The following is a 57,441-nucleotide window of genomic DNA, read 5'->3' as shown; positions in this document are numbered from 1 at the left end:
ATTAATCTCAAACATTTCAACAGGAAAAACATTGTTGGAGTTCAGTAAAGGCTTGTCATTTCAATCAGAGATATCTGCAGTACCTGTCCCCTGTAAGTGAATGAAAATCTGCCAAAAGTACGATTGTGGATATAAAAAGTATCTCTGTGGGAATATTTTGTCATAGTTGTACTTTCCTTCTTTATGTGGTAAAGTTTGAGAAACCTTGTCAGTTTGTTGATTTATCTTCTCAGTTTGTTTGTGGTTGGCATCATGTACCGAGATCAGCGAACTCATAAGCTGAATCCTTAGCTAAACAAGGGGTTTCCCTTCAATCCCTCGTTGTAATGAGTCCCCATCTTGTTTAGCTTGTTGTACTTTGTTCTCTGGCTTTGGCTTGATAAAATTTGCTTCCCCCCCCCCTCTCCCAAACAAAAAAATGTTTGAGAAACCTTGTGGTTTTATGACCTATCATATTTTGTTTCATCTCATGATATGCACTATGTTTCTGAAGTATTTAACTCGGAGTTTGGTTGTTTCTCTCTTTTCTTGATAAGGTGTTCCACCCTTATCTTCCTTGTGTGGTTTCTTTATGGTTTGAGAGAGAGGGAGGGGGTAAATTTCAGTTTGTTAATGCTTCGTCATCTGCTTGTACAGATCCTCAAAAACCTGTTTGTGCAGTAACCGGATTGCCTGCTAAGTATGTACTCTTTAGCTCCGATGTTCTCTTGAAGTATATCATGCTTTTGTAAATTCAGAACCATTTATCTGAAGTATATGTTTGCAAGGCGTGTTTTTCCGTACTTGGAGGCATTTTTATGTGAACTCATAAATATGCCCCAGCTAAGTTATTCATTTAATCACCAATTTATTTTTTTAGTTTTGTTATTGGCCTTCTTACCTTTTGTTGTCTTTGTAATACACGGCTTGTTGATCATACATTCAATAAAATCAGGATCGAGCAAAAGCAAGTTTAGCAAGCTAGTTATGTAGTTGTCGTAGTCAAAACATTTTGATGTATAACAGCTCTATCTTGTTCTGGTGTTGAAGGTATCGTGACCCTAAGACAGGATTAACTTATGCAACAAAGGAAGCATTCAAGATAATTCGAGAACGGTAAACCTTGGTTAATTCCCTCTTACTTTGGAATCTTTTCATTAATACAACGCAAATATATGGGCACGTCTACTTTTTCCTGTGATCCATTTGTTTTTTCAGTTTGTGTTGTATACCTACTTTCTTTTGTCCTTTTGACTTCAAAATTATTGAGCAAATGACTAAGATCACATCTTATTGTTCTGCATTCCAGTTTTTGTAAAGATAATATTAATGTGAAAAAGGAAATCATTAGCAACGGAGATCTTCATGAAGCAATAGCTGGGCAAGGGTTTTCAGCTAAACGCAAAAGATCAGGCCCTACATATGCATCTGAAACTATGGGTTTTAGATATGGAGCACGCTTTCTGCAGATTCCAGCTCTTGAAAGTCAATTTTCTGATTAATACTTCAGCAGTCATCCACCATACCTTCTCTGTATGTATTCAACTCTCTTTCTTTCGCCTGTTTTGGTAGCATTTGGACGTTTGTTTATATGGTTTCAACGTATTTTGCTCAAAGGAGTGAGGTCTTAGTGGCTTTTCCTGTTAAAGTGCTGGCAGTCTTCATGATATAGGCGAGGAGGAATGATGGAGTTGTTTGAAGTAACAAGGTCTCACTGTCGCTGCCTTCCCTTGTACTGGCCCTATTCATTGTTTATATGAGGGATGATGATAATGAATGAAAAACAGTGCCAATATGGGGAGATAACAGATGTCAAAGGCTCTTCTGGTTCTGCAGATCATCTGTTCTGGAAGAGTCTGTGGATCAAATCATCTAATGATTCATTTAGTGTGGTAAACTCTGGGCGTAAGAGGGAAGACCTCTTGGACTTTGAGGGTGATAAGTAGTTGCCATTCATGAGATTATACCGTCTACATGGGTAGGGGAATCATTTGCAAGAAGCCATCATACAGAGTCTACAGTCAATGCTCACTATAGCTGGTGATTGAAATCAATCAATTTCTGAGGCACCACCATCACCATTTCTGGAAGCTCTTATGCATCAGGAATGTGAGACTTGAGTATCTTGTTTCTTGATTTCATAACCGATCCAATGCCAAGAGAAGTGAGGAAGTGGATTTAATGGAAGGTAGTGACTATCAAGGGTACCCAACAATTGAGGATTGTTCTCTTAAACTGGTCATGGCTGGAAGAAAGAACAAACAGAAATTCTCATTTCTTATAATTACGGTGCCTTGTTTCCAAGAGGAAATAGATACCGGTATTTGGGCAAAGTGGGTATCCTGTATGAAGTCATTCCTATAAGGTTTGCAACAGACAATTTTATATTTGCTTATGATGTATTACAGAATAATTTAGTTCTCTTATGAAGCATTATATGTATTGATGAGTCGACATCTCCTTCCTGCTTCTACAAAACATCTTTGACCATTTATTAAAAATAAACATAACAAATTTGATCGATATTGACTGTCAGTTGGCTGTAACATGTTTTGATGAACTTAAAGCTTTTTTGTAGTTCGGTTTCTTACTATACTCCCATTTTTGTTGTAGTTGCATTCTGAGGTTTATTTCTGTTTTCTACTATATTTTTTTCAGGGACAATAACTGTTTGGGAATATTGAGAATTGTGGTGTTCGAAACAAAGTGACATACTCATAAGATGTGAACATATCAATTAAAGTGGCAACATGAATGGTCTTTTGAAACACTCTTCGGAAATGTAGCAGCTGGAAACGACGTAGGGAAAACACTTTTCTGAAGTATTTTCTCTCTCCAGCATTTCCCTCTGGTCTTGTATGTAAGATGGTCATGGGACACTTGCATCAACATGAGTAGTTGTTGGCACCAAGCTATAGGTGTTGATCCCCAGCACTTCAACCTCCTCTCCCTTGCTTTGCTTGCACACATAATAAAACACTGTGAAGACCACAGTGGAGTAAAGAGTCATCAAACAGGATAAGTCAACCAGAATGAGCCCGATAGCTGTATGAGTTGTTTCACTATACTTGGCATTTCTCATCTGCAAACCAAGAATCCAAGAAATTGCCATGGTTGCTATGGTAAACACAAGGGAGAGACCAAAGGCTTGTAGCTTCCTGCCGTTGATTAGTTCCCAAACTTTCCCAAATGCACTGAAGCCCTGGTAGCCATCTTCGACTACTGAGATGACAAGCCCCAAGTTCCAATTCACAACCAGGTAGAGATGGTAGAGAAGACCACATAAAACAATTAATATAGCCAAGGCAACCAAAAGCACTGAACCTTGAGCAATCGTGGCAAGGAAAACAGTCAAAAATACAAGAACGAAGAGGTAACCGGTTTTGAAGAGAATGATGCACAACCATGTGATCAGAGGCCTCTTCCATGCGCTTCTCATCCTCAAAATGGAATCCTTAAAACTCAGTTGCTTCCCTGAGTAAGTCACTGCTGATGCGTAAATGGTGGCGACGATTGTGAGTAGTGATACAATATGGTCAGCCAGAATGAAGATTACTTCTCTGCTGACAATAACTCGGACATCTTTTGCTATCCCAGCGACTAATTCCTCAAACTGCGGAGTTCCTATGACACTATTTTGTAGGTAGTATGACTTCAAGACAAGGTCCATGAGCAATGGCTTGAGGACAAAAACATTACCTATGTAGATGATAGAAGAAGCAACGATGAGAAAGAGAGCAAGGGAGATTGACAGTTTCCCCATTCTGAAAGGGATTCTGAAAGACTCTCCTAGGATGCCCATGACACCTATGGCCATGAAAGCTGAGCTCTTTTCCTTGGACATGGTGGTGCCTGGATTCAATTTTGTGATCAAAACTTTAGTGTAGACTGCATTTGTAGTGATGGTTTCTTGGGTAGGGTGGGTTATGTACTCTGACATTGTCAAGCATTGACTTGGACTTTTTATTAGCTTATGTCAAGATCGTGACTCGCTACCAAATAGTTTTAGATAGAAGATGTCATCTATGACTATGACCAAGTCTGAGTTGAAAGTAGACAAAATTAAAAGGAAATGGTAGAGCAGACTAACAACAGCTGGCGACTTGGACAGTTTTAACATCTCTTTACTGGTCTTTACAGCCCATCTCAAATGAACCATCTTTGCTAAATGCACAGTTAACAGTAAAATGGGCAGATTTGACAGCTTGAATCACTATTGGGGTTTATAACTTAGATTTTACTGAGGTCTTATTTGAAGACTATTGGTCAGTTGGGTTCTTCATTTTCCACCCCGATCGTTACCTGTAACCTTCCAAGAAATATGTTAAATCGTGCTCATTGTTTAAGTTGAACTATTAAATTTTAAGGATATTATCCAATTTTTTTAACATAATAACATAAATAACCAATTTTTTAACTTATTTACACAAATACTCAACTTTGACCATCAATAACACTTGTGTATAGTCAAAGATGACACATAAGCTTTTACTGAAAACGTGATGCCAAATCATCATGCCACATCAGCACATGAAGAGTTTTACACCACATCAGCTTACACGTCATTGTCATCCTTCATGTAGGATGATACGTCATTGAATGCCACATATGCCCTCCACTTTAGTTTACATTTTTTCTCCTATTTTATTTTCATGGTTGATTTAGAATTTTTTATAATTAATTTTTTTAAAGATATTAATTTCTTGTTTTAAAAATTCTTACACATTTTTCATTACCTTTACTTTCATATAATAAAAATATAAATTTTGATTATTAATTATTTTAAAAATATTTTGATATAACTAATACTTTATTTTACTTAATACCTTAATGTTATTATTTTACTTGAATATACTATTTAATTTAATACAATATTTAGTAAAAAATAATTTAATTTTAAATTCTGGTTTGTTGGTTTGAATATTCTACCTTTTTTATAATAACAAAACATAAAATTCGTATTAATTAATAAAAATAATTTATTCTTCCTATTTAACTCCTTTTATTATCAATATAAAATATTGATAATTAAAAAAATATATTTTAGAGTTTAAAATCTCATTTATTGGTACACGTTTTATAACCTTATATATAAAAAATAATTTTTAAATAAATTATTTAAATCATAAAATAATTTTCAAAAATATTTATTTTTTTAGAAAATAATTTTTTATATTTTAAATTTTATTTTCATAACTAAAAAGGTATCTAAAATATTTTTAAATTTTTATTATTTTTAAATATTTAATTTAAAATTTCTAAAAAATCGATGATGTGTTAGGATGATGTTGCATACAATGGTATGACATGGCTAGCTAGTGATGTGGCGTAATGCTGATGTGACATGATGACATGGCACCACATAATAGATCAAATTGTACATGTCACTTTGACTGTACACTCATGGAGTTGACCGATCAAAGTTTGGTATTTGTGCGAATAAATTAAAAAAATTGGTTATTTATGTTATTATGTAAAAAATTAGATAATATCCTAAAATTCCCCCCTGCTCGTAACTTTTTAAACTTTATATGGACTTCTTTGTGAACTTCTAAAATCTTTTAAAAGGGAATTTCACTTAAATACCCATTTAAAATAAAATATTTTTAAAAATACCGACGTCATCAAAATATTTCTAAAACTACCCAACTTTGACCGGTCAAATGCCTATGTGTGCAATCAAAAGCGACACATAAGTTTTGACTGCTTATGTGTCACCATGTCATCTATGCAGTAAACATAGATCAATACGTCGTTTGCCACGTCATTATTTTACCATGTCATCTGCCGCGTAAGCTGACACATCATTAAATAAAAATTAAATATTTTTTTTAAAAAAATCAGATACATTTTTTATTACCTAATATCTATGGACATTTATCTTTGGGAAAAGTAATAAATGTTATGTCTCGAAGCCTAAAAATTATTTTAGAGTTTAAAAATACAATTTATTTGTATAATTTTTATCATATTATTTACTAAATAATAAATTATTAAAAATATATATTAGTTAATTAAAAATCTCACAACACCTTTTATTATCAATTAAAAATATTTATTAACTAAAAAAATATAAAAATTTTACTTGAGTTTAAAAAATAAATGTACCGGTACACTTTTTATTACCTTATATTTAAAATAATAAGTTATAAAAAATCTTACTCTTACTATTTTAACACCTTTTTATTATTGATTTAAAATTTATTTTAATAAAAAAATTTGAAAATTTTAGTTTTGAGTTTTAAAATCAAATTTATCATTTTTTCAAATTTATTATTACCTTATATTTAAAATAATTAAAAATAAAATAAATATATAATTAATTAAAAATTTTTACTCTTACTAATTTAACATATTTTATTATCGATTTAAAATATTTTTTTATTTTTTAATTGAGAGGGGGGCGTCGAGGGCGAAGTCTGAAGCCGAGCGGTGGGGAGCGGCGGCAGCAGGCACTGCGAGAGGGGAGAGGAGAGGGGGGAGAGGAGAGGGGAGAGGGGGGGAGAGGAGAGGAGAGGAGAAGAGAGGAGGTCGAGGCTGAGCGACGGCAGCGAGAGGAGAGAGGCCGAGGCCGAGCGGCGGTCAGAGGGCGAGAGGAGAGGGGGAAAGAGGAGAGGAGAGGAGGTCGAGGCCAAGAGATGACAGCGAGAGGAGAGACGGCAAGGCCAGAGGAGGCCGAGGCAAAGCGGCGGCGAGAGGGCGAGAGGAGAGGGGGTGAGAGGAGAGGAGATGGGGCGAGAGGAGAGGAGAGGAGGCCGAGCAGCGGCGAGAAGGCGAGAGGAGAGGGGGCGAGAGGAGAGGAGAGGAGAGGAGGCTGAGCGGCGGCAAGAGGGCGAGAGGAGAGGAGAGGAGAACGATGAGAGGGGACACATAAGGCATTTAAAATAATTTATTTTGAAAAACAATGCGGTGGAATACTGAGGATTATTTAATTTTTATTTAATGATGTGTCAGCTTACGTGGCAGATAACATGGTAAAATAATGATGTAGCAGACGACGTGTCAATCTATGTTTACTGCATAGATGATGTGGCGACATTTAAGCAGTTAAAGCTTATGTGTCGCTTTTAACTGTACACATAGGCATTTGACCGGTCAAAATTGGGTAGTTTTAGAAATATTTTGATGACGTTGGTATTTTTAAAAATATTTTATTTTAAATAGGTATTTAAGTAAAATTCCCCTTTTAAAAACTTCCGTAGGTAGGACGCAGTCCATTGACGTGAGAAGAGGAAATGGTCCTCTAGCCGTAGGCTAAGTCATACATGAGATCAGACCGCGCCCCTCAGTGATCGTTCGGTTTTACAAACACGAGTTTGTAAAGCAAATTGAATGTGATCAAAATGTCAAAATGCGTCGTGAGAAAACTTCAGTAATCCCATTTGCAGCAGGCGAGCGTAGAAAACAACAAACAGATGTCAATTCACCACAGTCGATAACACCAAAGTAAAGCAGTGGGAAAATGTCAATAATCATAAAATACGTTCGACACTTCCCAAGTCTGATCTACCAGGAGAAAAAGGTCCCGCCTCGAAGACATGGAGTTGGTATCCAATGCCATCTTCTTCAGCCATGGCTGCAGGCCATGAAGAACTGTCACGGGAGTCCCCCAGAAGCCATTCTAGGAACTGGAGGCACTCCGTCTTCTCCCTCTTAATCATCCTTGTATCTTCATTGCTTCTGCTCGTGGTATTCGGTTGGGTTCTTTGGCAGCCGAGCTCACACCCATGGTACCCATATTATGGGGGGTTCCTCTTACCCAGTAAATCGGAAGTTCGTCTTCTGGCTTGTCTAAAGTTCAATCTAGCAATCTTTTCTTGTGTTATCTTGCTCGTTCTCATGCTGAAAACTATCCACAAGGCGGCATTTTACAGAAACGATTTGACTGTGAAGGAGTTGCTTGATACGATTCGAAGTCGGAAGTGGCCAACGATCATCTGGTTTTTCATCACTCTTGCCGGCCTTGGAGGGGGTGTCATCTTTCTACTCCTTGCTTTGTTTCATTTTCTTAATGAGAGCTTCGTGGACTTGACTGGGTTGATTCTCTTGGGTTTGTTGCTGTCTATGTTGCTGCTGCTTCTGTGTTTCTACTTAGCTTGGGGTATTGGTATTTTACTGGTAGAGGAGAATTCTCGTGAAATGGATGTATAGAAATTTCAGCTTCAAATAAAAAAATAAAAATTTGATTTTCCTTGCGAAGATTGTCATTCGTTCATCTGTCAATTATCTTATATTACTTATCACAGTTAGTTGGCTACCTCTACTGCTCTCCCCAGTGATTCAAAAACGCTGAATAAGAGTTTTCTGATCAAACCTTTGATAAACAAATCCGTTATCCACGGTTGAAGAAACATTATTTGAAGTCAAAAGAGAGAGCTAGAGACATTGAAATTTTTCTTATACCTTTTGGGGGGGGGGGGGGGGGGGTGCAATTGTGGAGGGAAAGTGGATTACAATGTAAAGTAATTTCCCTGGGGAAAGTGAGAGGGAATGTGAAATACTTGTTTGTATTTGTTACAACGGAGAAACCAAATCCGAACACATAAACCAGAGTATTCGCCACGAAGCATATAACAAAGAGAGAAATCGAAAATAAATGCAGAATATCAGTAAATTAACACAATAGCACAAGAGGCAATGATCTTACGTGGTTCTGTCACAATAGGAAAATAAAATCAAAACGACAAAAAAATTATTTTATTTTTTACCATTTTTCATTGAAAAATTTTTTATTGGAAAAAATACCTTTGGACAGTTTTCTTGATGTTTTTATTTAGACTAGAAATAAATTATTTTTTTTATAAATAATAAAAAATTAGAGAAGTAATCAAGAACTACTTTAATCGAGAAAATTTTTCCATCTCTAATGAGAAAATTTTCTTATTATCATTTTTCCCACACTTTCCTATCGATACAAACACACCCCTAATATTTGGAGTTGAACTCAATATGAATCAAAAGGTCAAAATCTTTCATACATGATGAGCATATAAAGATTGAGATATAATAAAGTTGGATTTAGGCAAATTTGAGAAATTTTTTTAAACGTTTGGCTAGTTAGTTTTTGGACACATTTTTAACATTTTGGAACCCACCATGCAAAGGGACTAAAGAGCATTTTGGTTTAGTTTGCTGACCTGACAGTGTGAAGTGCATATGAGAAAGCTAAAAAAAATCACAACAGGTCTTTTGTTTTATATAGCATGAAGTTTCCTCTGACTTTTCGCGGGAATATAACCCATAATTGCCTGTCAAATTGAGTTCTCTGAACGACTTTCCTTGCACTTTTTCAGAATTTGGAAAATCCTCAGGGGAACGCGAACTTGTGATCGCAGAACAATGAGGCGGCGGCCTGGAATTGGTGGTCTTCAAACAGCTGCTGCTGCTAGGGTAACAATTTCTTCAAACAAGTTATCTTCCCCGTTCTTCAACCTTCAATCCGGTTGACGATTTTGCAGGATCAATATCGATTGCTCGGAGAAAATGTGGCAAAGATTAGAACAGATCTCATGAAGGAGCAGCTTACTACCTTTCGATCACAGTTAGAAGAATTTGCTCGTAAACACAAGGTTGGATTTATTTTTAGTTACTATGTGGTATTTGCTTTTGGACCATGTGAAATCACAACTCATTCATAAGGGCTCAAATATATTGGAAGTATTTGGAATAACGGCTAGGAGACGATTCGGTGGGTTGATCATATGTAAAATTGCTGCGTTGTTGTTGTATCAGGCATTCTTTATAATAGTTAGTTCTTTTTTTAGAGCTGATATACCAAATGTGATTAGAGGATGAGATTTCAAGATCTTAGGCTATATCGAGTTCTTTGGTGTCATGCATTGACAGATATCAGAACCATTGAATGATAAGCAGGGAAATGGTACTGTTAAAGGGATCTTGACATGTGTGTTGAGTTGTACCTCTAGTGTGCATTATTCTATTTTCTCCTCAAATGATACACTTTATGATATGTCTGAGTCTCTGGTGCTTGTTATCATGTTTGTTACTTCTTTTGCACGTTTTCTGGTAATTGTTATCATATTTATGGAGGCCAAAAACAAAAGTTATGGGTCTAGATGACTGGTCTTCAGTTGCTCCCTTTTCAGGAGTTAGAAGTAATGCAGAAGAGGAACATATTACTGTTGAAAACACTGATTATTGGTTGAAATTCCAAAAGTTGTGGAGAAACATAGAAACGGTAATTGTGGTTACTTATATCACCTTGTAGAATGCCAACAAATGTGAGTAGTCTTTTAGTTTGTAACCAATGTGTGCAAGTGCTTATGGTCTAGAATTTATTTTACTTTTTCTCTCAATTAAGGAGTATTTGCCTTTATAAAACATTCTTGTGTTGTATTACTTTTCTTAATCGGTGTAGTTAGAGAGGATCTCTACAGGGGGTCAACTTTGCACATAAGATGATTTAGGATCTTAATCTATTTGTGTCATTATGGTAAAATTTAACGTGCGCGCATGCATGATGCCCCCATACTCGGAAGAGCTTGAACCCATGACCGTACGTCAGAAGCCTTTCATGTGGGCGCTGAGCCAAAGTTCCAATTCAAGAGTAATGAAAAGAAAGAAGGAGACTTCTTTTGAGTGTTCAGAAAAGAAATTTTTGTTAAGTGAAAAATCTAAAGAAGTATTTTGGGAGTAGCGAAAATCCTAAGACAGGAAATAAAGAATGAACTAGTTTATCTATTTTTCTTTTTTAATATAGAAAATTAATGTAATCTGTGGAAAGCTGAATCTCTGACAAAAGTTTAAAAAAATTGTCCCCTTCCCGCTTGATCATGCAGAAAATAGCAGTTGTGATACTCAACTGAAGAAACCTTTAAAGACTGCTGCAAACTGAAGTTTATGTCTTTTATAACTTGTCACTAGGCAAAATGAATTGAAATTTAAAGTGTTGGAGCTGTTGAATTTATGAAAAAATCCAAGATATTTCAAGTGACGTTTGGGGAAATTCTTACTGTTTTCCTTCTAGAATGCAATAAATGAACGTAATTTTGATGAAAGTTCTTATCGTAATCAAGGTCTAGCTTGTTGTGGTAGGGGGTCTTTTTACTTCCTTAATCCAGACCTGTTGGAAGTTGGCTCAAATGAATGCTTTCCATAGGGTTCTTCTCACTGGTTTGAAGATTAAATGCAAACTTGGGGCCATCTATTGGTGGAAGGTGACTTCGTGGTATTGGCTGGTGCAAGAAAGGAATTGAGCCATCAGATATTTCAGTACATTTGTTTAGAGTTGCAAAATATTATTCTTGATATCCTGGTTCTGGGTCCAAGGCTCTTAGATTGGCCAATTGTTTTGCTGATAAGTTTTCCAAGGAGGGATGTGACCTTCAACATCTCATTGTGCAGGAACATCCCCTTTGTATTGTTATTCTTGTAGTTAGGTATGCAAAACTTTCGCTCTCTCCTAAGAGTTGTGTTAACATGTTACCTGTGGTTCGATGGGCTTAAATTCATTTGATCAGTCATACTTCTCTGCTTCATTCATTTTTGTTATCTTTAGTAGGATATCTGGGTTAGCTTCTCTAATGAAAAAGTCATCTGATGGACCTGATATTTGGAGATACATGAGCAGATTATAAGTTTAGTGAGTTGTTAGTCGAAGGTTCCATACAGGAATTTGAGTTTTACAATGTATACCATCATATAATGCTACTCTAACGTACTATTAACGGGAATTTGAGGTTTACAATTTTCTATCAGATACTATGATGCAATATTACTCTGATATACTATCATATAATCTCCTGCTTATTAATTAAATTTTACAATTTGCTCTGCTGCTTTTGCATTTCGCCTACTATCATTTGCTCATCTTCTGTAGCTTCACCTGTTTTCTGTCCCTACATTGTGGTACCAATGACATGCATCATCATGCTAAACTTTACTTTGGTTTTTTTTAAGACAATTAGAAATGAGATTCAATGATGAGGCCTCCCAGGAGCATTTACTAAAATTGTGGTGGTAGAAGCATTTAGTAAAAGCTGAAAATTGGTCAGGAATTTACTTTCTCACGATCCTTAATTTTGAATTAAAACTATCTTGAAATAATTGATTTTTTTATCCATTGCATGCCTAAAATATTGAATGCCTAAAATATTATAAAAGTGATAATGTAAAAAAAAATGTAAAATTAAGAAACCACGTGAAAAGGCTGAGTTGAATCAGTGAGATTTACCAATCAGTCAAACATTGAAAAACCTACTGGTGATCCAGCTTTTACTAAATTTAGGGTTTCTATTTGTAAGAACCAGCTAGAATTTCGATTTTGGTTTAACTGGTTTGGACTGCCAGTCTGATCTGGTTCTTTCAACAGTCTAAAATCTCTAACATTTGTTAGATTATTGCAGAATGACATACGCAAGAATCCTGCCTTCAGATCTCAATTTCATGAGATGTGTGCTAAGGTCGGAGTGGATCCTTTGGCCTCCAACAAGGGTTTCTGGGCGGAGTTGCTAGGAATTGGTGACTTCTACTATGAACTTGGTCAGTATCAATCTACTTTGATCCAAATACATATACTTTATGTGGTTGGGCAGTTCCAATGCTTTTTTGCTGCTTGTAATCTTCTCTGGCGCTTGATGATGAAACATTAGATGGATGAGAGGTAGACTGAAAAATTAACTATGTTTGGACTTAAGTTTGCGTGTCCTAACTCTTTTTTTGGCTATAAATATCCTAGAATAACTTTCCTCTTACTAAAACCAAATAGATTTATAATCAAAAGCATTCTGTCTTTTTCAGCCAATCAACCAACCCAGCGATTGTCTTATTTATGTAAAGAAAGAAAGAAGTCTTGGGAAACTCATCTGATTGATAAATTATATCTGCTCTCTTGCTTCATGAAATGAATGTAGCCATACGTTCTGCACTGAGGTGTGGATGGGGAAACAGTCACTGAAATATTGCTTATATTTGGCTAGGCAGGGGTACAAATTGTTGACATTTGCTTGGCTACTAGGTCCCACAATGGAGGTTTGATCAATTTGCAGGAACTTTGCAGTTTACTCTGTCAAAAGCGAAAAACTGCTCGTGAATCGGTCACTGAAGATGATTGCTTGCGAGCAATTAGCAAGCTGAAGGTGCGATTCCACATCTGGAGCTATCATATATATGCTGCCATTTGCTTCACCAGAGTATTGGAAGTGGAATTATATAATCTAACATATTTTGCTTGCAGTCCCTTTCATTTTTTCAAGATTTCTTGTTTGCTGCAGGCTCTGGGTAGTGGCTTTGAGGTGATTTCTGTGGGAAAGAAAAAGCTTGTCCGCTCCGTTCCTACTGAGTTGAACAAAGACCATAATGAAATTTTGGAGCTGGCTCAGGTCTGTATCCAATTGAAGTCAATCACATGTGGAAGAGTAACACCACGGAACTAACGAAATATTGTTGATAGACAAGGCTACCTCTATGTTCTCAACTCCAGGAAATTCCTGGTTTTCAGTTTAAAAAGAATAACTTAAAATTTCAGGTGCTGTTTTTGTAACTAGTAGTAGCTAGCACAAGAAAAATTCCAGTAAAAAACTATTCTCAGAAAAAAGGAAAGATAACAAAATTGCTCTAGAAACTAAAAAAAAACTTACATTAATTCTTCAAAATTGATTTGAAGTTACACTATTCTCCTATGAAAAAAGTAAAAAGAAAGAAGGTTGAAGAGAGATAATGAGAAGGAGAGAAAGTGGAGAAGAGAAAAATTGAGAAAGAGACTGAGATGGGGGACCTGCATGTCCCTCATCCTCTATTTTTAACTTAGGGTTGAGAGATTGAGTACAATTTACATCATTGCCCTTACTTGAAGTGAAAACCCTAATTCTCTATATCTCCTATTCTACTTGTCATATTTACATGAAATTTGGTCCATAGACATAGTTTGACACATAGAACAAGATTGCATTAAGAAATATAAATAATGATAATGTAAAATGACCAAAATACCCCTCTTCTTGTTTTTCAACACTCTCCCTCAAGCTGGAGAGTATATGCCAAACAATCCCAGCTTGCTGCAAAATTCACGCTTTCCAGTTCTATAGTAAGGATATCGTCGAGTTGATCACTAGACCGAACATATGGAGTAGTTACCGCTTTCCCATACTGCAGCTCGGATGAAATGACAATCTACCTCTATATGCTTTGTTCTTTTATGAAAGACTAGATTGTTTGCGATGAAGATTGCCGCTTGGTTATCACAATACATAATCATAGGATCCTTTTGATTGAGACTAAATTCCTTGACAACAAATTTTATCCACATTAGCTCACTGACAGTATGGGCCATTGCTCTATATTCAGCTTTTGCACTGGACTGAACAACAACATTCTGCTTTTTACTTTTTCAGCTGACTAGATTTCCTCCCAGAAATACACAGTATCCAGTGGTTGATTTTCTATCAAACTTGGAGCCTACATAGTCAGTATCAGAGAAAACCTCAATCCTCAAGTAATTATTAGGTTTGAAAAGGAGACATTTTCTTGGTGCTCCCTTCAGATATCTCAAGATTCTTTGTGCAACTTCTAAGTGAGTCTTACGTGGATGCTCCATGAACTAACTCACTGCAAATGAAATATCTGGTCTAGTAATTGTAGCATTAATGAGTTTGCCTACTAGCCTTCAATACATTGTTTTATCTTTCAGTTCTGGACTTTGATCATTATAAAGATCAAGTCCTACCTTCATAGGTGTATCCGCAGGTTTAGCCCCTAGAAGACCATATTCTTGAAGCGTATCAATAACATATTTCTTATGAGTTAGTGTTGTTCCTTCCTTGTTTCTCGCTACCTCAATGATTAGAAAATATTTCAGCTAACCCAGATCTTTAGTCTAAAAGTTATTCACCAAATGGGATTTAACTGTTTTAGTGCCTGATCTGTTACTCCAAAATAGGATAATATCATCTACATATACCAGTAAGATAATAATTCCAGATGGTCGTTTCAGAACAAATAATGAGTGATCACAATAGCTTCTACGAAATCCCATGGTTATAACTAGACTAATTTTTTCAAACCAAGCTCGTGGACTTTGTTTTAAGCCATAAAGTGCCTTCTTGAGTTGACATACCTTATGTGTCTCCCCCTGAGCAACATACCCTGGATATTGCTTCATATAGACTTCTTCCTCAAGGTCACCATATAAGAAGACATTTTTAATATCTAGTTGGAAAATAAGCCAGCTTTGATGAACTACAACAGAAATAAGTATAGACCCATCAGATTTAAAACAACTATGAACTTGCCAAAATAAGTTATATCACCATAATAGAACTTTCCATTACTAAACCACCAACAATGGACTTACTAAAATTTATGACTTTTCTTAATTGACTACAAATAAATAAATTTACTAAGCAAACACTTTAAAAAAAAAACTCTCTTAATTTTGACTTGTACACAAACTATGAAACTGCTAAAAGTGGAGACATTTTGACTTTCCCTAGATAGAATGTACCAAAAAAAGTAATTTCCTATAAAGTAACTTTCCAAAAATTGAGCCATGTACTGCATCAAAGAACCTTTTTATGTTCTTCCATGAACTTCACTATAGGGAAACCTATCTCAGTAACATTTTCATATTGGATTTTGGCACCTTCCAATAGTCATAGAAGAGTACAGTTATTTTTAGTGGATTTCTTAATCAAGCTCTTTAATAAAAATGGTGTGCCAATACAAATATTGATTTAGTTGGTATTTTCACCAAAATGAGGGACAAAAGAAGGTGTCTGAGTAGATTCATTAATGTAGCAATGTGGGTACTACTGCTTATTTCACCTGGACTAGTGGTCGTAGTGAATGGTTCTTGTTCAATAATGGAAAGGTTATATCCAAACAGGAGTCAGTTTATCCGTTGTTATATCATATAAAGGATTTAGTATTTCTTGCTTCATTATGTCAGGCTCGAGGCTATGTAACCGCAGCAGAAGTTGAGAGAACCCTGTCATGGTCATCTGGCCGAGCGCTTGATGCCCTTGAAACTTTATTGGAAGTAAGTATATACCTTCAAAAGCTCGAGTCTTTACTTGTTTAAATTGTGTTATTCACTTTGCTGTTGTTTCTGATTGCCGCCATTGTCTCCCAATTACACAGGAAGGTCTTTCAATGGTCGATGACGGTCACAAGGATGGCATACGTCGTTACTGGTTTCCTTGCGTGGATTCCGTTCCTGCAATTGGAAGCTGACCGATTGAGAGGTCTGATGCAATTGTGTAATGATTTGTTCTATAAAAATATTGAAGATTCCGTTCGTAGTTTACTGGAGTAAATTCAAGCAGGCTAAGACGGTGGCAACTTATAAAAAATCAAGAGGGCCACTATTTTATATTTCACCAGCCGTGTTAGTGAACTTACAGTGTACAGGTCTGAGGCATGGCTTTTGTCGCTAACAATTAACTATTAAAGTTTCACCTAGCGAGACTCCAAAATCTCTGGAAATGGAGTTTCTAGAAATGGCAAATGAGTCACAGAAAGGATAACGAAGAGAACACAGGGACTCTTACGACCTTCTCTTACTTGCATGCACAAGGTGTCCACAGAAGGTTTCCTTAATGAGCAGAGTGATTCTCCAAAAACTATGCAGCAACTTCATTGACAAGAAAGGCTATCCTTCGATAGTTAACGATCTCGGTAAACTGTCACAGTCCTTTCAGCACTGAGAATGATGGGTCGAAAATACGGCTTTGGGTACGTGGGCATCTCTGGTTCGCTAAATGAAGTCGAGTGGATAGAAGTATCCAAACTCTGGAGAGCACTCTCTCTCACGTCTTTATTTTTGTATTTGCTCTGCAAAAGTTCTCCGCTGCTAAAACTTTCTTGCTTCTGAAAAAACGAGGAGAAGATGGGAAAGATCTGTTGCTCCGACTCCAACGATAGCAGCATGGATCTCACAGGAATCGTCGTGGCTCTTATTATAGCCATAGTGCTCGTGCTCCTTTGCCAACCACGTCCAAGAGCCAGAGTCTCCGTCTACCATTGCCACTAAGTGAAGGTCAAGTCAGCACTAGAGCTGCTGTGTCGCAGATGGGGCGCTTCAAAAAAGCCATTTTTTGTCAATCTTCTCTTTCATTAAAGGGTTTGGTTGTTGAATGGGTGTGAATCTATGGATGGTGTTTGAAATTTGACAAAACCGAGTAGCTAACCATCTACAGTGTTTCATCTTCCTCTCTTTTTCTATTTATGTCGCTCTGCGGATCAAAATTATGTTCAACGAGATTTCTTTGTTTAAGATGTTTATTCTTTTTTTAAGTAACAAAAAATAATATTTTTATTATAAATATAATAACACGACTGGAAACAGAGTGTTTTTTTTTCCCAGAAAAGAAAATTTCAGGTAGAATACAAATAAGATGGGCAGATTGAATCCAGCCTTCTTCCCTCTCGAATAATGCAATAAACTTAAAACTTAGCACACCATGCACATGAATCATTATAATACCGTAGCAAAAGTTGAGAACCGATCACTATTAGGAGCCATGTACCCTGCGTGAGCCAAATGACGATGCCAAGGAGAACTCTTGAAGCTCATTCTAGTCAAGTTTGCCTGTTTGATACGTTTTTTATTGGCTTGACGTAGGCCTATAATGAACTTAATGCTTCCGAGATCTGACGACTACTCACCCTCCTGATGATGCGTTCGGTAGGAGCAGGTCCCCAACAGGGGCGTCAACTTTTTCTTTACTACAGAAATGGAGTTTGTAACGAGCAGAAGTGAAGCCCGGTCCTCCATCACAAGTTACAGTCTGTGCGGATTTGGACTAGAGAACTAAAGATGCCAATCGTCAAGAGAGTATACATTTGAAACGACACTTCGACTTCGATCATTGAATTAAACGTTCACTTTGGTTGATTACTATCGTTAATGCTCAGAAGGTTTTGTTAAAAAGTGTTAAACAATGTGAATTAGTATCACCAAACTGAAAGTCTCTGATCTCTCAAAAGATTTGAGTTCCGAGAGGTGCCATCCCCCTGTCCTTCTAAGACCTTACTATCATATAGAGATCAAAGATCCACCAAAGAAATCTAACAAGTGCAAACATCAATCAAAATTCACTGAATACAGCTTCATTTGGGCCCTTCTCTTTTATCCAATCAATATGCATATGCACAGACTCTGCACTGATAATCCCAAAGAGGCATGGAGAAGCTTTTCTTTTAGATGGTTAAGCTTTATTTAAAGCATGGAGAAGCATTTGATAGCAAAGACCAAAACAATTGAATCACTTGAAAAGTAAGTTTCTTACTTGGAGCTTTCTGCATTTTTTCAACTTTAAAGCACCTGTAGCAATGACTTAACCATCTTTTTACCTGAACCAAAAAGGAAACCTCATTGTGGCCAAAGAAAAGTACTTGCAACTCCATCAGCTAAAGGTGAATCATGATGATCCCCAGTAAGAAGCTTGCTGTCACTATATTCTATAATCTCTATGGATTGCTGGGTACTTGCATAACTTATTACTTGCCCTAAGTAAGAAATAACCACATTTTCAACATAACAAGAACAACTCCAAATCTGTAGTCTTGCAGTTTTCCATGTAAATCATAATTATCAAATCCTCTGCACTGCATCTGACTTGCAAGTCATTGTATCGGACATCAGCAAGTCACAGAAATAGAAATAGGCTGTGAATCAACAGTATTCCCTTGACCACAATAATCTTTCAAATATTAAAGATAAAAGCCAAACATGAAAGATTCAAAAGGTCCTTAAGAAAAAATCTGAAAAGATAATGCTCTTCACATATGCAGGTATATTTCCTCAAGTTTGCAGTAGTTCTAAGCAAATGGCCAATGATTAGAACAAGTGAGCCAACAGTTGGAAAAAAATGCATGCCACCCACAATTAAATCTTGCTTTTTAGAGTTCTGAGAGCCACTATTGCTTAAGAAACTGAATCTTATTATCATATTAGATTAATTATCTAGCCCCTAACACAAGTTGCTGCTTAAGAAAAAATATTACTCAATATCTCAAATGAACAAGAAATCAAAAGAACTAGCAAAAAGAATGTTCAAAGGATTTTTTTTTTTTTTTGGAAAGGCTTTCAAAGTAAAATTATGTTTTCTGAATATTGGTTGCACAGGCAGATCAAAGATACCCAGACACCTGCAAGAGTTGAAGCCAAGACTTTACATTAAGAAAATTCCAATGTAGTCATTGAACCCCATAAGAAATCACACTGGACAACAATACCTCACTTTTAGCATAGCAGAATTCTTTTCTTTTTAGAGCTTTTTAGCTTTCTTGGTAGAAACAATTGTATCCTCGTGTATGTAATTCTCTCCCCTCCCTCGGGAGTCATCTTTTCTAATGAGTCCATTTTCTCATTTCCATTTAAAATAAATATTAAGTATTAAATAATAAATATTTAAAAAAAAAAAGAAAAAGAGGAAGAGAAAGAAGAAGGAGAAAAAACAACACTGTATTCATAAGCCTTTCACACACAATTTCAATCAAATTCAGAGTACAAAACAACCTTGACAGAGCATCCCAGAGCACTAGCACCAACTAGGCCAGAAAAAGCTGTGATATTAATTGCAAACAAGCAAAGCAGAGAAACAAAACAGAATTAACAGAACAATTCTATCAGATATTCCGATGCCCCATATTAATACCCCTCTCACATACTTGATTCTCGCCACAGTCTAACATTAGTACTCGCTATTCAGCTGGAGAAGCTCATTCAAAAAGCCACAATTCCATATACCATAACAAAATCAAAGGAAAAGATTCCTCATCTAATTTAAGTCCACCGCAAACCTTACCTAATTGCAGCCTAATGAAACAAGATCACTGGTTAACAAGTGAACTACAATCCCATCCAAGAAATGAACAAAATTAAAGCAGGATTTCGTCCTTTCACAATTTCTTGCGGGGGTATAGCAATCAATGGAGTCAAACCAGAGGCAAAATACGCAACTGAAATAAACAAACCCACCACCAGTTAACCTTTATGTACATTATACATTATAACAAAAATCAAAATTGCAAAACTTACATTTGGATCGACGAATCAAACCCCAAGACCATCCTCATCATCCCCAAACACCAAACCCTCTACCCCGGAACGACAGACCGGACATGCCGGCACCTTCATCAGCCATCGATCAACACAATGCACGTGAAAGACGTGTCCACACCGCGGTAGCACTCGACACCGCTCCGCATCCTTAAACCCATCCAAACACACGGGGCAATCGGTTGCCGCAGCGGTAGGTCCCGTACCGGCATAGCTGCAAGAGGGGAGCTTCTGGACCTCCTTGAGCGACAACCCAATAGGGGTAGCAACGCAAAGTTGTGCATCCACGGCTCTGCGGTGTCCGCGCCGGTGACGGAGTGCCCTCCCGGCGATGCAGATATGAATAAGAATGAGAGAAGCTATGCCCAAGAATAAAAAGAAGAGAGAAACGACGAGAGCCATGACGACGGCCTGGAGGAGGAAAGAGAGGAATTTGCTGTTAGGTTTTGTGGGCATCATGGCGAGGGGAGGAGGCGTGAGTCGTGGAGGATTTCCTGCGCCGTTTGGAGGGTCATAATCAAGACGCCTGAAGCCGTACTCTTCGTCCTCTGCGCTGGCCATCTTTTGTTCTTTTTTCCTAGAAAGAAAAACAAGAGGTTCTCTATGCGTCTACTTATCTGCAACGGAGGGCTTCTGCGGGGCGATATGAAGCGGACGAAAGAGAGGCCTCCTTGGAAGATCGGTAGTAGGAAGCCATTTCCCTATCGGTGGTGGACTCGTCTCTGAGAGGAAGACGACGAGGCGGGCGAGAGGCGGAACCGACCGACAGGTATCAAATATCTATCCATCTTCTAAGTTGCGCCTTCGGCTAGCCAGACACGGGCGGGCCGGTCTACTTCTGGCCTTGGGTTTTATTTATCCTCGGTTTGGATGGGTCCCATTGTTACAGTTGGTTTTTTCACTTTCAATTCTAACTCCATCCTAATATGTGATCTAGCTTACGAAATAACCAAAATACCCCCATTTTTATTTTTATTTACTAAATATTAAATTTATTTTCTTTTTCTTCTTCCCATGCATTGAATCGGCTTCCCGCTAGTTGATCCAGAAACATACGGGAGACCTGCTACCGCCACTCCTTAAGCGTCAACCTGCTCACCAGAATCTTTGTCACTTGTTTGCATCTGCTTTGTTTTCATCAATCACTTGCTTCATCTCCCGGTTTTTGCAATTTCAGGTATTTTACTTTCTCAAAATCTCAGTGCAGTTACATGGTAATACAACCAATTTTTTATTTGTCTGTCTTCGCACACTCGAATTTGCGGTTTCTCGTGTCCAATGAGATGACTTCTTAAAAGGGTGGTTGTACGTTCATTAAGTTCCGAGGATTGTGTTATTCTTTCAATTCGAAGCCGTGGCCATCTCGACTCAAGGTCATCATTTATGTTTGTAGCCACCAATATTTTTTCTAGCTTCAATCCAGTTCTGATACTTTGTGTCTGCAACAGTTCCGTTTTCCTTGGTTTCAGTGGAACAACTGAAAGTTTGATCTCAACCATGGGAAAACAAGCAGGACCAGAAATTATGAAGTGGGAAATCTTTCACATTCCAGACAAACTTTCGCTCACGAATGAGATCTCAACTGGTAACCAAGTTAGACTGAATCCAATCTCCAATTTTTGCTATTATGGCATGAGATTGTGCTTTGAAATATTTTAATGGGCAATTGAGTTATATCATGCTAATATCTGTTTTGTGCTTTCCGCTCTGTTTAGTGGAGGTATTCGCCTCCCGAATTGAACCGCCACTTGCCAACACTTTAGTAAGGTTTGAACTTACAATGGACTTATGCTTGTTTGAATTTATATTTTTTTTTGTACGCTATTGAATTTCATATGATTTGTTGTTGGAATTCTTCATCTGAATTAATAGGAAGTTAAATCAAGTAGCACCACTGGAGCATCTTCGTCATGTGAAGCGGGTACAGAAGAAGTCCGTCGAAGGTACATATGTAGTTTCATGTATTACTCTCCCAACCTCTTCAGTTGTTATGTGGAAATCATGTCACAGTTCAGATCCTGGTGCGGAAAATTGGATTTTGATGTTAAGAATGAAATCTTGACTTATATTAGTTGCTTTTTAAAGCATGACTTTTTCATCTACATCTAATATTTAATCTGCCGCCCATGAAACCCTCAATTCCATTGAACATAAAAAATATTTCAGAACTTCATCGTTAAGAAGCAAGGGACATTGGGCTTTGTGTAAGAAAAGCAAGAGCATGGTATTTTGGATTAAGGAAACAATGCATGGAAAAGCTCTGACGAGGGTCTATTGTGGATGAATATTATCAAAAAGAAAAGTTGACTGAGGATGATTTGGGAGGATCCCTATCATTAGTCTAGAAGTGTAAGATCAAATAGAAGATTGCACAAGACGGCCACCTCTTAAAACCATAGAGAAGTGGCGTTTGGGTTTGTAATTAATGTTTAGGGGAGGGAGGGCTCAGTTTGTTGCTGCCCTTCTTTGTATTTTTGTATATCTTTCTATCTGAATAAAATTCTCATAAAAAATTAACATTTAAGGGACACAAGGTTAGTGATGGACTCCTTAATTTTTTTTTATCCCATTCTGATCGGACCCAATCAATTTGAGGAATCTACTTTGGAAGAAACAAAAGTTGTGTGAAAGATGGTGAAGGGAGTTAAGTGTAACTTTCTTTAGTTGAGTGTAAAAAAGAGCCAAGGAGGCCATGTAAAACAAAAGTTCTTATGGTGGGACGGTTTTGGTTCTTAATTATGGATGTATCCATTGCATATGTTGGTGTAGAAATCTTTACCTGAGAAATGTTCAATATAGTGCTTCATTCATATTTTTACCTCTTGGGCATGGAAAAATGTTGAAGTTGGGGCTATTTTCTACACAAATGACTAGCTTTAGTTGAGGCATTTTTCTAATTTATAATGTTAGTGTTATCCAATTCTATAATCAATATGGGATTATCCTGTTACAACAACCCCTTTCAGATTACTAGCTGGAAATGTATATGTGGGCCTTAAAAATGGTGCAAATTTTTTACTCTCTCATGCTCCTTCTCACATTCAGGCATAAACAAGCAACCTGGCCAAATACGGTGGATATATTTATTGGCCATAGAGAACATAACACAAGCCACAAATAACATTCACATGGGCAACATAATATAGGCATACCTGGGCTTAGATTTGTTATGCTACCATGTTATAGCTGGATCAGTAGTTCCATATAATATGACTAGCTGAAGTCAGAAGGCAATAACCCAACTTATAATTCGGGAAACCATAGTGTTACGACTTGTCTAGTTGGGCGGTTTGGTCGACTTGGATTTGAATTTGAGTGGGTTAGGTTGGGGGCTTATGCAATGGGCGAGTGGCCCTTGAACTGCCCTGAGTTTGGGCCAAGTTCGAGCTGAGTCCTCCCAAGTCACAATCTGACTCCTGAGAGCTGGATGAAATGGTTCGGAAACCCTTTATTGCTCACCTTCTCCAACTTATGAAGATACTTGCTACATATTGGAGTCTTTGAAAATCATTTTAAAGACATTTGAGCCAGATTTATCATTTCCTCTTCTCGCTAAAAATAAGCATATGAAAGCTTCTTAAAATCCTAGATGGGCCAAAGGTGAGCAATAAATAGCTCCAAATGAACAAATCTTTAATAGCCTTCAAATATTTGGATCTGTCCTTTTATTCTAAAACCAAGAAAAAGACATCTACCATCATCCCTTCCATGTTTGCAGAAGCAAACTATGTGAGTTCATCACTAAAGGCATAAAATGTCTGAGTTCGATCCTGATTCCTAGTCGTCATACCATGGGTGAAGCTTTTCTACCGTTTGTGCTGAACTTAGGCTTGACTTTCTATACATTGAAGGGATGATGGTAGATGTCTTTTTCTCACCTTTTAGAATAGAAGGACAGATCCACATGTTTGAAGGCTGCAAAAATTTTGTTCTTTTTGGAGCTATTTATTGCTCACCTCTGGTCCATCTTGGATTTTAGGAAGCCTTCATGTGCTTATTTTTAGCGAGAAGGGCAAATTTGATAAATTTAGCTCAAACATCTTTAAAATAATTTGCAGACACTCCAATATTTAGCAAGTATCTTCATGAGTTGGAGAATTTGAGCAATGAAAGGGTTCCAGAACCATTTCATCCATCTCTATTTAAAAATCAGAGAAACGGGTCACATTGTAGGTTATTGCTACTTGCAAACCAACCAAGTGTGTGGGCATGGGGCACTCGCTTTAGTGACGCCTCTTGTATCGTCCTATTCTTTTCAATAAGTTTGTTGTTCTATTTAAGCTAGACATTCTATCATTGATAAAACAGAGTGCAATATAGTAATTCTTGTTGTTTTAATCATGAGAATGATTTATCTTATTGTTTTCAATAACTCTTGTTGCTACATGTATCCTGCATTGAAGTTTCATTGCTGCTCCATCTCTTATCACAGTTCTTAGAACCCCTAACTTTGATGTAGATACTTCTATTTGTGGAAGTTTATTATTTCAGACTCTTTTTGTCTTTTTTTTTTTAAGAATAGCTGAACACTTTTTGTTTCGATTAGTCCTTATCCAAGCTTAGGACCAATTAAAAGTGGAAGACTTTAATATCATGCCTCCAATGCAATTGCTTATGCATCTTCTTTCTCTCTATGGAGAATGCATAAAAATATGTTGCTACTAGTTATTCTTTGAAGCAGGACAGCTATTTTTTTATCTGATATCTTTATTATCCAGAAGACCCTCATGTGTGGTAACTTCACACTTATATAAAGTGTAAGCTTCAAAATGGGTTCCTCATAAAGGTATAGTCTCTCTGTGTTAGATAGCTAAGAATCATGTACATGAAAATTATTTGAATACTTTGTTAGTTTTGCATGAAAATTATTTAAATAGTTTGCTAATTTTGCTTGTGCTAGATAGTTTTTGCTTTCCTGATGGTTAAATTTTTTTTATTTTATTTTTTTGGTTCAAAATGGTTAAGTTTTTGAATAACCTCCTGAAAATTGATGACAACTTGGTTATTTGACAGGGGAAACTCAATTGTCAGTCATATTGTGCCTTTCAAATGGAGATGAGACTCCTAATACCATACCTGCTGTGCTTGAACTGATACATGCTTACAAATTGCATCTTTTTCCCACTAAGGCAAGGTTCCTCCAGTTCAGCACTCCTCACTGTAATTGTTCAGGAACTTTTTTCTTAATGGTTTCAAATGCATAGTGATAATATTTGATCTTTGGCTTATTAGCTACATGCTGGGATTTCTAATATGAAGTCAAGTCTCACCAGGGCGTGGGGTTCAACATTAAAAAAAGAGGCATGGTCCAGTGTCTTCTAAAGAAAAGAAAATCATGAATTCATGGTAGATATTAGTGTACTACCAGTCTGGGTACTGTATTATGAATTCCTATATTAAACTTTTGAGTGGCACTAGTGAGATTGAAATGTCAAGAATTTTTAGGTCTTTTCCTTGATAAATTTTCTTGTTATCATTCCAAAATAAAGTTTAGATATTCTTCAATGTCTAAGGCATTGGCCACTGAAGAAGGCTCTGTAAGAACTCCTCACGCTAGTAAAAGCGGAAAGATGCTATTTTAATATGACAGGATGTTATTCGGAGAAGGTTTCTCTGTTAACACATTCACAAGGGCAAAACTATCAACTTTTGTGCATGGAATGCAAAATTTGACATTTTTACCTAAAAATTGTTGTCCTGCCTCTATAATTTCACCAACTATATGCCGTACATCTGTAAACTTGTCTGCATTTATTTGTGTGGTTCTTTTACTTCGTAATTCTTTTCTTAAGGTTGTACATTGAAGAAAATACAGAGACCTTTCTCAATTACCTAGTGTCCATTATAGAAGACTCTTGATATTTGATGTTCAGTTTTCTTTATAAATTCTTTTGACAAATCACATCTATATTATCACAATTTAATTTGAATGACTTAGTCCATGGCCTCAGAACCTTCAGCTCGCGTATCCATGGTGATCTCATTGTGGAAGGGGATTCTCAGCTTGTTACCAATTGGTGCAAAAACATAGCTTCTCCCTCTTGGCGGATCTGTCATTTATTTTTTGAGGCTATGGACCTTGCCTCTAATGTAATTTCTTGGTCTCATGTTTTCAGATCAGACAATCACATGGGTGACTTGCTAGCCGGGGAGGGAGTGGCCCTACAATCTCTCATTGTTAGGGACTCTCCCTCCTTGTGGTTTCTTGCCTTAATAAATCACCCACTTTCAAAAAAATAAAATAAAAAATTAATTGGTAACATGTAATTTTCCTACTACGAAATTGATCTGGTTACTATTGTCGAATGAGTCTTATTTTCTTTCCACACATTTTATGTTTCTTTGTTTGTTTCTTGTATTTGCATCTTGCCTTTCCCGGTCATTTCTGGTGATTGTATCATTCTGCTCCAATAATTTTTTTTGTGCCATAGGTATCAGTTGATTATGGAATAAATACAAATACTACTCATACTTTTTATTTTGGATCTGTTTGTACTTCCAGGACATGTTAGTAATCACGTTGTAAGATCTCTTTTATTAGAGACAAGGATCACCGTGTTAATGGATGCTGTAATTGCTCTCAGGTTGCAAAGTATGCTGCAACATCAAAAGAAGAATGGGAGGAACAGTGCAAGCTGTGGCCAACGTCATATCATCCTCCAACATAGTAATTTCAGATTCCAATGTTTTCACTTTGTTTTGCTTGCATGTCTAGGTATACTGTAGTACTGTTGTTGGATTTTTGGATTCACTGCACGTATCCTGCTTATTGTTTTCCATGTCCTTATTTAGGTATGCGGTGATAGAACTCAATCATTACTCGGAATCCACTACACCCACAGTAAACTGAAACCAGTCAGAACAACCACCCACCATGACCACAACTGCTCAACATTCCCCCAACCCTCCCATCCTCCCAATTCTCAACCTGAATCCTCAAGTTGCAGAGGCAGGAGTAGACCTAGGACAATTCAAGAAGAAAGCAACCAGCCAATTGAATACCCTGTTGCCAGCACAACGGGAAGGCTTCAATTCTCTCCACCAGGTGAACGATCGAGGAAGCTAGTTGGAGAGCTTCAACTTGAAAGACACAAGTATGATGAAGATATTGGATATGCGAAGATAGAACACAATCGTTACTCGGAATCCACGACACCCACAGTAAACCGAAACCAGTCAGAACAACCACCCACCATGACCACAATTGCTCAACATTTCCCCAACTCTCCCGTCCTCCTAATTCCCAACTTGAAACCTCAAGTTGCAGAGGCAGGAGTAGACCTAGGACAATCCAAGAAGAAAACAACCTGCCAGTTGAATACCCTGTTGACAGCACAATGGGAAGGCTTCAATTCTCTCCACCAGGTGAACGATCAAGGAAGCTAGTTGGAGAGCTTCAATTTGAAAGACACAAGTATGATGAAGATACTTGGATATAAATGATGGAGTTCGTAGAAATCATGGGAGTAGTTTATGAAGGCAAACTGCCTGGTGTGGAGGAAGACAAAGGAGTCAGAAAATTGAAGAGAGTTAATAAATGATTATAACCTCATGGAATGTTGCGGGAATTGAATGTCGTAAAAAAAGAGCTACCATCCAAGCTCTTCTAAAAACAAATAAATCGTCCTTAGTTATCTTACAAGAAACCTAGATGCAGGACATGCAAGATTCCATTTCTAAAGACATTTGGAACTGATCGAATTTGGATTGAAAAGTAGTCAATGTTGTCAGTCTACGGGGTGTACTTGTTCTATGAAATTCAGTACAATTGATGTGCTATATGTTATGATTGGGGCATACTTGATCGCCTTAAAGTTGTTTGATCATGATTTTGGTAAAAACTGGTGTCTTGCTGGAGTCTATGGACCAACTAGGTAGCACCAGTGAGCAAAACTTTGGCAGGAATGGCTCAACCTAACCAGTGGGAGACTTCAATGTCATAGATACTACAATGAGAAGTCTCCAGAAGCCCTCAGAATTACCTCGTTTAAGAGAGAGTTCACTGATTTCATTGGTAGCTGGGAACTTGAAAAAATCACCCTCGCTGGCAAAGTCTTTACCTGGAGCAACGGGCAGCAATGACCTATCCTTTCCAAACTTAATCGATCTCTGGCCACAACTAACTGGCTAAGGCTCTAAGAGGATGTAACTGGCCAGGTGTTGAACAAGGCCGCTCTGATCATTAGCCTATCCAACTTGACACCATATTTGACTGAAGGGCATTCGGTCCATTTCGGCTTGAGAATACTTGGTTACTGAAGGGCTTTGATAAGCAAATTGATGGCTGTTAGAAGGAATTGAATGTTGACGGGGCATTGAGGTGGAGACTTTCACTCAAATTCAAAGGCCTAAAGTTGAAACTTAAGCACTGGTCTGTGGATCGTTAAGCCATTGCCTCTGTTCAAAAAGAGTGTCTGCTATCCCAAATAACAGTGTTCGAGGAAGCGGAGGAACAAAGGTCACTTTCAATTTTTGAACTTTCCACTTGCATTGATCTTTAAGATCAATTTCAAGCAATCTATCATAGCGAGCATTTTTTTTTTTGAAATAGTGCTGAGTTATATTAAAAGGTGCAAAAGACATAGCGAACATGTTTAATGGAAACAAAGAGCATACTTCTAGTGATTGACAATAGGAGATGACTATACCAAATTCTTCCATACTATTGCCTCAGCTAGTTGATAATCTAATCCGGTTACCTCATTATACATCAATGATGAGATAACCTGGGATGGATCTCACATTACTAACAAAACTTTGATTTTTTTTATTTTTTTTCAGAACTATAACTGTGCTGTCTGGCCTAATATACAAAGCCTCAGATTCAAAAGAATCACTCCAAATGTAGCAACACTTCTTGAATTGCCTTTTCAGAACTGGTGGAGAGAATGGTTATGAGACTGTCAAATGATCGAGCTCTTAGGCCTGATGGATTTAATGAAGAGTTCTATAAACATTGCTACCCAACTTTGAAGAATGATATCTATGTATAGTGAAGGGCTTCTACACAAAGGAATCAGATGTAAAGCGATCGGGGCGTTCTTTATTGTGCTTGTCCCCAAAGGGAGAGAGGTGGAACATCCCAAAGACTTTACGTCGATTAGCCTTATTTCCAGTCCATGCAAGATCATTGCTCTACTCCTTTCCCTCACACTAAAAGTGGTCCTCCCCCTTGTTCACAGCAGCCAGAGGCATCCATCGAAGGAAAAAGTATCCTTAATTCTGCCATGACAACCCATGAACTCATTGATTACTTTAAGAAGTTAAGAGGCTTTGAGAGATTCTCAAAATTGGATTTTGAGAAGGCATTTGATAGAGTAAATTGGGACCTGTTGGACAACATATTAGACATGATGGGGTTTGGAGATAGATGTAAATTTTGGATTCTGAGTGCATATCATCAGCCACTTAGTGACTTCTCTTAAATGGAGCAGCATTTGGATACTTGGAAGGGACTAGAGGAATCAAGCAAGGCTATCCGATGCCACAGCCTTTGTTTAATTTGGTTGCTGAATATATTTCCTCCATGATATATGCAGCCAAAGATGCTGGCTGGATTCGACCCTATTGCCAAGGAGCTGGAACTTGACATCCCCCTACTTCAATTCACAGATGACACCATTTACTTTTGTGATGGGATGCTGGATCAAATTTGGTGGGTGAAAGCCCTCCTCGGTCTATTTGAAATGACCTTGGGCCAAAAAATTAATTGGGGGAAAATTATTCTATTTGGGTTCCACCTTGAGGATGGTTCATCAACACCTTTGTAGACCATTTGGAATGCTCATGCTCCTCACTGCCAAGAACCTCTTTGCGATTCCCTATGTTTGATAGAAGACCAGATAAGAACTGTTGGACACCAGTCATCAAGAAGATTGAAAGAAGGCTTTCCACTCGAAAAGGGAGGCTTCTCCAAGGTGGGGAGGCTTATGCTTCTAAACTCCAGTGTTGTGGGCCTCCCAAACTACTACATGTCCTTCATCCCCTATCCAACACATGTCTGTAAAAGAATTAAAAAATTCAAAGAAGAAATTTTTATGGAGGAGGGCAGAAGATGGCTTCAAATACTACTTAGTTCACTGGAAGGATGTGTGCAAGCCTATAACGTTGGGAGGACTGGGCATCCGCAGCACTAAAGAGAAGAATCAAGCGCTGCTCATTAAGTGGTTTTGTAGATTCAGCACTTTGCGTAGGCTTATGTGGAAGCAGATAGTGACAAAGAAGATGAATTGGAATTCTTGGTGGTGAATAGCTGGAGGAAATTGAAGATGACTATCTACTCTATGGAGATCTCTCTATCCCTGTCACCCAAAATTTGCTGCAGCAACCAATTTCTGTGTGGGCAACAGGAGATTGTTGTAGTTTTGGGATGGCTGGTGACACCCCCCTCCAAGAAGCCTATCCTCTAATCTATGCACTGGCTTCCAATCAGACCATCCTGGTTACTGATTTTTGGAGAACAGATGGTAGCTGGGATTTTTGTTACAGGACAGGTCTAAACGACGTGGAAGCCTTAGTGGTCAGCAACCTGCTTTCTGCTCTGGACGGGATTCAGATCGAATTAATGCATAAAAAAAAAAAATTTGGACTCAAGATGACAATGGGAAATCACTGTTACATCAACTTATAATCACCTCAAGGATTTGACAATGGCAACCCATAGTGCAGCCATAATTGGAAATTATTGCGCCCCCAAAAAATCTCTTTTTTATATGGAGTGTTGTGCTTGATGGAATCCTCACAAAAGACAGTCTTAGGAGAGGGAACTCAATTCCAAATGACTTTATATTTTTCTGGGATGAGGAAGAGAGCGTCAGCCACATACTTTTGCATGGCAACTTTGGATCCATTTTGTTAGAAAAAATGGGCTTAGTGTTTGCTTCCCAAACAGCCTAGAGATGTCTGTCAATTGGGCAAAGGTACCTGACTTCCTAGCTTGGGTAAGCCCTCCTTTCAGCATATATAGCTCACATCCCTTGAGGCTCTATGGCTTGAAGGGAACAATAGAAGATTCAGCAAGTACTCCTTTGTGGATGAAGTCACTTGCAGAATTTCGGGTTTGATTGCTGCTTGGATCAGTACCAGGAAGGAGTTTGAATGCTTGAGAGGTATTTCACTTGGGGACAATTGGAGGTTCATTGCACAGATGTCGATTTCCGCTTAGGCAATCACTATGCAGAATGGGTCTCTCCTCCCAGCGACTCCATCAAGCTGAATTTTGATGGCTGTACATTGGGCAAATCTGGGAAGGGCTGGGAGGAGTGTTTAGGAATCATGATAGAGCCACCCTGATTTCCTATTCAGGACCACTTGCCATTTCAGACTCTACTACAATGGAGCTTCAGGCCTTCTTGCATGGAGTAATTATCTTTAGATATTACTTGAATGGGAAGCTACTGATTGAAGGTGATTCCATAGTGGTGATACGACGGTGCTCCTTGGGCTCTGACCCACCTTGGTAACATTGGAAGCCCTTTCATGAGATTGTAGACATATCCTCCCACCTAGAGTGTAGTTGGATTCATGGACCTAGATCAGTTAATTTTTTGTCTGACCCTTTAGCAAAGCAAGGGGCCTCCAATCTCTCGTTGTAACAGGAGCCACTTGTCTAACCCCTTGTAGTTTGTTCTTTGGCTTCTTACCTTGAATAAAATTCTCCATTTAAAAAAAAAGATGATGAGTAAAAGACAAGATTCAAGGGCTCTTACTTTACATGGTATATTTGAGAAGCGTATTTTTGTATTTTGTATGAAATGTGAGAAATGGTTGACAAGGGTATTTTCTCCTTTTATGTGACTGGGATAACCATTCAGAAGGGTAAAGATAAAAGAATGGGTTACCAGGGTATTGTTGTCGTTTTATATAATGTTTTGTTATAGATACTTGAGAATTTTCTGTTGTCATCTAGAGAAAATAGCGAGATAGCAAAGTGTTTGTTGTAAGAGAGTTGACAAAATATTTGGGCGCAAAACAACATGAACTTGTGTCCCTTTCTGATTCAATTTCCATTTGTTAAAACTTAGGATTCCATGATGTATAATCACAGTAGAAGAGGATTAAGGGGTGAGAAGAAGAAGAAGAGTTGTGGAGAGAAGGTTTTAGGAGGAGAAGAGGAAGAGTGACGAATTTGGAGAAAAGAGGAGGAAGATTAGGGTAGTGGTCTTGTCCAAACCCTCCCCCTTAAGGACCCAAACTTCACACCATTCATGGGGAATGAAAATAGAGTTCCAGATCTTTGAGAAGAAAGGTGCTATTTTAATTTTCAGCAATCTCAATCCTGGGCTAATGTGGCTGTGATGGTAGCCTTTTTGATAACTAACCAGGTTCCGCACTTAGGTGGTTGACCTCTTGGAATTAAATACTATAACAGAAGCCACATCTTATTTCCCTTCATTTTGTGTTTTTCATGCCTTCTTTTTAGTCCCCTTTGACGGAGGTTCCTCAACTCTAGCTTTAGATGTCTCTAGTGCTTGCCTTTGATTTTTTGGAAATTCCATTTGCGTATAGCTATCATGGATCTCATGCCTCAGAAATGCTAGTTTGTAGGGGTGGCATTGAGCAGTGCCAGCTTGCGAGCAGCTCAGGCTCAGCTCAACTAGGCTTGGTTCTCACCTCAACTCAAGCTCGAGCCTTGCCTAGCCTGACTCGATGGTTCATTCATGAGTTGGCTCAAACTTGTGTTTTTTCCCAAGAAAATATTGTTTTATATAAGAGGCAAATGTAAGAGGTCGAGCTGACCAAATGATTTTTGCTGAGTTCAGTCATGATTTTGTAGAGCTGAGTCATGGTTTTCATGAAGCTGAGCCGAGCTCAAGCCTGAGCCTGCAAAAGCTTGGCTGACCCCTACTAATATGGAAGTGGACTATTTGGTAAATGGACTGCTTAAGCTTGAGATGTATACCATTCCATGTTGTAACCTGTGACAACCCATTATACTCTTATTTTTTTTATGGATTTATGTCTTCCTCATTCCTTTTGTTCTCTTTTTTATATATTTCTACTAATTGTAGTTACTGTTTTGAGTTTTTTTTTTTAAATAATCACTTTAAAACCAATGCACGACTTTCTGACATGGCTCCACTTTAAGATAGCACTGGAAGATAATGTGCTTCACTCTAGTGGGATGTTGTGGAAAGTCGATGATTATCTGCCAAATTCATGGTCAAGGTTTCTACTAGTTTTGAGTATATGTTTGTGTTGAATGTTTGAAGGATTATGTAGTTATATTTCCTGAAAGTAGTTCATTAGGAATTTATTTGCTATTTTATTTTAAATATATATGTTTTCTGTTACTATTGCAGCAATATTGATGGGATTACTGGATTCAGTGAAGAGGACTCACAAATGGTATTCAAATTTATGAAGGATGCCATTGATTTAGCAAAATCAGTTGGTGATCAGGTATCATATGGCAAAAATATTTTCTGGTATTCTACAATTATGAGTGTATTTATATCTTGAGTTGTCATCTCCAATTAGAAACCCTGTATTGAACTTGAAAATGTTCCAAAAAAAATGGGCCACATTTTGAGATATCCATACCTTCATTTTACTTGTTTTGGATGCCTTGACCTTACCGGTTCAGTTCAGACATTTTGTGGATGACCTACCCAATGTCATGACTCTGGCTCAACTTGATGTTGACCTAGTTGTTACAAACTTTAATTATAACAAGCAGTCAAAGATATTCTAGGTGCAATAGGGTGGTTTTCTACTATAGGAGCTATTTCAAAAGTTGTGTCAAGGGTTGTTGTATGAGCACCGTAGAGGTCTTTACAAGCTCCTAAAAAAAGAAGCATGTCTTAGCACTGACTTGCCATCTGTTGTTGTTAGTTGACATGAAAAAAGGTGTGAAGAAAAAATGAAGAAACCCCTATAAACTAGTTATTACGCCTTTTGGGTTCAATGGCCCATTATTTTGATGTGCAGCCTGTTGATTGGTCCCATATCAGATGATCATGCCCTCATGAAATAACATGCTCACATAATCATGTTTGTGAAATTGGTACTTTCAGCATTGAAGTTGAACTATAAGTTCCCTTTTTTTTTCTGAATGTTGAGTATGCATCCATGTACACTATAATCCTTTCCCAGGTGAGACTTGAACCCAAGACCTCACACTAGAAATCACCCTATGGGGCCATTGAGCAAAAAACCCAATCCACAAATGTAAGTTGTATTATACTATTTGTTGAATAGTCCCACATGGATCTAGGATATGAAAGATCTTATCAGTTACTCATTTTGGGATGAACGTGGACCTAACTTTAACATGTTATCAGAGCAGGTGTTTGAACATGGGATTCAATCCAAAGTTATTTATATGTAGGTGCTATAGAGAGGGCCTACATGTGAAGGAAAACGTTAAAAATAGTCCCACGTAGAACGAGGATAAGAAAGATATTGTGCTTATTATTTTGAAAGAGATTTCCTAACCTTGGCTAGTAATTTTGAGACAGACCTAGACCAAGACCAACTTTAACATTGAAGTTTTATTATATTGAAACTACAAAAAGTATACAGAAGATAATGTGGACCATATTTTTTATTGTTGTACTATCTTCATGTTGTCTTGTGTTGACACTTGGTACTAGAAAAGAGAGAAAGCTCCTTGCTGGTATTAAGACGAGAGAAGGAGAGAGAGTAATAGGATGTGGTATGCGACAGTTGTTCTAGTCTCAAACAATAGGGAGTCAGACATGCAGAAGAGAACAAAAAGATTATGAAATGTGCTTGAGGATGCTCCTCTCTTGCACGAGTTTTTCGGTTAATATGAGCATACTTCTTCTCCTACTTAAATAGGAAACATATCTCTTAATCTTCTACTTTGACTAGGAAACTATAGCAATCTAGCAACTCTACTTTGACTAAGATTGACAAGCTCCCTCTTCTTTGCCAACACCCTAATTAGAAGAAATACCAATTTATCCCTATTCCATTAAAGTGATTGCTTTGACATCCCCATATACACCCAATTTACCAGAATGTCCTTAAATTTTCTTAATATTCCACCTCCCTCTGTTCAAGGACAGTAGAAAGGTGAACATTTGTGTTCTGTTCAGTCTATGGATCAACCTCATAAAATCGATGGAAACTTTTCTGGGAGGAGCTAACTAACAGTCTTTTTGTGTGGGAAAATTCCTTGGGATGGGGGAGCTCTTCAAGGCCACTAGGTATAAACACGAGAGAAACTAACAGTAACAGCAAAGTCATAGCTTCCATGTGTGGTTTTGCTGACTTTACCAGGCCTGTAGTTTAGAAGAAATCCGACTCTCTGGAACCAAGTTCAGCTGGTCTGACAGTCAAAAAAACCCAGTGCTGTCTGAGTAGGACAGATTCTTTGCTAATGTGGTTGAAAATATACACAGATGCCAATGGCGGATTCCTTCCCTGATCTATATCTGATAATTGTAACATAAAGAAATGGGGCCCAGTTGCATTCAGGTTCAAAAAATTGCTGGCACCAAAACAAAGACTTCACACCTGAGTGAGTAGCCGTGGTCTGGGTACAAGGCTGAAGATCCTTGCTGGTCATGAGGAGAAGGATCAGTGGGGGAAAGATGAATTTGACTCGATCACCAAAAAAAGTTGTGTTTTGGAAGCAAAGAACAAGACTCAGATGGCTAAAGTAGGGTGATGAAAATACAATTTTCCACTGGACAGCATCAGCACATAAAAGAGCCAATTACATATCTGCTTTAAAAGTTAACGATCAGTTTGTGGACAACCTTTGGGCAATTGTAGAAAGGTTCATCGATTTCTACAAGGATATCTATCAAGAAAATTTCCGTAGCAGGCCACAAGGTGGAAATCTATCATTCCACAGTCTTGATCCTCGTTTGCCCAGCGGTTTGGAGCTCCCTCTTTTGAGGAGATTGAATTAGCATTGTAAGTGATGGCTTCGGATAGAGCTCCAGGCCCCGATGGATTCAACTTAAGAGTTACATAGCCTGTTGGTGATTCATTAAAACTGATGTCTGGATGATGTATGTGGATTTTCATAAGAATGGGATTGCCAACAGTGCCATTGGTGCTTCGGTTGTTGCCTTAATCCCATAGGAGGTGACTGACCAACCGGGAAATTACAGACCGATCAGCTTAACCCCCAGTGCCTACAAGCTCATTGCCCCAGTGCTTGCGAAAGATTGAGACCAATCATGGACCCGTAATCAGCCATAATTATTGTGCATTTATCAAGGGTAGGCAGATCTCAGCTTCTCAGTTTATGAATTCATTCACAGCTTCAAAAAAGCCTGCATATCTGTATCCACTTTCTCTATTTTGATCAATGGTGCAGCGTGGGGATATACCAAAAGTAGCGAGGGGTATACCGTAGGGTGATCCTCTGTCTTCTTCCATTCAACTTAGTGGGACAGAGAATTACTGCCTTATTTAACATCGCATACCCACATGGCTGGCTCTTGAAGTTAGCTTTTTGAAGGATCATGGATTGCCATTGTTGACCAAAGTGTTTGCTACATTGACGCAATGATTGTTGTTGTTTGAACAGGGTGTGGCCCATTGTCTTCCTTTATGCACTCTCACCATTGACTACTACTTTGACCTTGAGCCAGCTGAGAAAATAATCAACGTGTGTTTTTTGGGACCACATGAGACAATTGGAAGATGTTTAAGCTTTGTTTGATATCTCCTGATCGACCTAGTTAAGTGTAGCTTGGTGAGAGCAGCATTGGAATCTTTGTATTGGGAAGGTTAAATTTAATGCACAAGGCTCTAACAAAAGAGTCCCACTCGAGGCAAGATTGGGGATTTTGAGTGCCATTTGAACCATGGGAGGGTATCATCCTCTAGATGGAATGAGGCAAACAGTACTTTTTGGGTCTTAAATTGAAGTAATTACTCAGCCTTGTAGTGCTAGTCAGCTGGGTCATCCTTGAGCTTGTACTTTGAGAAATCCTCATCTCACTTCTCTCTCTTGTTCAATCCTAAATAGCAATGGAGCTCTTTCTCTTTGCCAACGCCCTAACTATAAAAAAGATCAATCTACCCCTATTCCATGAAAGTAATTCCTCCCACATCCCACTTATACCCAATTAACCGAATACTTAAATTATCTTAACACCTTGTATCTTCATTATATACTCAGATACCTGTCTACAATCTTATAAAATTTGTGAAAGCACTAACAACAAAGGTTACTGAAAAATTTTCAGCTGCAAGTTATGACCATTATATTTTTATTGCTTGTTCTCATTGATATGATTATAAGGTTGCTTCTGTAGATTTTTTTCATATAGATTTAATGTTCTTAAATGTTGAGCCCCCTGGTGAGACACAACTGAATATTTCACACCGAAAGTCCCCATGTGGTCATTGAGGCAAAGGTTCAGTCCAAAAGCAAGTTTTTTAAGCTATGATTATAAGATTGCTTTGACAGTTATTTTCATGGTTATGAATATCAAGGGGCAAATCCTTCCCAATACATATGAAGTGTCTACTTTTTTCAGGTTGTGAATGCTGCCCTTATTGTAGATCCTTCAAATAGGCATGTGATTGCTAGTGCTTGTGACCAGACAAGTTTGTCACCTGCCATGAGAAACAAAAGTAAAATGGGAAGCGGAAGTTACACTGAACAGGTGGAAAAGGCAAAAATTCATTTTGATGTGAATGAGGCAGAAATCAATGAAAATGTGTGTTTAAATTGCTGCAATGGTGAACCCTTGCCCTTGGATTCTGCTGTTGCTTGTCTCTATCCTTGGTACTGGACTCAGTACCAACTTTGTGAGAATTTGGTGAGCAGTTCGGGATCCATTTATCCATGGCATCCATTAAGACATGCTGCTGTAGTTGCTATTGAAACTGCTGCTGCCAGAGATCGAGATCTGTTTCCCAACTTAGAAGTTCCAAAGAGTCAGTTTAATGAGATTGATCAGGTGAAGTCTCCTCGTCTTACTTCACCAGCAAAAAGACAGAAGATCAATGGTCTGAAAGTATGTATGCTTCTTCCCGTCTGTCCTCTATTACATCCAATGGAAGAATAAGAGCAAAGCAGAAGAACCTTTTTCTAATCCATAATCATAGCTTCTCTGTTCTTTCATGTGTCGTAATTAAAATGGGTGACATCAATTCACTGGTTGGTTCTGTATGATCTCATGGTGCTTCACCTGTACATCAGTGATGAGCAGATGCCTGAACCCCTCAATATTGGCATGCTTTTTTCATATTATTTCGTCTCTGGAATATTTGCATCTTTTTTTTATATAATTTAATCTGTATTGCACATCAGGACAAAGATGAGATGCTCTCGGAAAATAGCTCGAATTGTTTGTCTGCTGTGGTACGGCCTTATCTCTGTACTGGTTGTGATATTTACCTCGTCTGGGAGCCTTGTACTATGTAAGTTCTTATACTAGAAGCTGTTTCAGCATTTCAAACTACTTGGCTTTCGATTTTATTTTTTACTTATCCAATCTACTCTTCTCTCAATCTGTTAGAAGAGACTAAAAATGTGGATAATACTACATATCAGATTTGTGCTCCAAACTGATGTTGCAAATACAAAATCAGATCTGGATATAGAACTATCTTAATCCAGATTTCCATAATTTTTCCAGCGTTGGCTAAGAAAAGCTTTCAAGCCCCATAAACTTTGTTTTTTAAGATTTTGTTTCAGACCTATCTATGGCAGCTCCAGGTGCACATATCCAGTGAAAGTATTATCAGCTTCTATGAACTTCTATTGTGTTTTATCCACTCATATTCTGCGTAAATTAAGAATCTCATTAGGTCCATATTTTATAATGAAGGTGTGCAATGGCACTTGTTCATCAAAGAATCCGTCGCATATTCTATGCATTCCCGAACCCAAAGACAGGGGCGTTAGGCAGTGTTTACAGATTGCAAGGGGAGAAAAGCTTGAATCATCACTATGCCGTTTTCAGGGTTTTGTTGCCAGAGGAAGTCCTTTGCAGAAGTTGCCTTGTTTAGATCATTTTGTTTTTTTGTCTTGTTCTATACCTACTGGTGAATGTACCTTTTCCTTTTCTTTAATTTATTCCTTGATTTTTACTGGTGCTTTCCTGTCATGGTTGGTGTCATTTTATATCCTATTTAGCCTTCGTATGACATTGATATGAAGCAAATTCGATTATTATGTCTACAATATTTGCTTGAGAATGCAAATTAGCACTCCTTTTACAAGTCTCTTTCATTTACTGCCCGCAGTTTAAGAAGATCAAATGGTTAGAATGGAAATGGACCTTTTGTTAATAAGAATGGGTTTCATGGCCTGCCCCTTATTACCACCATTCTCCAGATTGATTCTATTTGAGACTGCAGTTTTTGCTGAATTCCTGAGCCAACTAATTCTACCTGGGAAAGATGATGACATATTTACAGAAAAGATTATTAGATCCTAAATGGATATACCCCACTGGAGATTACATTAAGATTTGTTACAGCCTAGTAGCCAACGGGTGCACCATCGACGGACAAATCAAGAGAGACTTCCTCTGCAGGCGTCTGTTAAAATATTGATCGTCTCCGAGCGATCAAGAAGGTGATAGTTTGAACCAAGTTAACAAAATAACAACAAATCACCACGAAACCCTACAGAAAACCTTACGAATGGCTCTGCTTAAATGATGCCAAGAAACCTAGTAAACTGATGCAATCAAACAGTTAAAACTTCATGGCGTTTCCTCTGTTGCTTGTGTCATCTTACTTTCTCGTTCCTGAAATCTGCAGCGCCAATTCAACTATTGCCTTGGAAGCAACCCACAAGCATTAAAAAACAGCAACTGGGCTCCTCTGAGATTGCTGCTTCGGTTACTACGTACCTTTGAAGTCTCTATAAATGGCTCCATCTCCTACCATTTGCGTACCAGACATCAAAATCTGAGTGCAATTAACTTCGAAATGGCAATGTTGCACCATCTCTTCCTGGCTGTCTCGCTTTTCTCTCTTCTCGGCTTCTCTTCTGCAGACCAAGGGACGGCAACCTTCTACACTCCTCCATACGTCCGTAAGCATCTCATGGCAGCTTAACTCACCACTGTTTCAGAAACCATGTTTACTATACGAAAATTAACGTGGATTCTGTCCTGCGAAACTTTATTTGGTTTTCTCTACAGCTTCTTCTTGCAATGGTTATCAAGACGATGGCGTTATGATCGCGGCAGCGAGTGACGCAATTTGGGACGATGGAGGTGCCTGCGGGAGGTACTACGAGGTGCAGTGTCTGGGAGCAACAAATGCTGGTGATCCTCAGCCTTGCTGGGGAGATGGGACGGTGCAGGTGAAGATAGTGGATCATTGCCCGGCTGGTTGTCGTGGAACTATCGATTTGTCGGAGGAAGCCTTTGCTTCCATTGCTAATCCTGATGCAGGAAAGATAGTGATTGACTACCATAGGTAATGTGCAGCACAGTTTTTTGGGTGGTTTGGGTAGAATTTCGTTTTGGGCTGATTATTGTTATACTAATCCGCCCTCTTTTCTCCTAATCTCTTGCAGTCTATGAAAACGAAGGCACGTACAAGAATTTTGAGTGGTGTGGGAAATGAACAAAAGCAACCCTTGCCATTCTCTTCTAGTCTATGAGGATCATTTATTCGTTTTACGTAGATCTACGGATGATTTCAGTCAATGTATTGACGATTTAATTGTTTAAGACTTATCAATAAAGAATGGAAGATTTTTATGCGTTGAAAAAGTAGGCTCCCTCTTTTAGATTTCTCTACGAGCGAAGGAGGGAGGAGACTTCTCCCCTGCCTCCAAAAAGTCCAAGAGATTATTCGTTTATTCTTTCTCATGTCTCTCTGCTGGAAATGTCGGTAAATCACTGTTCAATTTTGAATTCTCATCCGAATCGAATTTTCTAGGCAGCTTCCAACCTTTTTTGGATGGATAAGTTTTCATTGGCTTCAGGTCAAGAAAGCAGAAGAAATTTCATGAACTTCCCGTTAGGCCCGTCGTCTTTCATTCTTGTTTATGGCTTCCGACGACTTTACAAATCTCTATATGACTAAATTAGTCAAGTTGAAAAGTCGATCAGATGGATAGAAACTTGGATACGCTTAATTGTTTATGATGAATGTTACAGTATATAAACGACGGAATGATAATTCCAGAGACGCCGTTCCAGTTTGGGTTGTAATCATGCGTGATCTACGCAATTTTTCAGATATAAATTCTTCAGAAAAGTCGCTGAAATTCTGGACGAACCTCAGCCTCATCCCTCATGTCAGCTTAACATAATTTTCAACAGTTTGAATCATCTCTAAAGTGGAAAGTTCAAAGATGGTTCATCCCAAACGCGTAACGCAAAGTCGCCACGGCGCCACCTTTGTCCACGTCCGATCAGGAGGAATTTGGGTAACGTTTTCTCCTAATGTTTCCGATGATTTGGGATAAAACATGAGGACTATGAAGTAGCAGCCGTTCACGTAAGTCACATTAGATAAGAAACTAAGCTATTAATCCGTGGAATTTGATCGAAGAATTCGTATGCAGCGACTTTCAGTATGTTCAAAGATGGAAGATAAGCGTTGAAGCCTAACTGGGCACTGGTTTCAACCAAAAAATTTCTATAAAGATGTGGATAGAAAAAGAGCAGAGGCGGCCATTTTACAGAGAAGGAAGCAGAGAAGAAGAGGGATAGCTAGCAATGGAAGCGCGTCATTTAATCGTTTTTGCCTGTTTGTTCTGCTTTGCTTCCATGGCAGCTGCAGTGCCTGGACTTGCAACATTTTACACTCCACCTTATGTTCGTACGTATCGTTTCTCTGTTGTTACATTTTCACTTAATACATATCATCCTTTGACGACGCAAGGCTTGAACTTGAGATCTCTCGATATTTCGTGTAAGCAGCTTCATCGTGCTTCGGCTTCGAAGACAGGGGAGTGATGATCGCGGCGGCGAGCGATGCTATATGGGATAACAGAGCCGCATGCGGTAGGCGTTACTCAGTCACATGCACCGGACCGACTAACGCCGGCGTGCCTCAGCCATGCAGAGGGACCAGTGTCGTGGTGACGATCGTGGATTACTGCCCTGCCGGATGCCGAGGAACCATTGATTTATCGCAGGAAGCCTTCAACACCATCGCTGATCCTAACGCAGGCGTCGTCCAGATCGATTATCGACAGTAATATATGCTTTAGCAAGCCATTTTTCTATTTCTGAAAGCAATTTTTTAACTTTGGTTGTTCCTTGCAGTGACTAACGTTGGCCATAAAATTTTCAGGGTTTGAACTTTGAAGTGATGCGTCGTGGAGAGTGGAGAACACTGGTTGGCCATTAATAAAGATAAATATGTTGAACAAAGTACTGTCTCTATGTATTTTCCTTGAATGAAATAAAGGAGCAACACTGGTTTGTGCTGTGTGATTGGCATTAGGGCATAGTAACAACATATTTCATGGTGGTACTTTGGCAACGAAAATTACATATTTCAGAAATTTCCGCAGAGAAGTGGAGCTGGAAAATATAACCTGCAACATTGAAACAAGGTTTGGGTTTTCTATGAGAGGTGTATTTCATTTCGCCACCCACACAAATCCTAAGTGAATGGATCTTGAACTTGGACTTTATACATAGGCTTTGAAAATACCGAACAACTAAGTGATAACCTTGGATGTGAGTTCAATGAAGGTAGCGCGTTATGGTCATGCCCAAATATCTTGTCTTTTGAGTGCCTTTTAAAGAACAAACTTTAATTCTTTGTTAGATTGTAACTCCACAATCACACTCACATCGCTTATATCTCTAAAGGTATAAGACCCTAGGTCTTTCATTATCTTAACTATCATTAAATTATTTGTTTACCTTTAGAATTTTGATATTTTCATTTCCAAAAATTAAAATGCCATCTACATAAATACATAAAATAATGAAAGACTTGTAGTATGTTTCCCAATACATACATTTGTCCAAATCACATAAGGAAGGTTCACCCTATCAAATTTTCTATCCCATTGCGTAGGACCTTGTTTTTGACCATATAAGGATTTGATTAACTCACACCCTTTATTCTACTAACCAAGAATTATAAAATCCTTTGGCTTCTCTATATAAATTTCTTTCTCTAGTTCCCCATTAAAAAAGGTGGCTTTGACATCCATATTATGGATTTCAAGGTTAATAACACTTGAACTGCAGTTATCTTAGGGATTGGAGAATAAGTATCGAAAAAGTCAATTCCTTATCCTGACTAAAACCTTTAGTAACTAATCTAGCTTTGTATTGTTTTTATGGAACCATAAAGATAACATTTTCTTTGAAAATCTATTTCCGTCCAATTTACCTAGACCCTAGAGGTAAGTTTTTCAATACCCATGTATGGTGTAAAAGAATTGAATCTATTTCACTTTTAATTGCTTCATCCCATAATAATGCATCACTAAATTCCTTTGATTTGGTATAAGCTAATAGATCATCCTTCATGAGGAATATGTAGAAATCTTTTAGGTTTTTTCTATCCTAGATCTCTTGCTCCACCTAAGTTCAATTTTGTGACACTATTTTTGTATCATCGTTATGGTATCTAGAATTTTTTTCGTATTTCAAATTTCCTCTTTCTTTCATAGGAAACATATTTTGAAAAAAAAAAACACAACATCATTGAATTCTTTAATAGTATTAATGGAAATTTAAGGCAAATTAGAATGTACTTCCAAGAACCGATATGCATTAAATTTTTGGCATATCCTATGAAAGTTGCATTTTAAGTTTTAAACCTCAACTTTATCATCTTGTTAAAATTAATTTTAACTTTAGTAAGACAACCAGAGATTTTAAAGTATTTAAGACTAGATCTTTTACCCTACCATAACTCATATGGCGTTTTCAGATTATCCTTGTATGGTATATGATTAAGTAATTTGCATTCTGAAAATAAAGCTTATTCCCACAAATATTTGGGAAGACTAGAACTAGATAACATAGAGCTAATCAAGTCCAAAAAGGTTTATTGTTGTTTTCAGTAACTTCGTTTGACTAAGGAAAATAAGAGTTGTGGTCTCGTGTATGATACCATGTTCCTCATATAATTTTTCAAATTCTTTATAACTATATTCTACTCCTCTATTTGACCAGTATTTTTATTATTTTTTGGCTTTTTTTAACTTGTAATTTATAAAAAAATTCTAATACTTCATCTTTAATTTTGATTAAATACACATAGATGTATTTTGTCATATCATCTATAGAGGTAATAAAATAGTTTTTTCCTCCTACGACAAAATACCACTCATCTCACTGATGTCACTATGAATAAACTCTAGTAAGTCAAAGACTCTACTCTTTGAATTAAATGGTTTTTATGTTTTTTTAATTGGATACATATTTCACATTTTTTTAAAAAAATCTATGTTTTTTTTAGGTATTAGATCTAAATTCACCATTCTTTTTAAAGTATTTATATTTTTGTATCCAAGTTTACAATCAAATAATATGAAACCTTTGAGCTTTTCTAACTCATGGCACTTTGAAGCTTTATTAGTTACGTAATGAACATAGAAAATGTTTATAAAAGGAGAAGAAAGTACCAAGAGGAAGTTATTTAACCAAAGGAGGCAAAAGATATATTCTTGTATTGCTATGCTTCAAACAATCAAAGAGGTAAAATATATGTTGTTGTATTGCTACTTTATAAACCATAAAGGAGGTAAAAAATATTAGTGTATTACTAGTCTAAAAAACATAATGAGGTAAAAGATATTATTATACTGCTACTCTACAAACCGTCAAAGATAATAATTAGATCTATCTTTTTTTTTTACCTTGGGGAGCTAGTTTTGTGATTGTTACAAGAAGTGTTGGCCTATAATAATTGAATAGTATACTCATAAATCAATCAATTGAAGCGGTGATTTTTTGTGGTTCTTATTTTAAACTTTTAAGTAAGTTTATTTTATAAGAAATAAAATCATACATCAACATCAACTCAAATGGCCTTGTTAAAAACATTGGTAGGTCTTTTCCTCCTAATATCATCCCAAACATAGTTCCTTGTCAACACTGGTTGCTCCCATTGAAATCTTGAGTGGGGGCAAAAGGAATGAGAAATATTATTCCACCAATCTAGATTCTTGGTGTACCAATCCATTATAATCTACAAACTCCCTCCCATGAGTACATTCTTCTAACAAAATTAATTTCATCTATAATAGCAAGTCATCTACTTTTTCCAGGAGTAACATAGAAATTAATCTACATATTTGAATTTTGACATTTTAATTTATTTTAATTTCGTACAAGAGAACTTAAAATTGTAGTTGGTTGTACCATGCTTATATGTGCAAAGGCCTTGGTTATCAAGGATCATCAGAATACTAAATTACATAATTGTTCATCATGTGACTATAATTGTTATATTTCTCCCTCTCAAAGAGAACATATCTCTACCATTCCCTATAAATTTTTTATTTAAATATGCAATATTCGTAGAATGGTTGGGCTTTAAATCAATAAAACATTGTTTTCATCATTTTTATCTTCAGAGATAAAAATAAGCACCACCAATCGAGATAAAACATCATTCTATTATATTTTTTCATGTTTTTGTTTGAATAATTTGATGTAACTTGAAGAAAGTATTCAAACGTTAAAAAAAACTAAAGAGAAATTAAAAATAAAAGTAAAAGAAATAAACATGCATCCAAAGTTAAAATTTTATTTTTTCCAATATTTATACTAAAATTATAATTTTAAACTTAATTAATATTTTAAAATTTAACTTTTTAAAGTTGTCAAACTAGAGACTGTTGATTTTGACATTGTATGGTTGTTTGAATGTGAAAATTAATGTGCAATTACCTTGGCTTGAGGAACATGAAACCTTTGAGTTTTTCTAACTCATGACACTTCGAAACTTTATAAGTTCTGTAACTTTACCCCCTGTTCTCCCATCGTAATGAACATGGAAAATTTTTTATAAAAGGAGAAGAGAAGGACCAAGAGGAAGTTATTGTAACCAAATGAGTCAAAAGATATATTTTTGTATTGCCATATTACAAACCATCAAGGAGGTAAAAGGTATGTTGCTATTCTACAAACCATAAAGGAGATGAAAAATATTATTGTCTTGTTACTCTACAAACTGTTGAGGAGAAGATTTAGATCCATCTTTGTTTTTTTTACCTGAAGGAGCAAGTTTTGTGATCGTTACAAGAAGTATTACCCTATAATTGTTGAATACTATACTCATAAATAAATCAACTGAATCGAAAATTTTTTGTGGTTTTTCAAGAATATATTTTTAAGTAAGTTTATTTTATAAAAAATCAAATCATACATCAACATTAACTCAAACGGCCTTATTAAAAACATTGATAGGTCTTTCCCTCCTAATATCATCCCAAATTGAACTTTCGTCAACACTAGTTGCTCCCATTGAAATCCTTGAGTGGGGGCAAAGCATGATAAACATTATTCCACCAATCTAGATTCATGTTGTACCAATCCATTATAATCTTCAAGGCTTCCTCCCATGGAGTTCATTCTTTTGAAAAAAAAAAAAAATTCATCTATATTAGCAAGTCGTCTACAATTTCTATGAGTAACATAAAAATTCATCTATAGATTTGAATTTGACATTATAAACTATATTAGCAAGTCGTCTACAAATTATAGTTGGTTGTTGCATGCTTATATGTGCAAAGGCATTGGTTATCAAGGATCATCAGAATACTAAATTACATAATTGTACATCATGTGACTATGATTGTTATGTTTCTCCCTCTCAAAGAGAACATATCTCCACCATTCCCATTAAAAAAATTATTTAAATGTATAATATTACTAGAATGGCTCTACCAATCAAGATAAAGCATCATTGTATTATATTTTTTTCATTTTTTTAATAATTTGATGCAATTTGAAGAAACTATCCAAACGTTAAAAAAATAAAAAATAAAGGAAAAGAAATAAACATGCATCAAAGTTATAAATTCCATTTTCTCCAATATTTATGCTAAAATTATAATTTTAAACTTAAAATTAATATTCTAAAAATACTAATGCCATTTAGAAATTAATATTTTAAAAAAAACTTTTTAAAGCTTTCAAACTAGAAATTGTTGATTTTGACATTGTAAGGTTGTTTGAATGTGAAAATTAATGTGCAATTGCCTTGCTTTGAAATCCATTGTATTCATCCAACTGACCATAGACAAAATAACCATACTTCTAAGAAATTATTTAAAAAAAATTAATTATAGTTTAGACAACATCAACTTACATAAAAATAAAAATTACAACAACATTATATGTTAGTTTACTTACAACATACCTAAATTGAGAATAATGATAATAATAATGGTAACACCAACAACAAAAGACGTAAAAAAATCTTTTGATACTAAAAGTAACTTGCCCATCTATTATAGGTTTTTTTATTAGGTTCAAATTAATGCTTGATTATCGAATCTTTGATGTTGAAAAGCTCTATGAACTCTTTGCTTAGCTTGGAAGTATCTAACTCGTTATTACTCCTTAGAGCCACAATCACCTTTGTTTGTTCTTCCAAGTGGAATTTGATCTATGTGAAGTTTGGAACAATGTACTTCTTGCACAACTCCAATATCTCATTGTGGCTAATCACTCCCGGATTGGTGAAGTTCCAAATCCCCTTGCAATCCTTCTTGGCCATTTCAATGTAGATAGGAAGAAGCTCGTCTAGTACTGTCATGCTATTGGGTATATTAACGACTTTGTTGTAACTTCTCACATTTGTACCATTAATGTTAAGCCCATATACAACTTTTCCTCTGGTTGTAATTGTGGGTGATCCAAGGATTCGCAATAGGCCATAATGAGCATCTTTATGCCTTTGTAGAAAGGAGTTGGAAGGCCTCCGAATTGTGGACATTAATGACATAGATAATCACATCATAAACCTCATCAGTGCTTACATGGATAAAATGAGTAATTTGTTGATGGGTGACCTTGCGAGCCTCCAAAGGACATGGGTGCCATAAATATTGTTGGTGCCGAATGTGGGTTTGGGCATAAAGTGCATAATGGTATCAATTTCCTCATCAACAAGATAATGGTTAATGAGGTTGGCACCGGTGATGTCACCCTTGAGAAACTTAAAGTTAGGAGTCAATCTTGCGGGAAGAAGGATTTTCAAGTTAGAGTAGTAGTTGAGCTTCTCGAGGGCAATGATCTTGTAGTTTGGGTATTTTTGCACCAAACGGTTGGTGAAATGAGAGGTGATGAAACTAGTCGCACCAGTTATGAGGATGGTCTTTGGAATGTATTTGTTGGTTGAGGAAATATTTTTTTATTCTTTTCTTACCCAAATTTGTTAATTGATCATGTGAGAGAAAAAATGAAAAAATAACAAGAAGACCATTTATGAACAAATTCTATTTGAAAAAAATGTGTTTTATGTTGGGTTAAAATTTTATATATTATTCCACTCACGATCGCATGGTCAAATGGTTCTACAAATTTGAATTTGATATCTCAAGCTATTTTAATTTTAATTAGGAGAACTCCAAGTTTTAATAGGTTGTAGTAGGCATATACATACGTGCAAAAGTTTCAATCACAAGGATCTTCAGAATAATGAAACATGTGATCATCCATCATATGAGTTTGGGTACTCTCTTTCGCTTTCTCAAAGAAGGCATATCTCCACCCCATTAATTAGTACAACCTTATTCAACGTAGGATAATGATTATAATTGGTCCAATTTTTAAGCAATAAGTTATCATTATTACCATTTTTTGTTTTGAGACGCTACTAATGTAAGCATTATTTTCATATATTCTTTTCGTCGTTCAAGTATCTTAGTTTGATGCATTTTTTAGCAAAGTTGTACTAAAAAGGTTTAATGAAGAAAAGGAAATTCAAAAGAAAAAGAAAAATATACATGCATCAATGGTATGAATTACATTTTCTACAACATTGTTACTAAAGCAATACAAAAAAAAAAATAGAAGAAAAAATGTAACTACAATAACATATCGGGGGCGATTCCAAAACTATCTATTTGGTTCTAGGTTAGAATAAAATGATTGAGATGAAATGGAAAGATAAACTTTCTTTCTAGTTAGCTAGAGAGAAAAGAAGGTATGATGAAAATGAGAGAAAAGGAAAGTGAAAAAGGTGGAAATCGTTTGAGGAAAATTAGGTAGGAGGTTGTGGGAATTGGTAGTTAGAAAGGACACAAAAAAATGTTTCAACAACTATTTAAGTTTTGAAGTTGAAAAGAAATCCCCATTTATGTGAGCTCAGTGAGGCAGTCACCTGATTTTAGGATGTTTGTTTCCTATCATCCATTATTTCAGATGACAATGATTGAGAGTCTTTAAGAGAAAAACTCTTCTTTGTTCCTGTGTTTCAACTAGATCACTGATTTTCTAAGTATCAACATGGTAGAGTTTTCTATTTTTAGGAAGCTACTTTTAAGATAGATGGGGATATCAACTGGTGGATTTGGGTGGGGTTTTAAGAAAACCCAATCTTGTCTTAAAATTTAAAATAAATAAACTTAAAATATTCAATTAAAAATATTTGAGGGTATATATTCTAACATCCGTCAAGGTAGAGATGAAAAAAAATCTCCTCGATCCCAAACACATACAAACCTGTAGGTGTCGTTTCTAGGAGTCAAGAAAATCTATTTCAGAATCGACTAAGGCTAAGACAATACAAATAAAACTAAAATCCCACTATTATTCATCTATCCTATCTAACAAGAAAAGATCAACAAAAACATAAAATATGTACGAGTCATCGTGAACTCATCTACTTTATTTTACTTTGATTAAAAACATAGACTACCTTTGATGCAAAAAAAATTGATATTTGGTTTAAGATATTGAAAGTTTTTTAAATTTAATATAATTTCTTGATTTTTTGTTTGATGTAAGAACCATCAATGATAACTTAATTTGTTCTTAATATGCTCACCCTCACCCACAACCCACAACCACCACCACCCCTATACTTGAGCAAACCTCTTAGTTTGACAAATCCTTTAACCCAACCAATTATCTAATTCTATGTATAAAATATTGAACTTGTTAGGCATTGTGGTAGGCCTCGACCATATGCTTATTCTCAAATGTAATCTATGTTATAGTAAGGATTTAAAAAGCTCGTGCACAAATATATCACCAAGGATTATTAACTACTTAAAATATAGATTTAAACTATTTGAGATCTGACCACAAACAAAATCATTAGTTTGTACATGATATTAGGAGATAGACATTTTCAACATAGAATAATCAGTCAACTTTATTCTTTCTTAGGGCAAAAACCCATCTTAGTCTGTAAGAGAGGCTAGTTGAGTAATAAAAGTTATTTCACTACTTAAAATCATGCGCCAAAATATTTTTTTCCACCTGCACAAAAAAAAATAAAAATTGTTAGAACTAATCATGCCTATGCAATCATGCATAATCAAAAGTAATAAAAAAATCATGAAGATCTCAAAATTTACTTCCAATTAAATGTTTATTTTGTAGTGATTAAAAGTGGAAAATAAAGAGGACAAGTAGATATAATCCATGAGACAATTATATTACCTCAATGAGGGACTCAAACTTATTTTTCAATGTATCGAATTCAGCAGTCATCGCTTGCAAACCCTTCATGCACCTACATAAAAATGACACATTTTTATGCATTATATGCTAACAAAGCTTGAATTCATAAGAAAATCTCATTTGAATCTTAAGGAAATTGTTGCAAATGCATTGTGACATATAGGGTGGTAAGTATTAAAGATACTATGGATATGCATCAACATTTAGACATGTTAGCTATATTAGATTCATTAGATGAGGTACTATTAAATGGACATGTGATTAAACCTCTTAAGATTGAAATTATAATTTTACATGAGATTTGATATAGAAGACATTTTAATTTCTATAGACGTTCATATGACTTCACATGATGTTCATTATTACCATGGAATAGAGTTATACACCTGAACTACATAAAAAATACGCTTTTAGCTTTTGAATCTTTGAACATTTTTACATTATATGGTTCAGAACCAAAACACAAGTTGTATTTGGTTGTTTTTTGCCACAATTGTGTTGTTCTCATTGTCCATTTGTGTAAGGTTGGATAATGAGAATAATCTTACAGCTAAGAATAATTATATAACTATTAATTGGAAAAAAATGCTTAACTTCGACTAATCATTTTGGGATGAGTTTAAACCCAACTTTAATATGATATCATAATAGATGCTCATATATAGCCCTACCTCAAAATATGAAAGACTTTTTTGCAAAGATGGAGAATACAATTGAGTAACGAATCATATAGAGTTATATGCGAAATATTAGGCAAAAGAAAACTGTTCCTTACCCTTCTAGGTCCTTATTCTCACAAAATTGACGACACTCAATACAAGCTTGCACAATTTTTTGTCCACCGACACTGTAAACAAGATGATTTAAATGTCTGTTCAAAGTATAAGTTAAAGCAAGAATGGTAATTGATCTTCTTTTGTAATTCTAATTTTAAAAAATAATTCCTGAAGCTTTATACTACAATCGAAGGTTTTAAAAAATAAAAAAACGAAGAAGAAGCAGAGGCACCTGGAGCTTGTTCCCTTGACCTGGTGAACCAAAGCATCCGCATTCTTGAAATCAACATCAGCTTCACCTCTTTCCAGCATTAGTTACAGAAGGAAGACATCAAAACTACATTACTTCAAGATAGAAATCAATGTGAAGAGACATTATTCTTTGAAGCTTTTAACATACAATGTTTTTGTCAATTCCGACAAGATCCTTTGGGCGTCTTCGATGAAGAGAGAAATCAATTCACCCAGAAAGCTTGGATTAGTTTCATCCCCCAACTCCTCAAGCTGGCTGAAATTTTCATCTAGGAATCCCTGCATTGCATGTAGAAGACATCAGCAACAGAAAGGAGATTTTGTTTAATTGCTTACAACATCAACCGACAATAGCTTCAAAAACCAGAAAAGAAGTTTGGAGTGTCGCCATGCAAAACATTGTATGAACCTTGAGTTTACTCTAAGCTCGAGTTTAATTATCCTGAATATGATTGAGCAACCTGTTGAATAACCCATATCGATTCAAAACAGACTACAAATAATTACCTTAATTTTTCCATGGTTCAAGAGACGTGAATATTCAAGAACTCTAATCTTGTGCTTAAAAAAACTATACAAACTCAAAAATCAAAATACGAGAGATATCAAACCTGGTTAATTAGCAAAATATACGCAAAAGGTTATAAAACAGGAATGTGATTCTTGGAATTAATAACAGGAAAGGATTGCCGTCGGACTACAGTATTGAGATGACATATACAGATGGAAAGGAATAAACAGAAGTAGACGAACACCCTTCTACAGACATCTCTGCAAAAAAGACAAGAAACGGAGACACAAAAACTACAATATTTGAAAACCCAATTATATTTCATCGAAAGAAAAATCAAAATGTAGCATAATCTTAAGATTTAGCCAAAAACCAAACGGAGTGTACTCAAGAACGATCGAAAAAGCTTGATGAGAAGAATGCATCAAAAAGGCAAAAATTCATCAAAAGCTGTATTGGTTTCTCGTGCTCTTTCTTCATCAGGATAAAAGAAAAGCACAAAACTACCAAAACAAATCGAAGAAAAGAAAAAAAAAGATAGCAGCAGAGGGCCAAGTCCAAGAACACTGAATTACCTCCTCTAACATGGAATTCACTAACTCATAACGTTGTTTCTTGAGCGCAGATGAGTCCATCTCTCAAATGCCTGAAGCCGAATATCAAATGTTTACAGGCTCATGATGAAAGAGAAGCTGAGTATGATTCTGTATTTATAGCGAAAGAGAGGGGTATTAATTATTTAGATTGTTAGCGTGAGATTACATTAAAGATTACACCCTGTCTATTTGTGGCTCTGTCCCTGTATCGACTCAGATTCGTGCAAATTCACGCAAAACATTAAAAAAAAAACAAATAAAATCTCCCCAGTAGACACGACTAAAGATTGCATTTAATTTGTAGACAAACGGGCATGGATGATTCATCTGAAGTTTCTCAAATTGATGCAATTTGTATCCGTTCAGAGAGAGAGAGAAGAAGGAGAAGGAGAAGAGAGAGTGCTTTCTACAGGCGTCTGTTCAGTAGTTTCTTCTTATTCTGTAAAGCTAATTCACTAAGTATTTAATAAATACTCTTAGAATTTAATTAGTTAATTCAGTTCTATTTAATAAATTATAAATAAGTAATAGAATAAAAAAATTTGTTTCTGAAATGGGTAAAGAGTTCCAATGTGTGCAGTGCAGTGCAGTTCCTAAAAAGGGTCTCTGGTATTCTATCCGATTCTCATTCCCCGCACCTCTCTCTACACGGTCGTTTGTTCTTGTAAGAGGAAGCAGCGGCCAGCCATGGCGGGAGCTGCTAGCACTTCTTTTCCTTCAATGGTAGCCCCCAAAACCCAGTCCTATCCCCGCCGCCGACTTGGAAGCTTCTGCCTTTCTGCTTCGGTTTCTACTCGCGCTCACTCCTTTCTTTCGTTCCCTCATCCCATCAGCTTATTCCCTATTCTACTAGGTCCGAGTCCCAGAAGGGTCTCTCTATCGAGGATTTCGGCGGTCGTTGATGAAGAACCCGTGGCGGAGGCGACCTTGCCGGAAGACGATTCAAAACTGGAGGACGTTGGTGACGGTTTATCACCCGAAGACCTCGAACCCATAGTCCGGCCTTGTAAACTCTACGTTTGCAATTTGCCTCGTCGATGCGACATTGCGGAGCTTCAAGAGATATTCAAACCGTTTGGGACTGTGCAGTCAGTGGAGGTACGAGACTTCTCCCAAGTATGTTGTGTGTTTAGTTCAACGTCTGCATTTTGTTAAAGGGACTCCCATTGTTGTAAGTGCCAATAAATATGTGAAATTTTTAGATGGTAAATGCAAATGTTTCGATTTCAAATGAGAAATTCTCCATCTCAGTGGTACAGCCGTACAAGTCTTACATCGCCTGAAATTGGGTTAGCTTGTGTGGAAGAATGGACTTAATTTTGTTTGGAGTACAGAAGTGTAGTTATAAACAAGAATTTTTGAAAACCGATTAGTTCTGCGTTTTCATTTCTGTGGTAGTAATTTGATTTGATTATTTTACCTATTATTTGAAGGACTGGGTCTGATTTTTTTTTTCCCTCTTTCTGGCGTGTCATTTGCCATATATCTTAGTCAAGAGCTTTCAGTAGTTGCGCACGGTTCGATTCACGTCTTGCATTTCATTAATTGCAAGACTCTATTTTTGGCAGGTTTCACGGGACCCTGAAACCGGAATGAGCAAAGGGTGCGGTTTTGTAGCAATGAGTTCAATACCAGAAGGTATAGCAGCCATTGAAGCATTGGATGGATCTGTAAGTGGGAGAGTTTATCAGTGGAAGTATAGTTCCTCCTTTTATCTTTTGACTAAATGACTTAACATGCTTCGTTTTCTGTCTTCCATAGGACTTGGGTGGACGTGAAATTCGTGTCAGGTATTCGGCTGACTTATTTTCAAGGAAAAAGAACATTGATACTCTGACTAGAATGTCTAAGAACTTAATTTTTGAAAGCCCTCACAAGGCCTACGTGGGCAATCTTGCCTGGTCTGTACAATCTAAACATTTGAGGGAGCATTTCAGCAAATTTGGAACTGTTGTAAGTGTAAGAATAGTCTTTGATCGCAAAGACGGGAAAAATCGTGTGTTTGCATTTGTCTCTTTCTCTTCGGCTGAGGAGCTAGACGCAGCCATAGCTTCTAGTGGAAAGGTAAAGTTGTATTATTACCTGCTTATATTCAACATCCATTTCGTACGATTCTTTTGCAACCAGAAACACTGTTATCTTCCTGTCATTTATGAGTTAAGCTTATGTCTAAACTATGGGACTGCACTGTATTGGGATCTAATTAAGTAGCCGACATGCAGATTAGCTGTTTTAAACAAGTTCTTCATTACCAATTGAAGGGCCATTCCATGTGAAGTGCCACAGTATAACAATTTTATCAATTGAAATTACATAAAATACCTAACAAGTACTCAGATAAAATGGTTAGATAGTCAAATTGATGATTTTCACTTTTGTTGGTGTCTGATGATCAACTCTTTAAATTGGGGTCCGAGTTTCCATATATTTTTAGAGCAAGTACTTGAATGTTTTTTGTGTGTAGCTTACACTGGGAATTGTAAGTACTGACCTTGTTCCTGCCTGTCTCATCAGATATAAGTTTTTGGTCAACTACTTTCTGGCTGCCAAGTGAAGTCTAAGCATTCATTTAGTACTCTTGTCCTGATGTTCTTACCTCTTTATTTCCTATTCCTTCTTTATCACAGGAGTTCTTTGGCCGTACATTACTGGTGAGGGAAGTTGTTAAGAAGGCATGATCAACAATTTCAGTGCTTGGTAGATCCATAAATGATTGTTTTTCGGTTGCAAAGTTTGTTTCTAAATCTAGAGAAGATGGGCTGACTTTGCGTATGTCGATGCAGTGGTTCAGCAATGCGCTAGGAGAGGAACAGGTATTATGCTTTTTCCTTGGGTGGGAATGGGAATGGTGCTGAAGGTTTTTTACATTGGACATGCATTGCTGCTAGTTTACTTATTATGAAGTTCAAGCTCATATCTTAGTATCTTATGGATATGATTGTGCTCATCTAGTGACCTGTGACAGTAACTAACTGGATGCTACTTATCACTCTCATTTATTTATGCATCACTCTATCTTTTGATTTCTAAAAAGGTCATGGAACAGTTCCTCACGACTTGTAAAACATTGCCTTGTGAAGTTATTCTTGGCCACTTGTCTGCATGTGCACAGACAGGTAATAGGTCTCACAACTTGTGAGTTGTAAGGAACCCCATGACTTACACATAGTAATGATGGTATGGGTTGTTGCATAGTATTTCCGCATGCTGTACATTTACTGAACACAATTTTAGTCTATATCAATCATAAACAATGAGATTGTCAGTAGAACAGTGCTCTTGGGATGTTGAAGTCCACTTACAAAGTCGATGAGATATGGATCTAATGGTGATGGTTCTCTAGGAAGACTCTTGTTATAATCATTTTCTTAACGACTTTCATGTAGTTATTATTAAGACAGGGATATGTAACTTAAATGTAAACAAGGACAAAAGGGTTCTTAGAAGCTTAATTAGAGTTGTATATTAGTAAGTGACTTGTTGAGCATAGGTTATCTTGCTCGACATTAAGAATATGAGCCCCTGAGTTGCAGTGAGGTACTATTCTGCTCCAATTTTTATTTGTTCTTCAAAATTCATTATATGAGGCCCTGCTTTGCAACCTGAGGTATCTGCATTTTTTAAAAACATTTTTACACTCAATCTGGCTTGTTGTTGTTACTATTATTCTCCAAAAACTCTAGTTTTTGTTGACTAACCTTTATGTTAACGATGATCATGTATGATATACAAGGATGAACAATGTTTTTCTGTTTACGCTTGCAGGACAGTAGCTGCCAACTTGATGGTCGTATGGATTCTCTTGTGAACTAATCATCTGCTACCTGCATTACTCGTATAGCAGTAGCCTAAACTCCATGCAATTCATTGCTTGAGCTGTACTTGGTGGAATCGGGCTTAACTATACTTGGGGTGGTTTCAGCATGACAATAACTTGAACTTGGTTTCAGTCTTAGCTCATTAATGGTCTTGTTGTACTTTTCAAATCTTGTCCTAAAAGAAGAAAAATCATTTCAGATATTTCAGAAAATTCAACAGCCTCTAATATGCAGATATTTTTGTAGAATCATTTCAGATTGATCACGAGAGGAAGCATGTTTGAATATTGATCAGAGTGGTTAATTCCGGGGAGAAGTGTTCCTGTGGATTTTTAGTTGGTAAAAGTTTGGTCTTCACATGACAGTGTTGGCGTTCCTTCATGTGTATACTAATGGAGCATGACATCAGTAAGGCATTTCAACGTTTGCTGGCTATACTTGAATGGCTTCTGCGAGTAAACACTAACAATGGGAGTACTTGAACTATAGCAGTGTTCCTATCCAGAGCTATCTGACCATGTGAATAGCTTAATACTCAGAATCTGTCTCAAGTCACAATATTGAAAATACCAACATAATCAAATAGTTTCGTTTCAACTTTGAACTGCCGTTGAATGACGCGGTTTCTATACTCAAAAACGTAATTGCCCGTCTTCAGTGGGTCTGTAGTTTTAGCGACACCATATCCAGGCCTTGATGTGCGATTGCTAAGCACGACATTCTCATTCTTCTGAATGAAAATGAACTCACAACAGAAAATATGAACTGCACACTAAAAGTTTATGAACAGAGCAACAATCATCTGTAGTGAAAATGAAATCACAACTGAAAATACGAAGGACACGTGTTCGATTGTCAAATGATCCACTCAAAATCATCATCTCCCACCTTGGAACCACTAGGACTCCGGCAAAGATAAGAACAAGGATAACCTGCAGTGAGATTATGTTCGAAGAGCTGAA

At 36.8% G+C, this 57,441-nt stretch overlaps 8 protein-coding genes and 1 pseudogene across 17 annotated transcripts in view; 5 read left to right on the top strand and 4 right to left on the bottom strand.

Moving 5' to 3' along the window:
• The window catches only part of LOC137949934 (SWR1 complex subunit 2), a 6,188-nt gene extending 3,117 nt beyond the window's left edge, over positions 1 to 3,071 (top strand). Inside the window, exons 8-13 of one of the 5 annotated variants that reach the window (XR_011111908.1) lie at positions 24 to 92; positions 637 to 679; positions 1,030 to 1,095; positions 1,289 to 1,512; positions 1,597 to 2,344; positions 2,638 to 3,071. Coding sequence is in view for 4 of the 5 variants with exons in the window: in XM_068796187.1 (XP_068652288.1) it covers positions 24 to 92; positions 637 to 679; positions 1,030 to 1,095; positions 1,289 to 1,481 (371 nt within the window). In the remaining variant the exon portion in view is untranslated. Of the gene's footprint in view, positions 1 to 23; positions 93 to 636; positions 680 to 1,029; positions 1,096 to 1,288; positions 1,513 to 1,596; positions 2,480 to 2,637 lie in introns of those variants that run through there. The other 4 variants (XM_068796187.1, XM_068796185.1, XM_068796184.1 and 1 more) reach the window with 4 other exon arrangements.
• Positions 2,849 to 3,919, bottom strand: LOC137950161 (uncharacterized). The gene has a single exon (XM_068796542.1). The coding sequence runs from the start codon at positions 3,917 to 3,919 to the stop codon at positions 2,849 to 2,851; it is 1,071 nt and encodes a 356-aa protein (XP_068652643.1).
• Positions 3,920 to 9,213: 5,294 nt separating this feature from the next.
• LOC137950406 (vacuolar protein sorting-associated protein 22 homolog 1) lies at positions 9,214 to 16,313 on the top strand. The gene is made up of 7 exons (XM_068796853.1): positions 9,214 to 9,369; positions 9,438 to 9,548; positions 12,345 to 12,480; positions 12,922 to 13,076; positions 13,212 to 13,319; positions 15,884 to 15,973; positions 16,075 to 16,313. Exons 1-7 carry the CDS (start codon positions 9,319 to 9,321, stop codon positions 16,165 to 16,167), a joined length of 744 nt encoding a protein of 247 aa, XP_068652954.1. The 5' UTR covers positions 9,214 to 9,318; the 3' UTR covers positions 16,168 to 16,313.
• Positions 16,314 to 19,993: 3,680 nt separating this feature from the next.
• LOC137950158 (RING-H2 finger protein ATL56-like) lies at positions 19,994 to 20,560 on the bottom strand. Its single transcript, XM_068796540.1, has one exon. The coding sequence runs from the start codon at positions 20,558 to 20,560 to the stop codon at positions 19,994 to 19,996; it is 567 nt and encodes a 188-aa protein (XP_068652641.1).
• Positions 20,561 to 21,074: 514 nt separating this feature from the next.
• LOC137950689 (tRNA-specific adenosine deaminase TAD3) lies at positions 21,075 to 39,769 on the top strand. Of its 4 annotated transcripts, XM_068797283.1 has the most exons (11): positions 21,075 to 21,176; positions 21,448 to 21,584; positions 21,715 to 21,766; positions 21,872 to 21,942; positions 25,013 to 25,128; positions 26,584 to 26,666; positions 33,301 to 33,400; positions 37,468 to 37,950; positions 38,247 to 38,356; positions 38,767 to 38,983; positions 39,707 to 39,769. In XM_068797283.1, the coding sequence occupies exons 2-10, from the start codon at positions 21,497 to 21,499 to the stop codon at positions 38,945 to 38,947; spliced, it is 1,284 nt and encodes a 427-aa protein (XP_068653384.1). In that variant the 5' UTR covers positions 21,075 to 21,176; positions 21,448 to 21,496; the 3' UTR covers positions 38,948 to 38,983; positions 39,707 to 39,769. The 4 variants fall into 4 exon arrangements, with proteins under 4 accessions (XP_068653384.1, XP_068653383.1, XP_068653386.1 ...); XM_068797282.1 differs by lacking the exon at positions 39,707 to 39,769 and having other exon boundaries at positions 38,767 to 39,102; XM_068797285.1 differs by lacking the exons at positions 21,075 to 21,176; positions 39,707 to 39,769 and adding an exon at positions 21,310 to 21,372 and having other exon boundaries at positions 38,767 to 39,102.
• Positions 39,770 to 39,877: 108 nt separating this feature from the next.
• Positions 39,878 to 42,110, top strand: LOC137950156 (expansin-A11-like). The gene is made up of 5 exons (XM_068796538.1): positions 39,878 to 39,983; positions 40,093 to 40,372; positions 41,143 to 41,201; positions 41,684 to 41,728; positions 41,830 to 42,110. The coding sequence occupies exons 1-5, from the start codon at positions 39,878 to 39,880 to the stop codon at positions 42,108 to 42,110; spliced, it is 771 nt and encodes a 256-aa protein (XP_068652639.1).
• A 4,230-nt stretch (positions 42,111 to 46,340) lies between these two features.
• LOC137950155 (trifunctional UDP-glucose 4,6-dehydratase/UDP-4-keto-6-deoxy-D-glucose 3,5-epimerase/UDP-4-keto-L-rhamnose-reductase RHM1-like) lies at positions 46,341 to 48,235 on the bottom strand (annotated as a pseudogene).
• Positions 48,236 to 50,263: 2,028 nt separating this feature from the next.
• On the bottom strand, positions 50,264 to 52,700 carry LOC137950154 (histidine-containing phosphotransfer protein 1-like). The gene is made up of 6 exons (XM_068796537.1): positions 52,641 to 52,700; positions 51,703 to 51,833; positions 51,535 to 51,603; positions 51,302 to 51,373; positions 50,506 to 50,578; positions 50,264 to 50,322 (listed from the first exon to the last, which is right to left on the bottom strand). The coding sequence occupies exons 1-6, from the start codon at positions 52,698 to 52,700 to the stop codon at positions 50,287 to 50,289; spliced, it is 441 nt and encodes a 146-aa protein (XP_068652638.1). The 3' UTR covers positions 50,264 to 50,286.
• A 613-nt stretch (positions 52,701 to 53,313) lies between these two features.
• On the top strand, positions 53,314 to 56,813 carry LOC137950513 (29 kDa ribonucleoprotein A, chloroplastic-like). Of its 3 annotated transcripts, XM_068797022.1 has the most exons (6): positions 53,314 to 53,777; positions 54,230 to 54,331; positions 54,423 to 54,725; positions 55,289 to 55,358; positions 55,445 to 55,474; positions 56,427 to 56,813. In XM_068797022.1, exons 1-4 carry the CDS (start codon positions 53,349 to 53,351, stop codon positions 55,337 to 55,339), a joined length of 885 nt encoding a protein of 294 aa, XP_068653123.1. In that variant the 5' UTR covers positions 53,314 to 53,348; the 3' UTR covers positions 55,340 to 55,358; positions 55,445 to 55,474; positions 56,427 to 56,813. The 3 variants fall into 3 exon arrangements, 2 of the variants coding, with proteins under 2 accessions (XP_068653123.1, XP_068653124.1); XR_011111952.1 differs by having other exon boundaries at positions 53,314 to 53,759; positions 55,289 to 55,474; XM_068797023.1 differs by lacking the exon at positions 55,289 to 55,358 and having other exon boundaries at positions 54,423 to 54,451.
• The last annotated feature ends 628 nt before the right edge of the window (positions 56,814 to 57,441 follow it).

Source organism: Aristolochia californica, unplaced genomic scaffold, assembly GCF_029961685.1.
Source record: "Aristolochia californica isolate CCGP_79_NKW_82.1479 unplaced genomic scaffold, dmAriCali1.0.hap1 SCAF_14, whole genome shotgun sequence".
Taxonomy (NCBI): Eukaryota; Viridiplantae; Streptophyta; class Magnoliopsida; order Piperales; family Aristolochiaceae; genus Aristolochia; species Aristolochia californica.
The sequence above is the reverse complement of the archived record's forward strand: the minus strand, read 5'-3'. Positions and strand labels throughout refer to the sequence as shown.

Excerpts from the sequence above, each read along its gene's own strand:
- LOC137950161 (XM_068796542.1), bottom strand. The coding sequence starts at position 3,919 with ATGTCAGAGTACATAACCCACCCTACCCAAGAAACCATCACTACAAAT.
- LOC137950406 (XM_068796853.1), top strand. The coding sequence starts at position 9,319 with ATGAGGCGGCGGCCTGGAATTGGTGGTCTTCAAACAGCTGCTGCTGCT. Across the intron at positions 12,481-12,921 it reads TGACTTCTACTATGAACTTG|GGGTACAAATTGTTGACATT; the intron begins GTCAGTATCAAT and ends TTGGCTAGGCAG. Across the intron at positions 13,077-13,211 it reads GAGCAATTAGCAAGCTGAAG|GCTCTGGGTAGTGGCTTTGA; the intron begins GTGCGATTCCAC and ends TGTTTGCTGCAG.
- LOC137950158 (XM_068796540.1), bottom strand. The coding sequence starts at position 20,560 with ATGGCCAGCGCAGAGGACGAAGAGTACGGCTTCAGGCGTCTTGATTAT.
- LOC137950689 (XM_068797283.1), top strand. The coding sequence starts at position 21,497 with ATGGGAAAACAAGCAGGACCAGAAATTATGAAGTGGGAAATCTTTCAC. Across the intron at positions 21,585-21,714 it reads CACGAATGAGATCTCAACTG|TGGAGGTATTCGCCTCCCGA; the intron begins GTAACCAAGTTA and ends CGCTCTGTTTAG. Across the intron at positions 21,767-21,871 it reads CTTGCCAACACTTTAGTAAG|GAAGTTAAATCAAGTAGCAC; the intron begins GTTTGAACTTAC and ends CTGAATTAATAG.
- LOC137950156 (XM_068796538.1), top strand. The coding sequence starts at position 39,878 with ATGGCAATGTTGCACCATCTCTTCCTGGCTGTCTCGCTTTTCTCTCTT. Across the intron at positions 39,984-40,092 it reads CTACACTCCTCCATACGTCC|CTTCTTCTTGCAATGGTTAT; the intron begins GTAAGCATCTCA and ends TTTTCTCTACAG. Across the intron at positions 41,729-41,829 it reads TTACACTCCACCTTATGTTC|CTTCATCGTGCTTCGGCTTC; the intron begins GTACGTATCGTT and ends TCGTGTAAGCAG.
- LOC137950154 (XM_068796537.1), bottom strand. The coding sequence starts at position 52,700 with ATGGACTCATCTGCGCTCAAGAAACAACGTTATGAGTTAGTGAATTCC. Across the intron at positions 50,579-51,301 it reads GAGAATAAGGACCTAGAAGG|GTGCATGAAGGGTTTGCAAG; the intron begins GTAAGGAACAGT and ends ATTTTTATGTAG. Across the intron at positions 50,323-50,505 it reads AGTTTGAGTCCCTCATTGAG|GTGGAAAAAAATATTTTGGC; the intron begins GTAATATAATTG and ends TTTTTTGTGCAG.
- LOC137950513 (XM_068797022.1), top strand. The coding sequence starts at position 53,349 with ATGGCGGGAGCTGCTAGCACTTCTTTTCCTTCAATGGTAGCCCCCAAA. Across the intron at positions 53,778-54,229 it reads AGGTACGAGACTTCTCCCAA|GTTTCACGGGACCCTGAAAC; the intron begins GTATGTTGTGTG and ends TATTTTTGGCAG. Across the intron at positions 54,332-54,422 it reads TTGAAGCATTGGATGGATCT|GACTTGGGTGGACGTGAAAT; the intron begins GTAAGTGGGAGA and ends TGTCTTCCATAG.